Below are 72,089 nucleotides of genomic sequence, written 5' to 3'. Positions count from 1 at the left end.
GAGTCAAATTTAGCCCAATGTGACAAAACAGCAAACGAATATAGAGATACAGATGCAAAAACCTATATATTTTAAATAATAATGTCCCTAAAATGTGAATGACAAAGGAAGGAAACTGTGAAGAGAGAGTGTTTAAGCCCCAAATCAATGCACCTAAAAATCCCATAAAGTAGAAAAAAGCCTTTTGTGTGTTGATGCCTTTTATCCTCGTGTGTATTGTCCCGCCATCAACACTACAACACTAATACCGCTGTCAAAAACGCATTTTTAGGATATTTTTATAGTAAAATCCCACCCTCGTAAAATGTGTCAAAACTAAAAAAGGTGTTTTGCAAACTGAGCCCTTCCCAAACAGACGCTTTGAGATGGTAATTTTCCCCTGTGATTTGATGGGTTCTGCATAAAAAGGGGATATTAAGGCAGGAAAGTGCACATTAATGGAAAACGGTTTGTTATACTGTCTGTAGTGGAATGGATTCGAGCTATTTAGACCCAAATACACACCTCCAGCCCATTTTTTGGCTGCAAGGTTTAGTTAACTCAAAGTACCGTGCCATTTAAATTGTTTTGTCCTCACTGTTACCTCGTGTCGTTATGGGAAAAACACAGAGTCACAAACAGTCTTTCATAAAGGGCAGCTCCAGTAGTCACGAGTGGTATAGCTCAGCTCGTGAAAACAGTAGTGTAATGTCTGCTGTGACTCTGAAATTTGCCTCAGGTCTGAGAAAGTAACCCCTGCTGACACATAATAACTTATACGACTTTCTATGAACTTTGTTCTTGAACATAAATGTGCTGTTCAGTTGGCTCAACCCTGCTCCACATCAAATCTGCAACCCTGGTTTCACAAAAGTTGGAACACTGTGTAAAAGTTAATAAATCTATGCAGTGCAGTGATTTTTTTTTTTTGGACATATTCAGTCAAATACAAAAAAATATACGCTCATTCTGAATTTGATGCCTGCAACACTTTCCAAAAAAGTTGGGTCAGGGGCATGTTTACGACTGTGTTACATCACCTTTCCTTTTAACAACCCTGAATAAGTGTTTGGGAACTGAGGACACTAGTTGTTGACGTTTTGAAAGTGAAGTTCTTTCACATTTGTACTTGATAAATGACTTCAGTTGCTCAGCAGTGCGGTGTCTCAGTTGTCGTATTTTGGGCGAAATACTGCGCCACTCTTTGTCAATGGGAGGGCGGTCACAATTGCAGGCAGGCCAGTCTGGTGCCCCCACTTTGAGGATGGAGTCATACTCGTGTGTCAGGTCTATGCAGAGCCTACACACGTAGCCGACACCAATGTGAGCATTTATACTTGTGCTGTGGTGTGTCTGTGTCACTCTGCAGTTACACCTCCAAAACACTAGTCGGCAGCGGGATTTCTGTGAAATGCTGTAAAGTTTAGCTGAGTGAAAACTCACCCAAAACATATATTGAACATGGCTTAATACCGACAATTTTGAACACAAGTGCACAAATCAGCTTCACTATAACTCGCAGCATTCACAGACAAACATTTGTCTTTATCTGGACACATTTTCCCCACAAATACAACATGCTAATGTTTTTAGCACAAGCCTATGGCATTTTACATTGTATAAATTAGCTTAGTGGCTAGCTGACTTTTCCTCTACTCTCTATTCTCAGCATATGTTGCTCCAAAACCTGTATGTACCTTTCAGCATCTATGGTGCCTTCACACATGTGCAAGTTACCATGATGCCACGGGCACTAACACACCCCCATACCATCACAGATGCTAGCTTTTGAACTTTGCGCTAGTAACAACCTGGATGGTGCTTTTACTTTGTAGCCTGGAGGACACAACATCCAGGATTTCCAGTAACAGTTGTCAGACCACGGCACACATTTCCACTTTGCGTCAGTGCTTTCACTTTGCATGGTAGAGTCTTAACTTGCATTTGGAGATGTAGCGTCAAATTGTGTTTAGCGACACTAGTTTCCAAAGTGTCCCTGAGCTTGTGCACTAATAGCGTTTATACATTACCGATTTTTAATGTAGTGCCGTCTGGGAGGTCGAAGGTCACAGGTGTTCACTGTTGGTTTTCAGCCTTGCCCCTTACGTGAGAGGATTCTCTGAATCTATGAAGATGATGATAGTGTGGATTGTAGATGGTGGGATCCCTAAATTCGTTGCATCTCTGCATTGAGAAACGTTGTTGGACTATTTGTCCACACAGTTTTCCCCAGAATCATAATCCTTGCTTGTGAACAACTCAGCCTTTCAAGAATGCCCCTTTCATTTCCAATCATGATAATAACCTGTCAACAGTTAACCAGTTTACCTGTGGAGTGTTCCAAACTGGTGTTTTATGAGCAATTCACAACTCTCCCAGTCTTTTGTTTCTTTTGTTGCCCTTGTCCCAGGTGTTTTGGAACATGCTGCAGGCGTCAAATTCAGAATGAGTGTGTATTTACAAAAAAACAATAAAGTTAAATATCTTCTCTTTATTTTCGTTTTACACAGTGTTCCAACTTTTTCAAAGCTTGGTTGTAATAAAAAGATGCTATGGGGAAATGTATCCAGCATTTTTGTGCAATAATAATTCACTGCAGTACCCCTTTAATTGAAATCACAGCCCTTTCCTGTGTAATGAGTTTTTGGGTGGAAACCCAGCTGACCCATTTCATTACTTGTAGTACTACATTAGCATTTAATGTGTCCATGAGTAGCTGCAGCGACACGGGTCAGAGATGCAGGTGCTATTTGGGTGTCAGTGCTCAAAACTGTTTCCATTTTCCAAAGTGCTGCAGTTAATGTCTGGGTGGCATAATTTCAAAGATGGTGGTTTACATCTGCTTCAGACTGTTAGTAATAATTCAGCAGTCCAACACCATCTCTATACAACCCAATCATTAGAATAAATGTTGGCACTGTATGTCTCTGCAAACATGGATATGTAACAATTTTACATAATTATGTAGCTGATGTGTTGAAACCTTCCATTTGGACAGTGCTGTGGTTAACGTGGCACAAAAAACACTTACGGTTAAATAAAGATCATGTTTTGGCTTGAAATACCAGGTTGTGGAGCCACAGTCACAGATGGGAATGCTGGATGTTTCACAAAAAAAAAAAACACCCACACAATCGCTGTTGGAAATACTGCAAAGTCTCACTAAAAAGCACCCAGTTTTGGTGCCACAGTCACTGCTGGAAATGCATCAATGTCTCACTAAAAAGTACCAGAATTGGTGCCCCAATTGCCACTGTAAATGGCATGATGTGTCGCTGAAAAGCACGGAGTTTTAGTGCCATATTCGCTGCTGGAAATGCAGCAATGTCTCACTAAAAACATCCAATTTTGCCACCACAGTTGCCACTGTAAATGGCATGATGTCTCGCTGAAAAGCACGCAAATTTGATGCCATATTCGCTGCTGGAAATGCAGCAAAGTCTCACTAAAACACACTCAATTTTGCCGCCACAGTTGCCACTGTAAATGGCATGATGTGTCGCTGAAAAGCACGCAGTTTTAGTGCCACAATCGCTGCTGGAAATGCAACAATGTCTCACTAAAAACATCCAATTTTGCCGCCACAGTTGCCACTGTAAATGGCATGATGTCTCGCTGAAAAGCATGCAAATTTGATGCCATATTCACTGCTGGAAATGCAGCAATGTCTCACTAAAAACACTCCGTTTTGGTGCCACAGTCGCTGCTGGAAATGCAGCAATGTCTCACTAAAAAGTACCAGAATTGGTGCCCCAATTGCCACTGTAAATGGCATGATGTCTCACTGAAAAGCATGCAGATTTGATGCCATATTCGCTGCTGGAAATGCAACAATGTCTTGCTAAAACACACCCAATTTCGGTGCCCCAATTGCCACTGTAAATGGCATATTGTCTCGCTGAAAAGTACGCAAATTTGGTGCCACAATCACTGCTGGAAATGCAGCAATGTCTCACTAAAAAGTACCCAATTTTGGTGCCACAATCACAGCTGCAAATGCTATGAAGTCTTTTAATCACCCACTTTTGGTGCAACAATTACAGCTGCAAATGTCATGAAGTCTTGCTAAAAACACCAAGTTTTGGTGCCACAAGCGCTGCTGGCAATGTAGAAATGTCTTGTTAAAAAGCACCCAATTTTGGTGCCACAGTTGCTGCTGGAAATGGCATGATGTCTTGCTGAAAAGCATGCAAATTCGGTGCCACAATCACTGCTGTAAATGGCACATCTTGTTAAAAACGCTCAATTTTGGTGCCACAATCACAGCTGCAAATGTCATGAAGTCTTGCTAAAAACACCAAGTTTTGGTGCCACAAGTGCTGCTGGCAATGCAGAAATGTCTTGCTAAAAAGCACCCAATTTTGGTGCCACAGTTGCTGCTGGAAATGGCATGATGTCTTGCTGAAAAGCATGCAAATTCGGTGCCACAATCACTGCTGGAAATGGCACATCTCATTACAAACACCCAATTTTGGTGCCACAGTCACAGCTGCAAATGTCATGAAGTCTCGTTAAAAACACCCAGTTTTGGTGCCACAGTTGCTGCTGGAAATGGCACATCTCACTAAAAGCATCTGGTTTTGTTGTTTATTGGTCTCGAACAGCAGTCTGCAGCTCCGCAGCCATCTCGCCAAGGTGTCACACCAACCACCATCCCCTCCACCTCCCAATGACACAGCCAGCTCATATACATATAGTCAGCACTACATCACTTTAGAAATGTTGATATGATTTGTATGAAACATCCAAATGTAACATATCCGTGGTTTGCAGACACATTCAATGCCAACGTTTTCTTCTGGCGCCTGGGCTGGTTTATAGGAAGCCATGCAAAACTACAGAACGAAATTACAATCTCAAAGTCATTTAACCGAACATTTTAATCATCCGCCCTCCTCAGCTCAAACCAGTTGCATCTCTGCTCAGATTTGCAGCTCTTGCCAGTAAACAAGTGCCATCAATTTGGAATGAAATTGTTCACCATATTCATTACAGAAGCAACCTATCATGAGTCTGGCAACGATTTTGCGCTCAGTGACTGTATTGCGCATGAATTCACACTGATTACAATTTGCTCCCTGCAGATCTGACTGAGCTCTGAAGAGTGGGACCTCATGCTGTGTTTTTTAATCTATTAATCATTAAAAGAGATGTACACTTTTACACCATTTCCACTCTGATAAAGCATTATCTGTTTTGCTTTTCGACTAAAACAAAGTGAAGTTCATGCCACATGTTTATGATGCAGAGAGACTGCTCTTCAGGGGCTGATTATATTGGGACTCTCGTTCAGTTACTCACTCAACCACCAGAGGGAGCTGCATCCCTGCTTCCCGCGGCTATGGACAGTGGAGAGTTTATGGGCTGTGGTTTTATTCCAGCAAAACCACTTAAATAAACGTGACAGATTGAAGCTGCATTTTGTGCTGCATGCAACAGCAGAGGACCTGGGGAAATAAGGCCTTTATGAAATCACTCCAGCACTATACAATGCGATGTCACCTAACAGTATTGTGATAATCAATCTTGTGCGAGTCTCTTAACACTTTAAACAGGTGTTGGGAGTTTCAGCGGCCCGTGGGTCTGAGACACAGACGCTGATGTTACTGAGAGAGACCTTTACGATGGTACTGATGTACATTTAAACGTTTCAAATTTTGCTGTGGTGTGAAGTGGTTGTGTTCACATGCCATGGTGTCTATGAGGAAAAAAATATATATTTTAGGTCTTTAACGAGAAAGAGCTTGTGGTACTGGATATTTAAACAAATACTTTTAAATTTACCCCTTATAAAAATTGTATCAGCATATATTATTAAATTTTATCATAATGATCATTCTCATGTTTTGAAATAAACATTTATATACTTATTTACTTGCGTTATCTCGTATTTTCAGTGTGAACTGCACGTAGGGACGACAGCTTTGACCTCTGATAGTACACTGTAAGTGAACACAGTGACACCTTGTCTAATTTGGCCTCCATCAAACCCATTTAAAACCCATTAATCCTCTAATGTCATTGCTTGTGTGTGTGTGACCATTAAACCAAATGTCGTTTTAATGATTTTTGCAGATAGACTTTCATCCAAAATTTTCAAGGCCACTTCACGTGAGTACAGAAACACACACATCTCCCACAAATGACACTCAGACTCAAAAGCACTGATATAAAATGTGTTGTTAGCACATATTAAAATGCAGTTTGCCTCAATGCGCCGTTACAACCTCTCAGTTCATTAAGAGTGCAAAACAGAGCATCTACCTTTAATTAGTAACATGAACCAGGTGTGAGAGAGGCACAAGTGTTCTTAAAGGAACAGGATACATTTTCCAAAATAAAGGAAACAATAGCCATAATTGAAAAGCAAGAAGACATGGAAATGTTGCAACCTGAGATGAATAAACAACAATACAATGACATGCAATAGCTTACAGATACAAAATGTGATTTTTTTCTTGGTCCACATTCATGTCCTAAGGAAAATTGTACGAGACAGTAAAAGATCATGTCCTTCATGTGTAATTTTTTAAGCATTCTGATCATTTTATTCAGTATCTGATATTGTGATATTGTCCATATTTACATAGAAATCATGTAGCTGGGGCGCCCACTAGCTCACCTGGTAGAGCAGGCGCCCCATGTACAAAGGCGATGTCCTTGCCACAGCTCTGTCCTTTTAGATATAGGCAGAAAAAAAACTCTCAAAATTATCTTTAAACAACAAACAATTAAAGGAAAAATAAATGTAGCATAGATTTTAAAGGGATAGTTTGTACTTTTAGAAGTGGGGTTATATGAGTAACCTATTTATCCATAGTCAGTGTATTACCTACAGCAGATGTTGGGGAGCATGCTCCCAGTTTGAAGAAGCAGGCAGCAGAACCACCATGGAATCTAAGCGATGTGGACAGGGGCTGCAGCAAAAACATATTTTAGCCACCTAAATAAAAATCATATCAGTATAGCTGTATGCTATTTTTAGAACAGTGGTTCCCAACTGGTCCAGCAGGGTCCAGATTCGTCCTCAGTCATTAGTTCAAGTTCCAAAAAGTTTAATAAATTCAGTGTCATACTTGTGTTTGGCCATGTCATCGAGCTAGTTTGCTGTCTCTGTCAAGTAGCTGTCTGTTATTCATTCACTCTACAGCAGGAAACAGCACTTCAGAGTAAAAGCTCAGTGCCGGATATTCACTGCACTTCAAAATAAAGTGTGTTTTTTACAACCTTGACACGTTTGCGTGTCACTTGCGGTCCACACAGAATGGACCCAAGACCCACTTTTGGGCCACGACCCACCAGTTGGGAAACACTGATTTAGAATATTTTCCCGCTTTACCTTGCCGCAGACGGCCCGTTCAGATGGAAATGCCGTTATTGGCTTTAGTTGCACATCCACGCTCTCGTCAGAGCCACTAGACTCTTTGAGAATAACTAATTTTAGCTCACTGAACACAAGCGTCGCAGGTCAACCGCTTCCTCAATCGGTAGTTTGCTTGTGTTTTTGTGTGACTTTGGTGAACTAACCCTCTAAAATGTAAAAGTCACACAATAACATATGAAACTAACCCATCGAGTCAGGAGTAAACCAGCAGCTCCTGTGTTCTGGGAGGTAAAATTACTGTTTTCCTCAAAGGAGTCTGGTGGCTTTGAAGAGAGCAGAGATAATGGCTTCCGTTCCCCGTCGCAAAGTAAAAACAACAGTAAGCTAAACATAGCATTCACTCAAATCAATACTGATTTTCTTTAGGTGGCTAACTTGTGTTTTGCAGCTGTCCCCGTCCACAGCAATACATTGCTTTGTTTATGTTGCTGTACTCTTCAATCTGGTGGCCTACTAACTGCCTATAGGTATTACCTATAGGTAATGCACTGACTTTAGATAGGTACCTGATACAGCTCCACTTAAAAAAATCCAACCTGTTCCTTTAAGATGTTTTTCCCTTTGGACATGCCTCCCCACACCTGTCACTTGTTAACACTAATTGCTTATCCAGTATAACAATGTGAAAATGTGCTCCTGCTCTGTTTCGCACTTGTGAGGATGAGGAGGAAGAGCTGCACAGTAATCGTACAGTAGCATGTCTACTAGAGTATTCCAAGAACACTGGGTGCACCATGCTAGTTGGGTCTCCACCAGGAAAATAAACACTGAATCACTGGTGTATGAGCGATTTGTTGTTTACAAGCTCAAGGAAATGGGCAAAGTCTCCGCTCCACACTCATGTTTTAGCACACACAGTGTTGCATGATAAAGGCGCAGCATTACTTTTAGTGAGGAAAATAAGAAGTAGCAGCCGTAAAGCTAAAGAAACTTCACAGACCTGCGACTACCTCCTGTAATTTTAGGTATAAAGATTTGAAGATGTGAACATTTTGACAAAATAGGACGATTCAATCAAACACTGCTGCACAGTGAAATGTAAGAGGTGCTGTATTAAGATTTGTCTCGATGAGTAAATCTGCTCCCATTCTAACAAAGTGTTACCATGCAGCACTTAAGCAATTGATCTACGTGCGACTCGTGGATGATGATGGTGTTTATCTTGTCAGAGAACAGATAAAACTTGAATCTGTGTAAGCCCTCGATCAATTGCTTTATCAAACTTATTCAGGGTTCCTACATCTTAAGGAGAGTTTAAGACGATTTAATGCCAGTGGGAATGACATGTCAGGCTGATTTTACAATAACCGAAACTGGAGGAAAAAACATGAGCTGACATAAATGACTTAGAGCTCGGGATGATTTGGCCCAAATGTTTATTGTAACATAAAAAATGACTTCTTTTTTTTTTTTGTCTCGTGGCGGAGACGTGAGTAGAACAGAAATGGGAACTACGTAGGTTTGTGGCGAGTTTTCTTGATTTTGTATTTTTCAATTTGCATGTGGGACTCCACTGTCTTGATTTCCCATCGTGAGTTTGAAATACTTTTTGCATAAAATACACTAAGCCTCTTGCTGGTTTCAGCCATGCTCCAAATCTTGATTGAATAGCCAATTTTCCTTGAATTTGCACTTCCCCGTGTCATCCAGGGTGCAGTGACAGCTAGCCAGCAGATAAACAAATTGTCAGTAATTTTAAGATTTTACAGCATAACATCAGAACAAAAACAATTCAAAAAATCTTGCTTCCCATTCTTAACAAACACCATATTTTCATAGCAGTTAGGGCCTTAGTTTTAGATTAATTAAGTCATTGCCTTTTAAGACAAAGGAACAGTGTGTAAATTTTAGGGGGATTTAGAGGCATATAGGTATGAAGAATTCAGATTGCAACCAGCTGAAATCTCTTACAGTTAGAATTTCTTCAGTGTTCACTGTTCAGGGGAACTGCCCATTGGTCCGACATCCCATTTTTCCCGACCATATTAAACTCATTGTTCCAAAGTCCGTTCCGAAATCATCATGATGCCCTGTGGTTAAGGTCTGGTTAGGTTTAGGCACAAAAACCACTTGGTTAGGGTCAGGAAAAGATCATGGTGTGGGTTAAAATGAAAAAGAAAGTGACAAACACATAAGCCATGAGCCTGCTTCGCCTCAAGCCTTTCCCAGCTGACCCAGAGCCGGTCGCGGCGCACCATCAAGGCAGAAATACGCCCGCCGGGAGCCGTTCAGCACCGCGGACAGTCGGACTAATGGGATGTCGGACCAATGGGCTGTCGGACCAATGACATGGACCCATTGTTCAGAAGGTTTTTACCAGGAGCTGATTTATCTGCAGAGGTCTCTTCCTCTTCAAAAGTAACGGTCCAGGTGATTAAAATCAGTAGAAACACTGAATAAAGCAGATTCACGTTACTCATCAGTGTCTTTCCTAGGCTGCTTGGCTCGTCCTAGTTGGCCTGCTTGCCTAGCACCATTCTCGGAACCCATCGGCTGTATTCAGCGTCTGACTTCTGGCAGACGGTGATACAGCCTCTGGGGGCAGACCCCCGATTTTTTGGCATTCCGGTTTGATTTGGGCGGAGGAGTGAATTGCCGTTTCCGACTTCCGTTTATATATAAGTAAATATGCTGAACCATTGTGATGGATTCAGAGTTTGCAGTGACGCCAATTATGTTCCGCCTCATTAGTTCACCGCACGGACCGTTTAACCTGGCAACAACTGCAGCCGGCTCAAACGTGATTGGTCAATATCACGCGGACTACAAACAGCCTACAACCGGAAACCAGGGCTCTTCCGCTCTTCTTCCGGAGGCAAGATCTCCGGGGTTTGCCTACAGACTCTACATTCACTGAATGTAGAGTCTGTATATAGAGACTAGCCTAGCACCTACTGATGTGTACTCATGTGCTCAACTTATTTCTTATCCCAACGTTCAAGAGGTTTTTACTATAAGCCGAATTATACGCAGAGATCTCTTCCTCTCCCAAATAAATGGACCTTATGATTTAAACCAATAAAAACACTGAATAAAGCAATTTCACTTGGCATGTCAGAGGCCACCCACAAGCATAGCACCTGCGAATGTGTGCTCACCTTTTTCTCTGGAATCTTGAGATCCAGATGTTCAGGGGGGTTTTACCTGGAGCCAAATATACGCAGAGGTCTTGACCTCTCCGAAACAAACAGACCCCGTGATTTAAACTGGTAAAAACACTGAATTAAGCAGTTTCACGTTGAAAAATTGGTGTTTTTCCAACGCTCTCGTTGTGGAAGGGCTGCTAACTATGGTAGCCAATGCAAAAACTTATCTAGAGCCAGTGTTTAGTTTTTCCATTCTGGGCTACTGTAGAAATATGGCAGTGAAGAGCCCTGTCTCACTCCGAATTCATCAAAATCTGGCACTTGGGCGTTTTTTAGCTGATAGGTGGGTATACTGTAACTGGATAGGAAAAGAAGTGGGTATACCCTGTATACCTGAGTTTACCCTCCACTACACCACTGGGTGCCTGGTGGGGTCAGGGGGAAACGCGGCAGGACAAGGATGAAAGTTAAGGTGGCGATAGTCCGAGTGGGATGAGTGGGAGCGGTGGTGGATTGGTCCAACAAACACAGACTTTCACCTGAGAAAGCGATGTTGGTGTCCTGTAAGATTCTAAAGCAAAACCCTGTTCTTTTTTCCTAACCCTAACCACATGCTTTTGTTGCCTGAACCCAACCACGTGCGTAAGTTGTTGAAGGAAACGTCAATTCACAGTACATTTATTTTGAAAGCGACTGTAGGTAACGTTAAATTTCCTGTAGAAACAGAAGTGTATCTTGAAAGAAGACAATGCATGTAACAGGCAGAACTTGATACGGCGTCCCAGAACGCCAGCAACCAACACACCCAGGGTACCTTTCATATCGTATCTGGATGTGGAAAGTCCATGACCAAATGTCGATATGTGACGAGGTCGGAGTGAAGAATGTGTTGCGGTGAAACATGGCGATCTCCGTAGACGAGGACCCGCTCCCTATGTAGATATAAACAGCTCATTCTAAGGTAACAAAAACACAATGATTCTTATTTTCAGGTGATTACACACAAAAGAAAACATACTTATTATATTTAATTCCATTTCTGCCAATATATCCCACTAAACTCTACACACTGCACCTTCAAGGACCCTCAGGAACCCTGTTATTGAATTCCATCTTAGAAAATATCCATTGTAATTCAGTAAAGTAAAGTGTGGGATCCCAGTTGTTGTTTCTTCATGTTGTTGACATCTCAAAGACATGCTTTTGTTCCCGAGGCCACTGAGGAGGAGGAGGTGTAAGCACCGCTCCACCTGAGGGTATAATGGTATTGTTTAACTCGTCGTGTAATGACAGCTTTCAGCCACACAGAGGCACTTGAACCTGTCCCTGTAGGCACACCAGTGCAGTGTGTGGAGTGGAGATACCTGCAGAGAATCACATTACGGATGTTTTACTGCCAGCGTGACGGAGACGTGTGCTCATTTCCAATCATTCCATCCAAAAGATACAGAGTCATGTATGATCTGAGCGCGTGTTTGCTCCCCTCATGTATATTTGCCAGTCAGTCACACTTCAGTCCCCCCCGATGTAGCACTGGCCTAGATAACATGGCAGAACAAATCACCGCTACACATTTCATCCCTATTGATCTTTAGCCTTGTGTTTCATATTCCAGTGGAATGTTTTCTCAACCACATAATCACCGTGACATTAATATTCTTTTAAAACACCATTTACTAGCTAATGCTGGAAATTGAGTGCTCGTATGAAAGGTGACACTGGGTGTGAAGGAAGAATGGAAACTGACACCACAGAATGTAACTCCTCAGTACAGATGAGAGCTAACAGCGTGTGGGATGTTTGAAGAGGATGAGAGAGACAGAGAGAAGGGTGTAGCATGCTGATGATTTAGCGCTGGTGCATCGACCAGAGTGTATCAAGTGAAGATAATCGCACGGTGATAAAGCCAATCAATCACATGTTCCCCGCGCTCGCACATGGCTGGATTCTCCTTGTTGTAATAAAACAAACAATGGGCTCTTTGTCAGGTGGAGGGTGTGCCGAGAAATCAATGGGAATCCAATGGCAGGATTGTGTGGGCTTTCGTAGACGGACGATTGAGTGTATCGACATGCAATGATCCACCTATAGACGCTTTCATGCAGCACATGAGCCTGGAAGTGTGCGTTTACTCTATGTACATGCGGGGACGCCTACCCCTGCTGTGCAACCACGCACATGTGCTGCATGTGTGGGTGTCTGCATGTGGTTTACACATATCTGAATGAAGATTTCTTTTGCTCAGGCGAAGTAATTGGGTCACATGTGTGAACAGCAGTCAAGAAGAATTTTAATCAAACTTAAGAATCCCCAATGCACATCCCTGCGGCAATCAATTACCATCCAACTGGGGTTAATAGCAAAGAGTGCTGATAATGCACTAATTCTGGTTGAAAGTAAAACAAAATTGTGGTGATTTCTGCATCTCAGAGGCGCCGTTACTGCCATCCACCATGTTGAGAGGAGTATGAGTAGTCTGTGGGAAGCGTAGAGGAGCGTTCATCCACCTCCACCTCCACCTCGCATGTGTCTCTCCCTCCCTCTTTATAGTGCTTTGTCTCGTAGGTAAATAGGAGGCAGGCACTGTGAGTGATGAGTTTATTAGCTCCTGCCAGCTGTGACCAGCCCTTGGGTATTATTGGCGGGGTGGTGGTGTGTGCGAGATGTTGTCGGAGTGGGGGCTCTGGGCAGGGAACAAGGAGGGGAGCAGGGGAGGGAGTACCCCATGAGAACCAGAGAAACTCCCTGGCAACCAGAGACAGGATCAACACTAAATGGGGCACCCCCACCCTCATTCATCTAGCACTGAGCAGCCACACAGAGCCAAATGACAGAGATTGAGAGGCAGAGTGTGTGTGTGTGTGTGTGTGGGGGGGGGGGGTGCCCCTGTGTGCAAATGCATGAATGAGTGTAAAACCATTGGAGGCTGGTTGGTCAGCAGGCACCTTCTTCTAAAATTAGCCAGCACAGATATTAACACACGGCCTGCAAGTGTCCGTGAATGTGTCACAACACCCATGATTGACATGAGAGGAAGAAACGTGGAGGGATGGTGCTAAACGGATACTTAGGCTCAGTTTTTAAGCCCCATTAAGAATTGATAACCGTGGGAGAGGGAGATATGGATTTCTTGCAGAGAACATCTCCAGCAGACACACAAACACACGCACCAAAGTGCACGCACAGCCCACTCTTTGATGTTAATTGCCGCAATGTCATTCATGATGAGTCAGGGAATCGCAGAGGTGTCTGTGAACGTGATGCTCAATGTGAATGTGAGGGTGGCTATTAAAAAACGGTGCGTGCGCGCGTGGCCACGACCTCCGGGGGGAATCCAAATGCACCACAGTGGTCAGACGCCTGCCACACCCTTGTGGAGTAAACAAAGGCATCCGAGGCATCATCCGTGGGAAGATGAAGGAGATGAAGGGGGTCAAACAAGCGGATGTGATGCTGTTTACACAAGAGGCGCGAGGCGTATCTGATGCTCAGCCTCAATATTATAATTAAAACTGGCTCCTGCTTATAGATGAGAGGTTATCTCCAAAAAAACCGCCCCCTCGCTTTTACGCACACATGCGCACGCACACATTCCCAAAATCTACCCCTTTGTCTCGGTCGCCTCACGGCGGTCGCCCCGAAACAGGAATTCAGCAGGGAAAGGAGGAGAGAAGCGTGGACCAGACTGTCTCCTCCCCCCACCATAAGCGCACACACCACACTCTCTCCTCCCCCTGTACCCCCCTCACCACCACCTCCTCCACCTCCACCTCCTCCTCCTCCACAGCCCCATGCCTTTGTGTGTGTATGTGCGCGCTGTGAGCCTGACTGCGTACCCGAAAACCGTGTGACGGATGCCTTGCATAGAGAATAAGCTTTCTGTTTTTGGAATTTCAAATGTGTCCGTGTGATAGATTCTGTGGGAAAACTTGCAGGTGCAACTGAAAGGAGGGGAGGAAGCAGCGTGGACGCACGTGAATCTCTCACTTCTCCAAAGCCAGGAAATAGAAAGGAGGAACGCGTTACCAGCAAGTGCCGCAAATTGGACTTTTCCACCATCAGCAGCCCTCCTCTCTCTCCTCTCTCCTCTCTCCTCTCTTTCGCCATCCCTGCTCCTCCTCTGTAGGACTCCCCACTTACTCCCATCCAGCCTCATTCTCTTAGTCTCCTTCACTCATCCCAGAATAGCCTCACACCGGAGGAGCGCTCTCTAAATATCAGAGGGGAGGTTTCTTTTTTTTTTTTCTTGTGGATTTCGGGGTGACTTGGGAGCCGCTGGAGAGGATGGATTAAAGGGACGGTGTGCAGACACGCCAAACTGGAGCAGCACGCACGACCACGCCGGGGGGGAAGGGGGCGACGGGACTCGGTGAATTCACGGAGCCCCCGGGACAGAGGTGAGTGGCTCGGGCTGTCCGGTAGCACCGCGGTTCTCTCTCTTCCCTCCCCTGAATGCATGCATCCCACCCCCCCTCTCAGCAGCAACCCTACCGCTCCTCCTGGCACGAGCTGAGAGGCGAGCAGGGAGAAATCAGCACATGGTTTTCACGTTCATAATTGATGATCTCATACGCAATCTGCTGATTTGTGCTTGTGGTGGAGTAACAGCTATGTTATCAATAGCCCATACGGCATTGTGTTGCTTTATTGTGGCCCCTTTTATATGTAGTAGCTTCAAAAAATCAAACTGTAAGCACCAGAAGGGGAAACAGTAATTAAAATGAAATGCAACCATCATACTCATCTTTAATACAGCTTTTACATTCATATTAATATCATTAATACCCTCTTAATATGATGCTTGAACTGTTTTCCTATTTAAAGCCAGGTAATCTGAGTTGTGTAAACCCTCCTCCACATTAAGTCGAGCATATGGCCCTTTATGTCTCTGAGGCTGCTGAGGGCCCTGCAGTGGACATGGCTGTGCAGCTACAGTAGCACTGTAACTTTCTTGATGGATGAGTGCATCAACTGTACTGTTACACTTTACGTTCACCTCATTAATTCATGTTGAAGTTTATCATGTTTATTAGCCATGGGTCATCGTAAGAACGCAGACTTACTGTAGACAATCTGATTTTAATGTTCGCTTAATGGTCTGTTGGAAGAAGGGATCCATGTCAGTGCTATACTAAACCATATGGTGATATTGTAAATACTATATAGAAATCTTTGCTTATACAGAAGCATACCTACCTACATTTTCATATGGCAAGTGCTTTTTTCCTTCCAATTTGACAAAATTCAAAATCCTGCTGGTGTTATGAAAACAAGAAACACTTTTTCTTTGGCATGATTAACTAAAAACTATGATTTTCCGAAAGCAAAATCAAAAACACATTTTTAAGGCAGCATCACACATTTAAGCCGAAGAAAGATCTTCCTTGTTCACTAAAAATCATAAATGTACACCATCGACATGTTTACCAGTCATTTCAATCATGTCATAGCCCCTTAGGTTCAAACACTATTATATCGCACCATGCTGAGACTGCAACTATCAATTATATTGATTCATCTGCCAATGATTTTCTATATTAATCAGTATATTCAGTTGTTTGAAAAATGTCACCAAATAATGAAAAATGCAGATCAGTTTGCTAAAGCCCGTGTTGACATCCTCAGATGTTGTTTTGTCCAACTAAAACCCAAAGATATCAAGTTTATTATCACATAAATCAAAGTAAAGCAGTAAATCCTCACAATGTGTTTACTTGAAAAATGAGTCACAGTAATCCCACAATAGCTGCAGATTAATTTGCTAATCAGCTAATTGATTAATTGTCTGATAGTTTCAGCTCTGTGCCATGCAGTGCCGTACTACACTTAAATGAGTTATAATATACAGAACATATAGGCTATAATAGTGGTTCTCAACCAGAGGTCCAGGGACCTCCAGGGGTCCAAGAGGGAGTTCCTGGGAGATCCCCAGAAAAAATGGAAAAAAGTTTAATATATTTACAGGTTTTACTTCCTCCATAGCTCTCAGCGGGCACTGGACGTTAGTATGGCGTCAGAAAGACGTTGGACTCTTACGTCAGATGGACATTAAATTTTGGTTGAAAATTGGGTTGACGATAATGCACAGTGGTGCAGTAGTTAGCATTGTCACCTCACAGCAAGAGGGTTCCTGGTTTAGAACCCCCTGTGTCAGCGTGGGTTTTCTCCGGGTACTCCAGCTTCCTCCCACAGTCCAAAGACATGCAGGTTAATTGATGACTCTAAATTGTCAGTAGGTGTGAATGTGAGTGTGAATGGTTGTCTGTCTCAAATGTTGCTGACATTGGCGTGAGATTTTTGACAGACAGTCGATTTTGTTTACTTCACAACATAAAACCAACAAAATATCAACGTCATTTCTTGTCAGCATTCTATGTAAAATTAATGTTGGCATTAGACGTTGTCCTGACATTAAATTTTGGTCACCCTATAGGCCCTGACACACCAAGCCGACGGACGGCCGTCGACCAAAGTCGGGCTGTCGATGAGCGTCTGTCACCCTAGTTTTTGCGTAGTGTCCGCCGGTGTCGGCGGCTTATCAGCCAATTGAGCATGTTGAATCAGCGGCGGAGCTTGTCGATGAGAGAGATCACTCTGATTGGCTGTTCAGGTTTTATTTCCTCGCCCCTGTAGCAAGTGAATCTGCCTGTAGTGAAACCGGGGCTAACCTGTGCTTCCTCCTCAACCTCCACTTCACTCAGCTGCCCGACAGACCCGCTGCTTCTTCCCACTTTAACCTGAATAACAAACCAGAGCTAGCTGGGAGCGGCTAGCGGAGCGTTAGCCGCAGCATGACCGGAGGGAAGCACAGCCAGTGAGCCTCCGCTAGCCTCCCAGCTAGCCCTGGCTTTCCGTTTGGATCCAACCAGAGCACCGAGCCCCAGTTTGTTATTCAGGTTAAAGAGGGAAGAAGCAGCAGGTTTGTGAGGCAGCTGAGTGAAGTGGAGCCTGTGGAAGAAACACCGGGACCGTCTGGATGTAATAGTCCATGTAGGTGCTGCGGTGCTCGGCTGCACAGATAGGAAACCCCTCGGCTGACAGGATGTACCACTCTCTCACTCCGCTCTCTCTCACGCAGGCACAGAACGTATGTGCCACTTGGCCGTCGGATGTAGTCCGTGTAGTGTATTCAAATGCAACTGACACAGGGCGACGTGAGGCGACGTAGACAACGCTACAGTTGGTTTTCGTTGCCGCTAGTTCTTTGATGTCGGTTTGGTGTGTCCGCACCTTAAGTCCATCTATTCATCCGTTTTCAACCATATATCCGAAGCCGGGCAGCAGGCTGAGCAAAGTATCCCAGACATCCCTCTCCCCAGCAACGCTTCCAGCTCCTCCTTTGGGACCCTGAGGCGTACCCAGGCCAGACGAGATATTCAATCCCTCCAGCGTGTTCTGCATCTGGATGCATCTGACCTCTGTGGTGTTCCTGGTGTTCCAGGCCACCCTATGTCACAATCTAAATTCAACCAAATATCAACCTCCAACCAAAAAGGTGGCCAGCTGGGTTATTTCCTCAGCTGTAGTTAGCAGCTGCAGAATTCAGGTTGTAATCGTATCTGACAACCAAAACCTTTCGGATAGAGGTCCCTGAAGTGGAATCTTATCAAATGGGTGTCCGTGACCAGGGGTCTCATTTATAGAACAGTGTGAAGGATCCATACTTAAAATGTACGTATTGACAAAAGCCATGAATGAGACCCCTAATGAGTATCAATTTACGGGTCCTTGACATGGAAAGGTTGAGAACCACTGTGCTGTGCTCTAATGTATAAATGGGTGACAAATTAAGAAAAAACAGAACATGTGAGAGGAGAAACTTAACAAAGGTAGATGAGGGCTCACGGCATGGTTTGATAACCCTATAATACAGCCGTCACTAGATCAGCATGAATGGGAGATTCTAGGCTGGCGTATTCGACAGCATTCTCCAACACCATCATGAAAGCTTTAGGTTACTTGTGTAACCCCAGTTCTTAGAGTAGCATGAGTGAGATTCTCATAGTGAGACATCGAAACGAATGCTATGAATGAAAACGTCAAATTAGGGATTAATTTTAGGAAGACTGATGTTAATCCCTCCAACAGTCTCCCAGACACTTGGAGAATCTATGCCAAGAAGCGCTGAAGCGATATCACCATGAATCTTAAAGTAACTCAACAATAATCTGACATAAAAAAGTCATTGCACTACACTGAACTGTTCCAAACCACACTACTCTGTACTCTAACACTTCGTCCACTGCGTCTCCGTGTTGGTGGTCACTGAGTCTTGTATCTTCCTCGCTGTCTGACAAGACTGACAGACTGTTTCTGTCCACCGCAGGCTATACAACCCACCTCAGTCACACACACACATGCACACACACACACAGACGTGACATGCATTGCTTAGACTACACACACATGCAAACGCCGCCTTGATGTTGCAAGCACAAGCACACAGCATACACATTCTGCGGTCTCACACACATATGTCGAGCCCCAGAGGACAAATGCTGGTGTGACAGATAAACGGGCTTCTTTCTTCAGTAAAGAGGCTCATTCTGTGTGTGTGCGTGTGTGTGTGTATGTGTGTGTGTTGGGGTGAGGTTTAAGTGCTGACTGGAGTAGGTCACTGAGACCAAGCGGCTGTGAGAGTGAGACCCAGGACCCAGCGTCTTCCCTAAGCTGCTTTCAGCTACACTGGAATCCATCCATCCCAATATCCTCCCTGTCTCTGATCCTCATGCCCCCCAACCCCCCACTAACCCCCCTGTCCCCCCACCAGCACCACCAGACATACGCATATACACAAACTGGCGCTACACTCTTCTGCTTTTATCGTTCCTCTTCTTTATGTCTTTGATCTCCGCTTATCTTGTCCCCAGTTCTTTCCTATTCTCCTTTCCTCTCCTCTCCTTTCCTTTCCTCTCCTCTTCATTTCTAGCGGTCATGGAAATTAGACTGTAGAAGTCTTTGATTCTCTGCCTCACACCGCCTCAGGGTCAGGCCCTCTTATCTTGAAGAGAAAGAGAGACAGAAAGTGAGGAAGGAGGATGGAGATTAAAAGAAGGGGGGAGAGGTAGGGAGAGAGGTGTTAAGACAGAAGGACAGATGGCGAGAGAAGGGAGGGTGCAGAAGGGTCGAAAAAGCAGAGACGGGGATTTGTACACAAACTGCAAAAAGACAAAAAAAAAAGTGAAGTGAAAGAAAGTGCCAGTGAGAGGGAAATAAGCAAAGCTAAGCAAACACCCAGCAAACAACAATAAAACGGAGAGACAGGAGATGAAAGAGGCAGAAAGAGGTAGAGATGCCGAGACAGCTTTCAGCCAATCTGAGTTTCTTGAAGGGAAGTATTTTTGGAATGAAGCTTCAGATCAGCTGATTTTGTGCTCAAATTCAATCTGCCTTAAAGATTGTCATTTTGTGTGCCAGAAAAAGGAAATTGCGAGTAGAAAACCTCATTTACACAATAATGGGAGGACAAAACTCTCCACTGAAAGCCATTCTGGATAGTGTAATTCATTTTTCGTTGGCTCAGCAGGTCCGTGACACAAAGTGCAGCAGGTTTCATTCAACCTGGTCTCACTACCAACTCGTCAAAAACTGATGATTGGCTAGTGACCCTTGACATCAGACACTGATGCACAGAGGTACCCTTAGCAGCGGTATGAGAAGCACTGGGCAGTGGCAGTTTTTGACACTCCTGGCAATAACTCTGCCATAAAGGGGGAGGAAGTCCGAATACGGCGGGAGGGAGGCTGGATGGGTCAAACAAGCTCAGAACTTTTATCCTGGGGTCCACTGTTTGTGTCCCGTGTGAGACCAAAAGTCAATCAAATTATTTGAACATAGTGTGCTAGTGTGTGTAGTGACAATCATCACGTGATGTTACTTTATGTTAGTAACAACTAGGGCTGCCCCAGACTTGTCGCCCGCATGTTTACGATATTAATTTAATTATTAAATAATGTATTTTGGGCGGGGCAACACAATGGTTTGAGTTGAAGGTGTGAGAAAGAATAGTATCAGTAACATTGTTAACACTGTGCTACATTACAGAGAAATACAAAACCGTACTAATGAACCTTCATTAATATAGGCCTGTATTTTATCTACAAGTGCACGTCACACACTGAGCAAGCCGCCTGTTAATGACGCTGTGGGCTAATGGGCATGTAGCTACTTCCATGCTTCAGATGATACGTCATGTTTGTAGTCGACCAATGAAGATGAGTTTACATATCACCTTGGGTTCGTCCTTCACCTTCTCAAAATGATCCCACACTTTGGATTTCCTGCCCAACATGTTATTAACTAGCCTGTGGAATAACCGCGGGTACCAGCCCTGGAAATTAGGGGCCGAACACATGCTGCGTCTTAAACTGCTTGGTAGTCTCTATATACAGACTGTACAGTCTGTAGGCAAACCCCGGAGATCTTGCCTCCGGAAGAAGAGCGGAAGAACCCTGGTTTCCGGTTGTAGGCTGTTTGTAGTCCGCGTGATATTGACCAATCACGTTTGAGCCGGCTGCAGTTGTTGCCAGGTTAAACGATCCGTGCGGTGAACTAACGAGGCGGAACATAATTGGCGTCATTGCAAACTCTGAATCCATCGCAATGGTTCAGCATATTTACTTATACTGTATATAAACGGAAGTCGGAAAGGGAAATTCGCCTCCTCCGCCCAAATCAAACCGGAATGCCAAAAAATCGGGGGTCTGCCCCCAGAGGCTGTATTCGCCGGTATGGATGACACAATCGGTTAACATGGGCGCCGAAAGGAAACTGGCTTCGCTTCACGGCGCTTCGAGGCTATTCGCAGCACTTCTGCGTCTGGTGTGGCCCTGGGGTAACATGATCAACTTTTCCGTATTTATCAGACTGAATATTTACAGAAGAAGGGAAAGATATCTGTCGGCTGTGATTGGTTCGTAACGTGACTCCTGTCTGACTGCTGAGCGTGGCCTCTTCCTGTGTCTGTCCTTTCGAATTAAATTCCCACATGGTCCAGTCATATAGGTTTTGATTTATTTTGACAAGGTGCAGCTCCTAACAGAGTTTCATGTTTTTTGTTTTGTTTTTTTTCCTGCCACTAAGCGACTAATAAAGTCTTGCCGACTGATAACCTTTCTGGTCAACTAACGTATGGTCGACTATTAGGGGGCAGCCCTGGGTGTCCAGAGCTGATGCTCAAGGGTAGCTAGAGTGTCTTGGTTGGATGTGCAGAGCCACTGACCAACGGTCAGTATTTAGGAGTTGGGAGTGAGAATGTGTTGTTGCACACCTGAGTGACACACCTCTGAGGCTTTTAAGCAAAACCAGATCCTCACGTTCATCATATTGGTTGGTACGCAGTCTATATTAACAAGTGCGAATTTGCAATAGCTGCAACCATGTACACATATGCATCCATGCCTTGCTCCATTTTACCAATCAGTATGAACAGTTAATCAGCTCTGATTTGGCTCAAAACAATGTTCTCATAAAATCTTGGCAAAATCTGTGAATCCATTTGGAACCTATGTGCCTTTTGGCAGGAGGCCACTCCCATCCCCCACCCCTATTTTAAGCCAATCAGCAGAAACACAAAATAACACCTTCACACACACACACTTGACCTCAATGCTAAATATCAGCCTACTAGACAAAACTGTGGCTGCCAAAGGGTCACGTCAGTACTGACCAAACAAAAGCAAACTGAGATATCAGGACAGATGTGGATCTTGGAGTAGAAAACGAGGCAATCCAGACGAAGAAAAAAAGAGAGGCGAAAAGAGAAGTGTTGGTAAATGAAGCAGACTGGAAGGAAAAGGGAAGTATATATGGAGGGTGATTGAGAAGGCGATAAAGGAAAATGGGACACAGCGTGGTAAAGATGGTGAGATTGAGTGACGGAGAAGGAGGCAAATGGATAGAAGACAGATGCAGAGATAGAAGGATGGGCAGAAATGGGGAGCTGTAGGGAGAGCTGTGAATATTTAACACTGTTTAGTTTTCCATTCGGGCCCTTGGCTCTCGCTTCTCTCTGAGGCCTTCTGATCGCCTACAGGTTATTGATGGCAGGAGATGTCGGCATGCGTGTATGTCTATGTGTTTGTGAGGCGGATGAATTTGTTGTCTGGAAACCACTTGGAAGTTAAAAGCTTCCCTTGGAATTTAATATTTCTGTTTGTAGATTTCGCACTGACTTTTCGGCATCTAGAGCATCTTAATAACCTTGTGTGTCTGTGTGCAAAGACTAATAATGCACCTCATTACCAACAACACCACAACAACATTGCTCTGAATACATTTTACTAATGGGAGGTCTCATTTTTCAAACTAATGCATTGTAATTCATGCACTGTGAAACCTCTCGCCAGCCTTTGAAAACTTATCGAACCTATGTTTCATTCATCAAACCGGAGGAAGCTGGAGTGGCTTTTTGATGCTTTCAGAAATATTGATGGTGGAAATCCATGAAAGTGCTCTGAAGCCTCGTCCCTGACACCTCTCTGCAATCTGTTATCCCAACAGGCTGTGACTGGTCCCACCCCAAGATGACGTCCCCCAAAAACAAAGCCAAGAAGAAACCACCCAAAGACAGCATCACGCTGCTGCCATGCTTTTATTTTGTAGAGGTACGTGTAAATAGATTGATGAATCATCTCTTTTTATACATCAATGCTTGGTCGACATGACTCACTAGATTTACTGAATCGATCACCGGCTGAATCAGTCGCTCTGCTGTATGGAGTCATACCAGCAGTGAGCTTTTATGTTCATTGCATCTGGATGCATCTGACCACTACTGAAAGCAGACTGTGATGTTTTTCACCGGCAAATATTGTGGTGTCATCGCTTTCTTCTTGTCCCTTGTGTGTGTTTAAAGGTGTGTGTGTTAGCTGTGGTGGTAGGAGCTGAGATAAAACACTGGATGAATAACACCTTTCCAAGCAAATATTGGATGCTAGTCACTCTTTGCTTTGTCCTTGTCCTTGTGCGTGTGGTGGGTGGGCGTGTGTATGTGTGTGTGTGTGTGTGTGTGGGCGTACATGCCTGTGTCTAGCTCCCCATCGTCCTCTCCTCCTTGGTGTCCCTGTACTTCCTGGAGCTGACAGATGTGTTGTCCCCGGCGATGGTGGGCTTCCGCTGCCATGACCGTGACCTCTCCATGCCCTACGTGGAGACGGGTGATGAGCTCATCCCTTTGCTGATGCTGCTGAGTTTGGCCTTCGCTGGTCCTGCAGCATCTGTAAGTCCATCACACACACACACACACACACAAACACACACACACATTGTTGGAGGGGATAAAAGGAAGTTTCTCGCAAATTGAAGGGAAGTTTAAGCACCACTGACATTTTTGGGGCAATTGTGCTCTTTTTCCTTGTTGCCTGCAGTTTTTAAGGCACGTGAATGGTAATGTTAGACAAGCTTAGTTCAATTCATGGATGCCTATGGTACTGTGTGCCAAATTCTCTCAAAAGCCGATAAATATTCTCTTAAATTTTCTCAAAAATGCATAGCTGATCCAATGGATTTTTACATGGTGATTTATGTATTCATATTTTTTCCTAAAAACAAAACAGGATTACATTAAATCAACCACCGGTTTAAATGAACACAGCCACACCATAGTGAATAAATGCCTGTAGTATCAACCTGTTCTCACTCCTAACATATCAAATACTGGCGCTTGTTCAGTGGCCCTCTGCATCTGATTATAACGCACCAAAGCACCTTTTAGTGTCTGCATGAGACGCACTGGGCTGCATCATTATCAGACACTCAGAGCAACTGATATAGTCTAAAGAGAAAGTCAGCATAGGGAAGTGATCAGGGTGGACTGGTGGGTCAAATACAGGACTTTCACCCACGAGTCAGCAATTTGTGACCTGTGCGAAACCAAAAGTCAATGTTAAGTAGGGATTTGCCATATCATCTTGTTCACGATAATACCGGTATAATAATTCCTATCGTGCTGTTACCCTCGGCAACAACAATCATGGCTAAAAGCGAAATTATTACTGCTATGGTTCCAAAAGTGTGGATTAAACTGTGGCTTCATTAGGCCTGGGGTTCCTGAATGATTTATGAACAGCTCCGGACTTTTGTTTTTAAACCTAACAAAGAAAACAAAAAAGTAGGATAAGTAAATCTACATTGGAAGTTTCATTTGTAAAGAGACTGTATGTATTTAATGAGGGGAAACTGTACATTTCCTTTGAACACAAAAGTTTATTTTGACAGGACAATATGAATATAAAGAGCTGAAACTGACCGTGTAGGGCCACTGAGTTGGGAGTGAGATACTAGGAGTGTGTATGGTATTGATAGTTTTGCTGATAAATGTGAGTCTGCACTGGATAATGTGTATTGTTATTAAAAAGAAGCTGTTTCTTGATTCAACAGAGAGCTTAGATAGGCTGAGCTCGCTGATCTTGGTTCTGACTCTCTAGCCTTTTAATTTCACTATTGTGTAATGTTACCAGATTTTTTTCCACTTGAAATAAAAGTATTAGTGACTGCTCTAGTGTTTAGCAGCATACAGAATTATTTCAATCAGGAGAGACTCATTTTAATAGTAAAAAGATATTAACATGTGCACTTAAGAATGAAAAATGTGAAATGTTTTTGGCGATTACCCCACCTGGTGTCTAGATGCTGGTGGTGGTAGAGGTGGTGAAGATGAGATGAGAGGAAGATGGAGAAGTGCTGATGATCTGGATGTGTAGAGGAATGAGCCTTTGTTGGGCTCGTCCTGGACTCTGGATACGATGGCTGGAGGTGAACGGGATGGAGGAGTGCGCGACAATTCTGCCTAAAAAGACACCTGACAGCAGCAGAGGAGAGAGCAGATTTAAAATTTTGCAGTAGCATCCTGACTGGCTGAGAGATGAGAGATCATGGCAAAGTGTGATTGGATAACCAGAAGAGTGAACACTCATAGTCAGCTGATTAGAGGAAGCAGTGGGAGCGCAAAGAAAGTCTTCCTCATTGAACTTACGCTGAGCTTCATTTAAAGGAGGTGTATGTGACATTCAGAGCATATCTATAATTCAGAGTCTGGGGTGGGATAGTCTGCACACGGTTCTTAAGATGGAGGTGTCTGAGCCTACAGCCAATAGCTAACGGTGCTAACTCAATGAACAGTGCTAACAGCTGCAACCGTACTGACAGAGCTAACGATGTTACCTGTGGGGAAACTGGAGGATGGGCGCTACGCTTCCACGACAGCACCATCCTGATAACAGATAACCATTGTATGTGAACAGGGCGATGGCGGTAAGCTAGCCAGTGGGACACTCTCAGGTCCCGCTCTGACTGAATGTGAATGTGAGGTCAGAATCTTTCCTTGTAGCTCTGTTTTGGTCGCCACCAGCTCCTGAGAAAAATATCTTTTGCTTGCCGGATGTTCCACTTTCTTTAAAGCTAGTGGCTAATATTCCTGTTGGTGCTGGGCAGGTGGAGCACAGTTGGTTTATGAGATCTTTGTTTCATCGGAAACTGATGCCACTTCTGCAAACTGGCCTGATAGGAGGAGAATTACAGTCTGTACCACCTAAAGCCAAAAAGCTTGTTGAGTAATAATTCCCTGCGGCTTTGTCATTGAGCAACACTTCATCCACTGTTCATGTAAAAATCTGGTCTAGTGAGGCTGTACAAGAATAAAATCTTCCCATAGTGGAGTCAGAGGGGTAAAATCTTGTCTCAGAGGATCCGCAGTCTAATTTGTCGTGGGGTTTGGGGGTTTGTTCGTGCGCTCCACACACATACATCACGCCAAAACACTTCTTTACCAATGCGTACATCACACACATACATGCAAACGTACGGCTTCTCCAACACTCACAGAACAAATTCAGTCTCCCCTCAGAAATGCAGAATCAATGGACACGTTGATAAATACACACCTGACATTCCAACACACACCATCAAACATGCCACAACCCCCCCCCCCCCCTACCCAATCAATACACACACACTGCTAATCCATCAGCAGCATGGAAACGAGCCAAGCTCCCCAACACTCATCTATCACTCTGATTGGAAGTGATCACTATTCAATAGCACCTCGCCTCCATTCTCCCTCCGTAGCTCGCTCTCACCGTAGATCACAATCACACAAATGGATATTTGACTTTAATAGCGCTCTTATCCTTTTTCCTCTCCTTTTCTTTCTTTGCTCCTTTTTATATTCCTCTCTCAGTGCCTCACACTGTGCTCTAAACAACATAAATAAATACACAGAAATGAGTTTGTCTCCCACATTTTACCTCCCTCTCTCCCTCTGTCTGTAGATCATGCTGGGGGAGGGCCTCATGTACTGTTTGCAGTCCAAACTGAAGACGTGTCCCAAGTCGGAGAGCAGCATCAACGCTGGAGGCTGCAGCTTCAACTCCTTCCTACGCAGAACAGTGCGCTTCGTCGGTACGTCCAACTGCTAATCCTTCTGGGGCTTTTTCGGAGGAAGTTTGGGAGGATAAATGGCAGTTGTTATGGACAGAGCCGGAGTTGCGGTGCAGTTTGCCTCAGGGGCCATCTTTCAGAGGGTCTCATTAACTGCATGGTTTGTCAAACAGAATTATTTTCTCATAAATGCTTTTTCTGTCGGTGATGAAGAAGCATATAAAATGATCCAAGACAAGCACCTCACTGAAGTGAATCCTTGTGAAGTGTATTTAAGTACATTAGTAGCTGTGTAAGCGTGACAGCACTGCAGAAGCTGTGTTCAGGCTCAAATGTGTTCGGATTTATCTATTTTGTTAATTCTTTTAAGTACTTTTCAGTCTGGACATATATCTTTCTCCTTTAGAGTCGTGCGTTGCATTGTGTTTCGTTTCTCTTTTTGAGTCATTTTGAGCTATCACTGTAAAAATAACGAAAATATGATAGTTAAAGGTACAATGTGTAAGATATTGCCAGAGTTCTAGGGTGCTTTCAGACCTAGAGTTGTCTTGCTTTGGTCCGAGTCACTGACTAAATTTGTTACTAAGTTGTATAATTGCCTAGAGTTGGTTCATGTTCTCACGGCAGCATTTACAAGCGGACCAGATAAAATGCCTTGTGCAAGAAAGCTGCTCTTGATTGGTCAGAATTTCCATGTGGGAAAAATCCAGGAAGTGAACAAAGCGTTGAAGAAGAGCACACTTGCAAGATAAATGTGACACTTTCTAATGTGACAAAGGAGGGACAACTACGCTGCTCATCGTGGACTATATTGCTGTCATTGTTCATTTTAGTCAAACCATACAGTTTGAAAACGAGGCGCGGCTCCAACTAGAAAACAATGTTTTGATGCATTGGATGTGCTGAATGTGCATATTAAGGCAGTACAGGAGGAGGTGCACATTAATAATCCTCCAGGACTGTAACATGCTCATGTTTAACCCAAACAATGTGTCATGTGACTGCAGTTGGTTCAGATCCAGGTCGGAACACGTTCTCACCACAAACAAACTGCACCAGAGTTCGTTTGTAACCGGACTGAGACCACCTCTTCAAGAAGGTCTCGGCCCGGTTGTTTTGGTGCACACCTGAGTGTGATTGCTGTGTTCACACCTGCCCAAACCACCCGCACTTTGGGGGCAAACAAACTTGAGTTAGACTGAACCGAACCAAACAGGGCAGGTGTGAAAGCAGCCTTAGTTTACCTTCAGTACTGCCTCAGTTCTTGGTGGCATAGATTCAACAAGGCACTGGAAATATTCCTCAGAGATTTTGGTCCATATTGACATGATAGCATCCCAGAGTTGCACCTGGTGTGGTCTTCTGCTGCTATGGCCCATCTGCTTCAAGGTTGGACGTGTTGTTGGTTCAGAGATGGTCTTCTGCAGACCTTGGTTGTAACCAGTGGTTATTTGAGTCACTGTTGCCTTTCTATCATCTTGAACCAGTCTGGCCATTCTCCTCTGACCTCTGGCATCAACAAGGCATTTTCACCCAGAGAACTGCTGCTCACTGGATATTTTCTCTTCTTCGGACCATCCTCTGTAAACCAGATGGTTGTGTGTGAAAATCCCAGTAGATCAGCAGTTTCTGACAGACCAGCCCGTCTGGCACCAACAACCATGCCACGTCACTTAAATCACCTTTCTTCGCTGCCACGTGATTGGCTGATTAACTATTTGTGTTAAAGAGCAGTTTAACAGGTGTACCTAATAAAGTGGCCAGTGAGTGTAAGGGTTACATTTTTGCCCTAGGATACTTTGATATATGGCTGTTGGTGGAAATGGTGATTCCTGATGCAGCCTATTGGTAATGTAAGCACATGGCTATCAATACAGAGGACTAATCCTTCAAAGTAAGGTCAGTGGGAGAGAAACATGTCTCCATGTGTATTTCACATTTGGTCGTTAGGCTATCAGCAGAGTCGAGATTGTGAAAAACTGCCTGCTGAGAGTAGTTAAGAACAAAATGCTGTTGTTGTTAAGATGGAAATCAGTTTCGGCTCAGACAAATTGCTCCAGTTACCGGCTGAGCCTCCAACTTGATTCCACTTTTTAGAGTAGGGAAATAAGCTAATTACATGCATTAAATGAAGGGTGACTTGAAAAGAAATAGGCATGATATAATGCTCCATGGGAAATATCTTGAGGCAGACTTTGAGCTTTGAAGTGAAAAGAGTAATTAATTCACCTTGCTAAATTTCACTGTCTGCGGAAAAGCTCTCACAACGTAACAAACCGAAGGCTCGTGGTGTCACTTCGGGTTGTTGGAGCAAATTTAGTGTCGTTTTTTTTTTTTTTTTTTTTTCCCCGCAGGTGTTCATCAGCGAGCAGCTCATACTGAAGAAGTCACCAGGGGCTTTTAGTTCATCTACTCAAAGCCGCCTTATCGTTTCTATCTCTGTCTCCTGCTTCTTTCTCTCCCTCAGGTGTTCATGTGTTCGGTCTCCTGGCAACAGCCTTGGTGACAGATGTCATCCAGTTAGCGACCGGTTACCACGCCCCGTTCTTCCTCACCGTCTGCCAGCCCAATTACACGGCCCCAGGAGTGTCATGTGACAATAATGCCTACATCACACGGGACATCTGCATGGGGAAAGATCAGTATGCCATCATGTCAGCGAGGTAAGACAGCCGACAGAGACAGAGAGCTTCAGTTTCGTTTATCAGGATCCTCATCAGCTACTGCAGCAGCTGCTATTCTTCCTGAGGTGCACAGCAACTTTACACTTGTGACAGTGCACAAAACAACTCACATATAACACTTAAAATAACAGCACTAGACTATTACAATAATTAAGATTTATGCTTTTTAATGATTGCATTTGGTAAGTAACCGCCAGTTTGGGGCTTAATTTTGCTCTGATTACCTGATGATGAGTTACATGTGCATTAAAAGGAATAGTTCCCAGGAAAAACAACATTTTTACCACGCATTAAGTTCAGTGTATGAGTCATATTATATTGGTATATTTCCCACCTGGACCTTTATGCTCTGCCATTTCTTCTAGTCATCACGCTGTATCCTGTGACAGGCTGCTATGATACCACAACTATCACACATTCAGATATATGGAGTTTTATGTCGAGCCGCAAGCATCACGTAGGTTTACATTACCAAAGGTTTACGACAAAATCACTTGATGACACGGACTCCCGTGTGCGCACGGCGAGAGAGGAGAGGGAGAGACGCTGTGCTGCTGCCAGAGGAGCCGCTGACTGAGCTCCCTCTGAGCGGTAACTCACTAAAAGAATCTGAGAAGTCCGGGGCTGTTAATAAAACATTCAGGACGCCACAGTTTATGCCACACTACTGAAGCTGCTCCTCTTTTTGGAACCACTGCGGAGTCGGTAATAGTTACGCTTTCAGCCATGCTTGTTGTTGCTGTGGGTGACATTATGACGTCAATGTCAACAAGTCGAAATATCATAAGTATCACGATATGAATTACTCATATGATATAAAAAATTATACCTGTATTATCGGGAACCTTATGATATGGCACACCCCTATATACAGTGGTGTGAAAAAGTGTTTGCCCCCTTCCTGATTTCTTACTTTTTTGCATGTTTTCCGCACTTAAATGTTTCAGANGACAATAATGCCTACATCACACGGGACATCTGCATGGGGAAAGATCAGTATGCCATCATGTCAGCGAGGTAAGACAGCCGACAGAGACAGAGAGCTTCAGTTTCGTTTATCAGGATCCTCATCAGCTACTGCAGCAGCTGCTATTCTTCCTGAGGTGCACAGCAACTTTACACTTGTGACAGTGCACAAAACAACTCACATATAACACTTAAAATAACAGCACTAGACTATTACAATAATTAAGATTTATGCTTTTTAATGATTGCATTTGGTAAGTAACCGCCAGTTTGGGGCTTAATTTTGCTCTGATTACCTGATGATGAGTTACATGTGCATTAAAAGGAATAGTTCCCAGGAAAAACAACATTTTTACCACGCATTAAGTTCAGTGTATGAGTCATATTATATTGGTATATTTCCCACCTGGACCTTTATGCTCTGCCATTTCTTCTAGTCATCACACTGTATCCTGTGACAGGCTGCTATGATACCACAACTATCACACATTCAGATATATGGAGTTTTATGTCGAGCCGCAAGCATCATGTAGGTTTACATTACCAAAGGTTTATGACAAAATCACTTGATGACACAGACTCCCGTGTGCGCACGGCGAGAGAGGAGAGGGAGAGACGCTGTGCTGCTGCCAGAGGAGACACTGACTGAGCTCCCTCTGAGCGGTAACTCACTAAAAGAATCTGAGAAGTCCGGGGCTGTTCATAAAACATTCAGGACGCCACAGTTTATTCCACACTACTGAAGCTGCTCCTCTTTTTGGAACCACTGCGGAGTCGGTAATAGTTACGCTTTCAGCCATGCTTGTTGTTGCTGTGGGTGACATTATGACGTCAATGTCAACAAGTCGAAATATCATAAGTATCACGATATGAATTACTCATATGATATAAAAAATTATACCTGTATTATCGGGAACCTTATGATATGGCACAGCCCTATATATATGTAGGTCACCTTTTCTTGTCGTCTCAGTTGGAAAACATGAAAATATAAAACCATCACTAATTAAATATCCCTGCACCACAAACAAAGACAGACCCTTCACACCCACACAGTCAAACTTACCTTTGGTATTTATTAATTAGGCTTTTGTCTGTTTTATGGATGATTTAAGTTTTAGTCAAAAGGCACTGCTTCAATAGAATTTCAAATCTAGCTTTATTGTTTTCCTGTATGATACGTTGAGGGAATGAATTCCATTCATGCATACCTCTGTACATTACTAGTAAATGAAAACGCCTGATGCACCTTTTTACCCTATGGCGTCCTTACCCCAACCTTCCCGTTTAATCAATCTACCGTTTTTTGTTTATTTCACAGTAACTAGTATCTAGTACCTAAAATGTTCAGGCAGAGGGTACTTGCTGTAGCTCTGGTTGAGGGTGAGAGGCTGTCAGTAAATAGTTTGTTGGGCACAGGGAAACAGAGATCTGTGTGGGTACATGAGACCCTAAAACAGAGGGTGGATCATGGGGAGTACCACCAGTTGGTCCAGGAGCTTCAACTCCATGATGGTCGTTTCCAGGCATATTTTAGGATGAGTTTGACAACCTGCTGTCTAACATCGGGCTGTATAGCTCTGGGTATCCAGCGACTGCTACCACCAGTTTCTCCTCCGTTGTTTACCAACTGTAAGCTTGTTGTCGTGACCACCACAGAAGGCCCGCCTCTCAAATCATCCGATTGGACAATGGGATAAAAAGATGATGAAAAATAAGATGCAGTGGAGCGTTTTCCTGCTCTGAGTTGCAAGTTTTTTCAACTCGAGGAGTTCAGAGCCAACTGGTGGCTCTGCGTTGTGGCGCAAAAAACGTGAGCAAAAAGCTTAACTCCCATTGAAAACAATTACAAAAGGCCGCCTCCAGCTGCTAAAAGTCTTTCTGTGTGATCAAGGCTAAACAGAGCAGACTGATAAAATCCATAACAATCTGAATTTTTTAAAGTAGTAACTCAAGGTCAGTTATATCTTTTAAAAACAGCATCCATGGACACAGAAAGTCTCCTGCCTTGATTCAAAATCTGCATCCAAGAGAATAAAAAAAACATATGAAGAAGACACATATATACATATATATATATATATATATATATATATATATATATATACAGGGCATTTATTACAGGATATTAGTGTATGTAGAAGGCTGCTCCAATGCCACTGAATAAGAATTCAGCAATGTTAGTTCCCTTTGCTTTCCAGTTGATGCACAAAGTCATTTACAATAATACCATATATTGTATGTATGCCTGCAATCGAGGCGGTGCTCATATGAATATGTGCTTTATCATAAAACACTACAGAACACAGGATTCACAGCAGTTGCACAGCGTACTGTAAAGTCCTACTCATCACTATCTGCAGGAGAGTGTATGCAAACTAAGGCGAGGAGTCATCAAAACTCATTTGCATCTGAAGAGGATTACAGGAGATTAAAAATAGCAAAGGAGTGAAACTGTTCCAGTTGGATGTTTGAAATAATACAGTGTTTGCTTATTAATATGTGCTGCTTAGTAAAGTTAAGTGTTTATTTGTGCAACAAAACTTACAACGCCCTCTCTAATTCTCATTGTGCTCAGCTCAGCTGTAGCGTCTCATCTGCAGGTGCTGCAGCTACGTTCAGCTTCTGAAGGAACTCTTTAGCAGCGCGGAGCGTAACAAACTAACAGAGGTCGGACAAACAAGATACAGCATATGGGTATTAGACAGGCATAATAAGTGCGTACAGACAGAAAAGATTACAGCGAGAAAAAGCTGATATAGGGATAATCCTTGTAGTACAAACACACACGTTTGTACTTCTGTGCTTGTGAGGACCCTTATTGGCGTAATGCATTCCCTCGCTAACCCGAACCTTAAAGGAATTATTCTGATTACATTTACGTTTTGGATACCAGATACGGGTTAAAGATGTGGCTACAGCCAGCAGTTGGTCATCTTAATCCGTACAGCTGATATGGAGAAATGACAATCAACCTTTCCACAAGGGGTTATGTGCCCCTCTTGTTAGAGGCCAGTTGCTAGGAAACCAGCAGACACTTCAGGAAGTTGCTGCACCTTGACAAGAAGCCAGGCCAGCTGTTTCTCTTTGCTCAAGCTCGTGCTAAGCTAAGCTAACCGGCTGCTGGCTTCGCTTTAATGAGTGTGTTTCCCGAAGTATCAAATTATTGCTTTAACAATCACAACTAAATGCCAAACCCTAACAATTAGCATAAACCAAATTACGACTTCCACTTTAGTCAGTTAGTAAGTTAAAGGGGAACAAAAGGTTTTGAAACTGGTCCAGTATTGAGTGAGAGAGCTGCAGCTGGCAGCAGCAAAACAAGCTGCCATGTAATCAGTAGAGGCAATTGCGCAACCTCAGTGTATGTCGACTAAAAGTGCTTGTTTTTGGCACTGACAGGCTGAGTGTCTAACAACATTATGAAAAGTATCCTTACAGAGATAGACCTTTGTTGTAAAGAGTAAGAGCTTTTTCATTTGACCCGAAACAGCCCCAAAATTGCCATCGCCAAACCCACCAGACTCCATTTAAATAAACATCAATTTTAGTGTGTGTAGACCCAGTATATTTTCACATCTACCTGGGTGAATAAAAGGTTTAATGCAACCAAACCAGAGTAGGTGGTTGTTGGAACAGTGGAAGGAAGAGCCAAGATGGCTTTTGTTAGTTTAATTTTGTTTTTGTGGACTCTGAATTTAGTGTGTTTTATGATAATAAAATTCTTGTTTATTTAAATGGAGTCTGGTGGCTTTCGCAATCACGATTTTGAGGCTGTTCCCGGTTAAACACAAAGGACCTCATCCTTTAATAAAAAAGATCCATCTCTGTCGCGATTCTTCGATTATATTGTCAGACACTTACAATAACAATGTGAGCCTGTCAGTGGCAGAACAAGTTTAGTGGACATAAAGTGGCGATGCACAATTCCCCCGAGTTTCTCTGCTGTCCATCCGTCTGTACATCCGTCCCATTATCATGAACACTATATCTCAGGAACACCTTAAGGTAATTTCTTAAAACTTGGCACAAATATCCTCTTGGACTTAATCGTGAACTATTTTGATTTTGGTTGTCATAGGTTGCAGGTCAAGGTCACTGTGACCTCATCTGTCTCGTTCTCTTAAACACAATATCTCAAGAACACCTTGAAAGATTTTCTGTCTTTCTTTTCAGATTCTGGCACAAACGTTCATTTTGAATCAAGGATGAGCTCATAAGAATTTAGTTGTCAAAGGACAAGATCACTGTGACCTTGCACCCATCTTGGTCTCTTTAACGTGATATCTCAAGAAGGCTTTAAAGGAATTTACTCAAATTTTGTACAAATGTCCACTTGGACTCAACAATGAACTGATTAGAATTTTGTAGTGTAAGGTCAAATGTCAAGTTCACTGTGATCTCACAAAACATGTTTTTGGCCATAATTCAAGAATTCATCATGATAGTTGGCAACACCATGAATCAGGGACAGAAGGGGAGACATTTGGTCAGATACTGAATCAGTGACATTAATCTTGGGTGTTCACCTTGAAACCGTGCTGATTGTAAAGATCTTCCAGGAAGGAAGGTGTGTGAAACATCCATGTTTTCACAGACATGGATGCAAACTGTAACTGCAACTTGACAGGTTCGTGGAGGCAAACAACTGTGAACCGATAATTCTAATTTCAATAAATTGTAACTTTTAAACTATACAGTGCTCTGGAGTTAACTGTTATTGGAGATGTTGGATCAGACCAGTTGTGCCAGTGAGTCGATATGTCGCCATCTTTGAAATATCTTAAATGTGGAGTTTTCTGAGATAGTGTGCTGTGATAAGGCCCTGGCTGCGTTACTGTTGTGCCAATAATTATGGTAATGACCACTCTCCTGTGTAGTTTAATTTTAGAGTGTCTCAGACCACAGGGATAACATGTATGAATTTTGAAAAGGGGCCGAACCTATAGGTAACTGTAGCATGAGCCTAAATCCAAGTCTTCACCCTAAAGCAGTCCTTATATAAAAATAAGTTCTCAAACTTAAATTGGTCATGACAAAGACAGCAGAACACTCACCCAGCCTGCCCACACATATACACAGGTTTAATCCTGAACAAGTGGGAGAAGGTAAACACAAGGATAAAGACACTTACATAAACAATGCATTAGTGAGGCTAATTAAATGACATTTATGATTCAGTCTCCCTAAACTATAAATTAGCAGCTCTGACCTCAGCTCATTCCCTCTCTCCTAATGTTCCCACTAATGCCCCATGGTACTCGCTTTGTGTTTATTAATGCTCGCATCCAAGGACGCACGCTCCGTTTGACAAACACACAGATGGGCAGCCGCACGGGTTTTAATGTCAGATACAATCCCGACATCAGAAACAGCTTTACACAGGTTTATTTGAGAGGCAATAAACACACTCAGAATCCACTCGGCTTATTTTGGTGAAAAAAACAAATCTCTCTTTGTCTCTCTGCCTTCACTCTTTCACACCTAACTCTCCCCTTTTCTCCCCTCAGGAAAACATTTCCATCCCAGCATGCAACGCTCTCTGGCTTCGCTGCTGTCTATATCTCCGTAAGCACCTCTGTGTCTCACTTGTGTTGATGTACATTGAGTATGATGTATTTGCATCATAAACTGTGTGCGAATGTGTGTGGGGTTTTCTGAGTTTGTCTCACATTTTGGTTAAATCCTTGCAGATGCATTAATATTACTGCACCACATTTTCTTTATCCTTTATCCTTGCATACATTTTTATGAGTTTATGCAGCTGACAGTTTATCTGCTCAATTATCTGTGTTCATGATAAGTATCCAGATGTTCCTCTACTTACTCTTAACGAACGTGGCTGCTGGCAGCACAAGATTAGCTCCTCCATATCAGAGGATTTTTTAGCTGGAATGAAATCACTGTCACTTCATACATAACTCGCAATTGCATTATGGTGTTTACTCGCTGAGAGATTTCCAAATTCAACTCAACAGTATCCCCAGGCCAAAGAGCTGTCCAAATCTTACATTAAAACGTAACAGGCCAGATTTCCGTTTGCTGTTACTTCCTGGTGCATATGTGCAGCAGCTTTCTGCCATTCTGTGGTCCGGTGCTGACAGCAGCAGTATGTCAACTGTACAGCAAAGTAGCAATGTCATTTTTCCATGAGGTAACACCTTCCTACACACAAACACACTCTCCTCCACCAATGGCTACTCGAGCTACTGGCCATATCACTGCTGCCTCGCTGGGCTCAGAGTGTGCTCATTAAAGCTCACCAGACCGATTTCTGATGAGAGAGAGAAAAGGCAGGAGGAGGAGGAGGAGGAGGAGGAGGAGGAGGAGGAAGAAAGCGGCTGTTGTGGTTGCTAGAGTTACAACGTGTTGTCTCTGCAAAGTTGAGATGCAGCCCATTAATTCTGTTGTCAGATTCCTCTACACTGATCGCCACATTAAAACACGTATGTCTTATATTCAGTCTCAGAAAACCTTCACAGCAAAGTAAAGACTCCCACTTGTTTCCATACCTTCCCCTCACACATTTTTTTTTTTAGAAATATGCAAAAGCTCGACAGAAAGAGACTGAAATTTGAATTGCATTGGGAATAACTGAATGTCAGCCTTCTGTCAGAGTCTTGCTTCACGAAAAGTTGGGTTCTTATGCTCGCGACAAGATGGACAAGCTTGTTAAAATGGATATTTTTGCAAAGCCTGCTCCTCTGTCACTCAGCTGTCCTCCACTTTATGTAACCCAAATATAGAGTGCATGCACAGAATCTCAATGTAAATATATAAATATATTCTCTCTCCCCTCCTGTGGCCCTTCTGCTTACATCCCTGTTCTGTTTTACTGTCAGAAAAATAGGCCTGTTCATCTTAATGACCCAGTTACCTCATATGCAGCGTACACTTTACTCTTAAAACACCTCTAACAACAGCTGAGGTAGTGTCATTTACTTAACTTTCATGGAACATAAAACAATATAGTTGCATTGGAAATAAGTGAAATTATGTCACCCAGTTGGATAAACGTTTTTGTGTCTACAGGAATAATAAGACATTTTGGCAAATACAATTATTTGCTCTTTTGCTAGGACAGCAAGGACACAGTTAGCTTAGCTTAGCAAGAAGAGTGGAAGCACAGGAAATAGGCTGATAGTTCAGTCAAAAGGTAAAATATTTAAAAAACCTGACACCTTGGACCTCAAAAGCTCTTTTTTTTTAATCTGCACAAAAGCTGAAGCGTAAAAATGACAAATGGTGGTTTAACAGGAAGTCATTGCTCCTGGCCAAAAAATAATCTGGGACGGGCAACTGTGTAATACAACAATTTGTCATTTTTATGCTTTTTTAACGGATTAAATATTGAGATGTAATGTAATAATTAGTGAGCTTTACAGACGCTAGTAGGTGGGTTTATCCTTTAAATGGAGCCAAGCTAGCTGTTTCCCCTTGCTTCTAGTCTTTATACTAAGCTAAGCTAACTGGGTGCTCGCTGTAGCTTTGTGTTTAAAGGGACAGTTCACCTCCAAATCAAAAATTTGTATTTTTCCTCTTATCTGTAGTGCTATTTATCAATCTACCTTATTTTGGTGTGAGTCGCTGAGTGTTGGAGATATTGGCCGTAGAGATGTCTGCCTTCTTTTAAAGATATTGAAACTAGATGGCACTCGGCTTGTGGTGCCCAAAACGCCAAAAGAAACCATTAAAAAAAAACTCAACAGCAATGTCTCTTTCCAGAAATCATGACCTGGTTACTCAAGATAATCCACAGACCTTGTTGTGAGCAGTTTCGTGCAAGAACTGTTTTCTTTCTACTGAACTACACTTGTGAATCCTGCAGCAGGAAGTGTGCATCTACTGCTAGCTCCTTTAGCACCACTGAGCTAGCTAACGTTACAGCTCAGCTAATGTTTACATCTTGCACTGTCACAAGCACAAGCCTCTCCATGAGTAGATGCATGCTTGCTTCTGTGCAGCTGTAGTTTGGTAGAAAGAAAGTAATTCCTGCAGAAAGAAGTGTGCATCTGCTCATGGAAAATAGGCTTGTGCTTGTGCGAGACGTAAACATTAACGTCATCCTCCTTGGCTGAGCTGTAACTTTAGCTAGCTCAGTGGTGCTAGGTGAGCTAGCAGTAGATGCACACTTCCTTCTGTGCGGTGATAGGATTGGCGGCTGTAATTGGGTAGAAAAAAATAGTTCCTGCAGAAGGACATGTGCATCTACTCATGGAAGACAGGCTTGTGACAGCGCGGGATGTTCACATTAATGGTGTCCTTCTCAGTTGTGGCTGTAACATTATCTAGTTCACTGGTGCTAGGTGAGTTATCAGTAGATGCACGCTTCCTTCTGCGCAGTGATATGATTGGCAGGTGTAGTTTGGTAGAAAGAGAATAGTTCCTACATGAAACTGCTCACAACAAGGTCTGTGGATTATCTTGAGTAACCGGGTCATGATTTCTGGAAAGAGACATTGCTGTTGAGTTTTTCAAATGTATTTTTGAGGCGCTTTGAGCACCATAAGCCGAGGCCATCTAGTTCCATTATATTCGTCTCCAGCATCTCCAGCAGTCAGCAACTCACATCAAAATAATATAGACTGATAAATACGACAGGTAAGAGGGAAAATACGTATTTTTATTAAGGGGTAAACTGTTTGTTTAACAGACAGATATGAGACTGGTATCAATCCTTCCATTTAACTCTCAGCAAGTTCCCAAAATGTGAGATTAAGTTTAAAATATACAAGATGACTCCTGCAATATTTTTCCGTCAAAAAGTAAAACTGTGAATTTTCTCACTTCTCAGGTAAAACCTTTTCTCCAGTGTGTTGTCGTGCTTTTTATTGACACCTGCACCTCATTCTCCATATGCCACACTGATGCGTGTCTCTCTGTCCACAGATGTACTTTAACGCCAGCATCAGCAGCACGACCAAGCTGCTGAAGCCGCTGCTGGTGTTTGCTTTCTGCATGGCGGCGGGCCTCGCCGGGCTGACACAGATAACTCAGCACCGCAGTCACCCAATAGACGTCTACGTGGGATACCTCATAGGAGCCGGCATCGGAGTCTACCTGGTTAGTCACGCAAAAAATAGCAAAAAAAAAAACACCAGACTGAAATCTGTGGGCAAAATGTATTAAAGGTCCTAATTTATTTGGCTGGTTTGAAGATAATTGCACCTTTTCTACTAATGTGACTCGCTGAAAGACATTTAAACAAGTGAAATAGTCTTAAAATGGATTTCCTATTTCAGGATTTAGTTTGTGAAAAGAGTGCCAGCATATGTTTGTAGGCATTTAGGGATTTGTTTTGTCCCCAGGGAATAGTTAACAGTCAGCATGCGGCATGGTGGGAATGACCGAATACACATAAATAGATTTCGGTTTTTTAATTAAGTGGCTTAGTTGTTTTGCCGTGACTGAATCGTCCTGTTGTATTATTCTAACGCTATCGCAGCATGTGCTAACAAATGCCTCTTTTTTTAATCACCTCTCCTCTCCGTGCGGCTTCCATACTTCTCGCTCCTCGCAGTTTTTTTTGGCAGGCTCTATATATAGCCTTTTCTATTACGGAGGGGAAGGGAGAGAGAGAATGAATAATCGGATAAGAATCCTCTGGAACAATTTCACACTTCATTTTAAGAAAACTTGTCGTTGCCATTCTCCACGCTTCCCTCCTCCTCTCGCTCTCTTTCTCTATCGTCTTTCACATTTTAAGAGGGGGTGAGCGCTTGCTTCTGTCATTAAAGGATGAATCCTGAAAGAGGGGGAAGAGAGTGATTCATGCTGACCTCACTAAACAGGAGGAAGAGGGAGAAATGCCTATTCATGCACTTGCTCCCCACTAACATGAATATCAATTTTTTTTCCCTCCCAAAGATTAAAGAAAATACGTTTTCACGCTTCAGCCTTTATTTAACATGCTGGGTGCTTCAATCTCCTCATTTGTTTCTCCTCCCCACCTCCTTGTATCCCTGTGTCAGGCTGTGTATGCAGTGGGAAACTTCAAAGCATCAGACGAAGATGCTCCCTCTTTGCAGAGGCTGGCCCCGGCTCAGCAGAAGGACAGCCTGAGGGTGCTGAGCCAGCGGGGTCATGACTCCCTGTACAGGAAGACTCCCAGGGTGTCTGAGAGCAGAGAGGAGCTGGGGGCCGGGCTGGGGTCTGGGGCTCGCAGTAAGGTGAGGAGGGAGAAGGCATCCTTGGCTTCCCTTAAACGAGCGAGCGCCGATGTGGAGCTCCTTGCGACCCGAGGTCCCATGGGCAAGGAAACCATGGTAACCTTCAGCAACACCTTACCCCGAGTCGCAAACGGGAACAGCCCCATCTCCCCCTCAGATGAGCTCCCCACCACGCAGCGTCACATGACCTTCCACGTGCCCTTTGACCCCCAGAGGTCTCGGCAGCTGGTGTCAGAGTGGAGGCAGCGCTCGCTGGAGCTGCGCAGCCAGAGCTCACGAGACGAGGAGGAGGGGATGGACGGGAGGGATGGAGGAGATGAAGGAGGAGCAGCGGCGGGAGAAGGAGATCAGGAGATGCCTTCGTCTCTTTATCCCACAGTGCAAGCCAACAAGGGCACCGCCACGCCAACCGGAGCCAGGATGGTGGTGGCGCCCCCGCTCGTTCACATCCCAGAGGAGGCCACTCGGCCGCCTCCTGTTTCTCCGAAGAGCGCCAAGACGCGCGCCAAGTGGCTGTCGCTCACCGAGGGAGGAGGGGTGAAGGAGCCGGGGACGGGGCCCATCGCGGTGTCGACTCCTCGTGTCCCCAACACGCAGCCCAACCAGCCGCCCAGCCAGCAGAGAGTCACTCAGGTGAGGGGGAAATTACAAACTGAACGCCTGCAAATCAAAATAATTACATTGTTTTGAGCTGTAATTTTTCATTCTTTGATTTCCAGTGGCACGCAGCCAGTCCTGATAAATATAGTTTAGTCTGGAGATTTAATAGCTGCCAAACGCTGTGTGTGTGCGACACACCTGATGATTTATTTTGGTGGTAAAATCATAACAGAACAACACGGTCAGAGGCAATTTCACTGATTACTTTCCAATATGAAATACTCTCCCAAGGGTTCAAACACTTATTATAGGTGGAGTTAAAGCTTAATAAAATGTCTGTGAGGGATATTGAATTTGTTGCTGTTACCTTCTACAGTATTTACTGTAATAAAACTGAACTTTATCGTGGTGCAGACCTGTTTCCTAAATACAAATTGCTGATTTCTGCAGTGGCTGCTTTCATTCATATTGAAAGTTCACTTTGGAAACAGCAGGTGATAAATCAGAAACAGGTCCACGTGCTCGCTGATCTGGAGCAGCTGCTTGATCGTTCCTGTCTGAGCATCTTTCCTTCTGTCCTCCAGGTGATAGCCATGTCCAAGCAGCAGGGTCATGGAGTCACTTCCTCCACTAAGACATCAGAAGGTGGCTCCTCCTCAGGCGGAGGGTCCAACTGCTCCGAGTCGCCCTACTACCGGATCCCGTCTGATCGAGACAGCTGCACCGGGAGCAACCCAGGGAGCATTGCCGGGAGCGGAAGCATCGTTACAATTGACGCTCACGCCCCTCACCACCCGGTGGTGCGTGTGTCGGCCAGTAACGGCAAGCCGTGGGAGTGGAGGAACACCATCAGCGGTAATATGATGGCCGCCGACACGGCAGGGGATAAACACCGCGTGGCGTTGCAGCGACAGGACAATGTCAGTCACTACCGGGATTACCGGACACTCCCCGTGAAAACGGACTCGCTCTGCTCCTCCTCAGCCAGCGGCAGCGCCGAAGGAGGACAGGAGCTGCCTCCCCCGCCTCTCCCCACCTCCTCCTCCCCCCTGCCTCCACCTCCCCAGCTGTTGTCATCCCCTCTACCCCCACCGCCTCCTCACTCTTCTTCCTCTCCCTTGCCTCCCCCTCCACACCCAAGCACCTCTCCATTGCCTCCAAACCTCCCTCACCCTGCCTCCTCCCACATGCCTCCCCCTCCTCACCTGTCCTCTCAGATGTCCCCACCACCCCTCCCAGTGTCCTCTCACATGCCCCCACCTCCTCACCCGTCCCACTCCCACATGCCCCCACCTCCTCACCCATCCTCCTGTCAAATGCCCCCACCTCCACATTCCTCCTCTTCCCCTATGCCACCTCCACCTCACCCCTCATCCTCCATGCCTCCACCTCCTCACCCGTCCTGCTCCAGCATGCTCCCCCCTCCTCCCCATCCCGACTTGCTGATGGACAGCCACAGCCAGGCGCTGTCCCGCTCCTCCACCCTGCCTCGTCGGCCCTCTGTCTCCGCCCGCAGCCACGCCGAGCAGGAGCACTACTACAAGGCCATGCAAAACGAGAGGATGTTATAGTAAAGACATCATTGTCATGTCAATGATTGTGCTTCAGAGGACTCAGCTGAAAGAGACAGCGAAACAAAATAGATTGTGGCAGGTGAATAGAGATTTATGACTTTAGAAAAATGACAAAAAGGTTTCGAGACTCTGATACCAGAGCAGACGCTTTGGTCAGAACGCTGCAAAGGAAGAGGCAGCAGCAGGAGTGGAGGAGCACGGGGAGGTCTGGCAGCTCACACGCACTCAGCGGGGAATCTCGTTTTCTCCTGCTCACACGTACTGCCCACAGCGCCGGCTCAGCGACACTGACTGGGAAAAGAACAGACAAGAGAAGAAAGGGGAGTCAAAGAGAGAGCAGGGTGCAGAATTAAAAAACCCGAGATTCAGCACGCACATCCTCCGTGTTCCTTTAAAGCACATTCAGCGAAGGAGTGGGAGAGGCTGCAGCTGAAAGAGAGATATCACAATGAACGGTCTGGGATTTGCTAAATCAAGTTTCCCTTGAGAGGAGGGATAAGACTGAGAAAACAAAACAACTACAGGCAATACTTGCTCTCCTTAAACTAGCGCAGCTGTTTGAGGTTGCCAGCTATTACACACAGAGAATTTGCCGTCGTAACCAGCTGAAAAACTTGTGCTTTAAAGTGCCCAAAAGCTCTGAGTAAAGAAAAGAATGCAGTAATGTTAAGTTCAACCACAGGTTCAAGAGTATTAGCCACAACTCACAAAAGCATGAGAGTGTTTTTGCCCCTCTGAATACACAAACCAAAATGGGGAATTTTATGTTTGACACCAAGCAAATCTGTCAGTATCCACCAGAGAGAGCCGGCTTAGGAAGCGCTGCCTCTGGTTGGGGTGTGAGAAGGAGGAGGAGGAGGGCTGGGCATAAGGAGGATCACGCACAGTTGGGTACCCCAATACAGACGTCACCGAATGGATTACTGCTGTAAACATGAGAGGCGGTGGAATGGAAAGAGAATTGTTCCTTAAGTGAAGAGGGTGGTTGGGCCGCGCGGCGCAGCGAGCTCGGCAGCCAGTCTGTCTTTGCTGTGTGCAAAACCTGCCACAGTGCCTGAAGCAGCACTAAGGAGATTAACGTTTGTTTATCAAACCATGCTAGCGCACTCTTCCCTCCGCAGCCCTTTGCATTTGGCCCTCTGGCAAATCACAATGGTGACGGCACTGTTAATGGAAAGCTGCCCAGCCAGGAGTGCGGCATCACCACCAACATGCACACTGGCTCAAACAGGTGCTGGTGGGATGCAGCTTACAGGCTTGTGTTGCTAGCCGTGTCTGTACCTGTTAGCATTTCAGAGGTTTTGGTATCACTTTCTAACTGTGCAATATTTTATCAATGATCATTTATCGATTTTTCTTTATAGATCAGTATTAAGACATTCTTAAGAGCAACTTTTGGGTTGTCAGGATGTAAATCTTGGAACCTTTCGGCTATCGGCCTGATGACAATTTAGCCTCTGGGGGCAATGGCCAATATTTAAGGGGTTGTGGCGTAGCTAGCGTGTATCCAGACCAAGACTTTACCCTTCCATACATCGGTCATTGTTAACAGTCCGATTAGCTACTTGAGATGCAAGAATGGAGTTGGTCCAGATCCAGATGACGTTACAGCTAATCTTTATAAACAGATATCTACACATTAATGCAGATAAATTAAAACAATAAAAGCTAATAAAAAAAGCCAGACAATAGCCACTGGGTTCCAAATGTTAATGTCATGAAATGTAAATGGTTAACCGCTAACGAAATATTTTAAGGTTACGCATGTCAGTTCATTTTACTGCCCTTCAGTTTACTGCAATGTGCATCACCCGGCTCCGGTGGGAGCTAGCTAGCAACAGTAATTCAGAGTTTTCCGCCAGTCCTGACCCAACAGCGTTGCAGTAAAAATGTGCCTACCCCTTGGTCTCCTCTCAGGTCGCACCGGTGAGTAAGTGGCTAAATTTTTTGCTGTAAAACCCCTTTCTATGCAATCCCTGTTAGCACTGTTAGCAGTGTCAGCAAGGCTAGTAGTGCTAACAATGCTAAAGGGCATTGTGGCTCAAAACAAAGCACGCACATGGGCGGGAGACCAGAGGATGGCCACCATGTTGTTTCCATCAGCCTATTTAGATGCACATCTAGAAGTATCACATTGGAAAATCATGATGAAAACGCCAAAATTCGAATTAAAATCCCCTGATTCGCACAAACTAAAATACGCTCGCTTTAGCCGGGTTTTGGTTGATTCAAAAAAATGTTGATTCGCAAAACGGGGGTGGAAACAGTTATGTTCGAATTAAGTCTGACGTAGCGCACCTCTCTCCATGGTGATATCCACACTCCGGGTCAGGAAGGCGGTAATGCATTTACAAGCTGGTTGCCAACCGCCAGAAAACATAGAAGAAGAAGAATGCAAGACTTGTTTTGTTTCCGGTTCTGCGGAAAACTCGCGAGTTCATAGTTTTCACCAAAGTCCGTACATTTAATGGAAACACACAGGATTCGTATTTCTTTTAATGCGCATTTCCCAATGATTCGAATCACTTTTGGATGGAAACATAGCTAGTAACCGCGAAATGAGCGGCGCAGCTAGCAAGCTTCCAATGGACTCGGGTGGTGCTCAATGCAGAGCAGCCAAGGCTAACACTATGTTTCTGCATGTTAGCCCCAAGACATTTACATCACAAAATATTAAAATTTCACCAACTCTAAATGGATAACAGTTGGTGCTTTGAAATGAGAAGCTAAAGCTCACTGAGTCAGTGAAGCACCATGCGTTTTTCTTAAAAATTAACCAGTTAGTATTAAAAATATTAAGATGTACAATTTACAACAACAACAACAAATTACAAATGAATACATGAAGCCTTAAGAGTCTTTGCAAATTAGAGTCCTTTTCAGATGTTTTTGAATAACGATGTCGATGATTGTAGAGATGGAGGAAGGTTGTTCCAAAGAGATGGTCCTCTGTATTTCAATGAGTATTGATTAAGAAAAGTCCGACAATATAAAAGATAAAGGTCCTTAGAGTGACTTGTGGAATACACACAGCTACATGACATCAAAGCCTGCTAAAACATGTTTGGTCAATTCTACTCGGACTACAAACTGAAACCAGAACACCTCCAATACCGAAATAAATTGTGCCCTGTTGCATACAGATTCTGCATACATATGCAGATATCTGTTTATAGAGATTGTAAATATTTTTCATCAGTGTGCATCTTTTTCTATAGCTGTTTAATTTTTCAGGAAGAGCTCTGCAGGAAACCCAAGTAATGTTTACAATGTTTACAGCTCCAGACTTTATTCCTCTATCCAGCCACCCATTATCTACACCCGTTTATCCAGGGTTATGAGACATCTATCTACCACGGGGCTTCCCTTATTTAAGTACGCCTTATTAGAAAGTGATACCAAGATTTTTTTTGTTCCTCTGTTTACATGAAATAAGTTAGATGACCGTGTGAACAGCCAACCAACACAAAAACAGGCCAGCACAAGCTTAAAAAGATGTTGGCAAAACAGTCTCAGCTAAAGGTCAACTTGCTTGTTTGCTATCCCGCAGCACAGAGTCCTCATCAGCAGATGTTGTTTCCACAGTTGTCATGGAAATATGGGCAAAATACATTGGCTGATGAGGACCGTGAAAAGCGGTCAAAAGGTCCAGAACAAGTGAATAAGTGCACCTTTAGTTGAGATTGTTTTGTCAACTGCTGATTCATACAGTAGGTCAAGAAAGAGTCGTCCACTTAAAGGTTAGTTCTTGACTTAATAGGTGAAACAATTAACCGTAGAATTAATCCAATTATTAACTGCTAATAATAGTAACAGTGGTTGCAGGCTTCAGAGCGACATCAAGTTGAGAGGAAGTGCGTGTTCTTCCTGCTCTCCCCTGCCTCTTGTGTGTATTTATACCATGTTGTATAAAGTCGTTATCTGGTACCTATCATTTCATACAAGTCTTTTTCTAACTATCAGAAGATATTCCGTCCAATGACAAGTGCTTTATTTTAGGTCGTACTTTGATCATATTTTAACGAGAGATCCAGACTCACAAACACACAGATGAAAGAGCTGGTTTTCACCCATGCGCCACAAGCATCTGAAGGCTACATGAACTGATTTTCGTAACGTTGTGCCAGGAAGGGGCGAGTTTAAATGGAACAAGTTGTATTTTGTAGTGGAGCTCCCTCTGATGAGGAGCTGGTAGAATAATGTTGCTCGTCGGTTTGTGCTGCATGTGTGTGTGTACGAGCGTGTTTTTTTGTTTTTTTTTTAAAGACTTCTGTGCTTCAGGTCTGCGCCGTCGCCTTTGACGGACAGACGTGCTGCATTTTTCAGTGCTGGTGATTATCGTACTACTTCCCCCCCCCATTTTGACTGTAAAAATACTTGATATTACCTAATATTATTAATACTATTATTATTTCAGTCCTCTTTTATGGGCTGATGTTTTCTATCTGTGGTGATGTGTAACATTAATAACCCGATTGAATAAAAAAGCCAAGACTTCTTAACTGAGGTTTCGTCTTGTGTTACTTTAGCAGCTCAAAATAGACAGAGGGTCATTGCCGGAGCGGCTTTTACCGCAACTCTAATGAAAAGGATCTTCTCCATTGATTCTTGGGTTATGAGTACTTTCATGCTCATTCATACTGTACACTCACACATGCACACACACACACTCGCATGGATACACACAGCCAGACGGATCCGGCACAGTTGCAACATTTGCTCCTTTCCTGTGGGCTAGTGTCAGGTTTCTGTAATGAATTCTGCGAGAATGTTGGTCAGTCCCAGATGACCCGCAGGGATGCAGCAAGCATTGGCTGAGGCCTCTGTATGTGTGTGTGCAAGCATGCATGCATGTGTGTGTCTAAAAAACTGTGAAAAACTGTGTACTTGCATTGGATTTTGTGTGTTAAAGTGCATGCAAAGGCTGTTTATTTTGGTAAATGTGCCCCTTGGTTTATTCTGATACAGCATGATTAACGTGGATGATTATGCAGAGATGAGTTGGGCTGTGTGTGTGTGTGTGCACGTGGTCCAGATGTTGTGAGGTTATGTGTCCATTCAGATATGTGTCAGTTTTGGGCATTTTTCTGTCTGCATGCATGTTTGAGTGTTTGTTTGGCCGTGTATGCATATGTGTGTGTGTGTGTGTGTGTGTGTCCGGTGCTTCGGAGCATTGAGCTGTGTGATGAGGCCGTACAGGCAGCGGGGTGCAGATGGTGTACTGAGGCCTGAGGACAGTCAGCCTGTCCATGACTCACACTCAGCAAGCCAGTAGCTCTCCCTCTCTTACTCCCTTTCTCTCTCCCCTTGGTGGCCCAGAAAGCACAACACAACAAGTGTGTATTTGTGTGCGACTGCAGGAGGCCACAGAAAATGCGGCCTGAGCTGTCTTTGCGCATGTGTCTATTTTTGCCACTGTGTGTATATGCTTACATCTTTGCCTGTGTGTGTGACAGTGAGAGCGGCTGTCCAGGGGAAGCTGCTGACAGTCTTTTCAGGACTGATTTACCACTGCAGAACAGCACAAAAGCCCTTTGTCCGCAGCTCCACTTTTATCTTACTCACTTTGTCACTATCGTTCTACCTACTGCCATCTCACCCGGCTCCTAGTGGACCTTTACACACGGAGGAAGAAGAAGGGGTTTCGGAGCTTTGGAGCTTATATCCTGATTTTCCTCCAGCTCTCAGTTTCTTGAATGAGGGATTAGGATTCTGAAGGGTCGCAGGGATCATTTCACTTACAGCCGATCAATACAGGACATTAAAAATCAAATATTGATCCTTTTTTTTTTTGCATGTAAAGATTAGGCTCATATGCCTGGAAAGTGGACGAGAAAAAGCTGCAGTCAAGTCAGTTTCCCGACATTTTCCAGCAGTCTTCAGTCCTTACAGGAAGTCACAGAAACACTCACATCCTGTCAGATCTGATGTTGATAATGAAATATTAACAGACTCATATATCAGTTTGTTCTCAATCTCCAATTATTTTAATTATGATAGACTGATATTAAAATGCGTTACAGGCGATCTGCAATTTATGTTCATGGTCCAACCTCCATTTCGCACAAATTCCCATGTAGCTCTGCATCATATAGCAGGATTTATACTTGTGCGGCAGACCCTGCGCCGTAGCCTACACACATGGCCTATGCTGTTGTATTTATACTTGTGCGGTGGTGTGTCTGTTTCACTCTGCAGTTACACCTCCAAAACACTAGTGGGTGGCGTGGTTTCTGTGAAGTGCTGTAAAGTTTAATTGATTCAAAACACACATTAAACACACATTAAACATGGCGTAATAGCGACAATTTCAAACACAAGTACACAAATCAGCTTCATTATAACTCACAGCATCACAGACAAACACTTGTCTTTTGCTGGACACAAATACAACATGCTAACGTTAATAGCACAAGCCTATGGCAGTTTACATTGTATAAATTAGCCTAGCGACTAGCGGACTTTTCCTCTACTCATATTAAGCCAAGGAAACAGCAACATTTAACAAAGGTAGCGTTACAAAATTTGGCTCCATTAGAACTCACAAAGTTCACCAACAAAACAACTGTCTTATACTAAACACATTTTCAACAAATACAACATGCTAACGTTATTAACATGAGCCTATGCTAAAAAAGAGACCATTTCAAACTCAAGTACACAAATCGGCCTAGTTATAGCTCGCAGGATTCACAGACAAAGCATTTTTCTTTATCTGGACACATTTTCCCCCAAAATACAACATGCTAATGTTTTTAGCACAAGCCTATGGCATTTTACATTGTATTAATTAGCCTAGCAGCTAGCGAAAGTTTCCTCTACTCATATGAAGCCAGGAACAACAGCAACATTTAAGAAAGGTAATGTTACAAAATTCTGCTCCATTACAACTCACAAGGTTCACTGACAAAACAATTGTCTTATACTAAACACGTCTTCCAAACAAATATAACATGCTAACGTTATTAGCACAAGCCTATGGCATTTTACATTGTATAAATTAGCCTAGCAACAAGCAGAGATTTCCCCCGCTCATATGAAGTCAGGTTAAATCACACACAACTTAAAATTATATTTTTGTGGAGGCTTTATTGGCTTCACACTTTATTGTTTCTTATCTGTGAAATTAAAGCAAATAAAAGCTTCGTTTTCACTGAGGGAAATGGTTTCAACTTACAGAAACAGACAGGAGGTCTGCGTCCCAGCGACATGTAGTTACATTTCTAGGCCAAGTCAAGATGAAGTCACATCCTAAATTAACTGGCATGCATTGTGTGGCAGTTGCTGGTGATTGAATCCATGCAGGCCTATTGTCATATCTAAAATATTGCCTTTCTGGTTGGATTCACAAGGACTGATTATATTGACACTGCACACCAGCCCTTAAAGAGTTATTCCTCATCAGGCTTCATTGGTGAAATGGTTGAGGAAGGTCTGTTTAACAGCCCTCTTGAAGGGCCTCACCAATTATGACAAGGAAATGAAAGTAGTGGTTTCATATTCCTATGGTGTAACGGTTGTTAAAATCCTCAGCCTGGGACCCACAGTAAATTACACTTAGTCTCACAAGGGCTTATTAAACCATGTTAGAAGCCCTGTCATTTGCCGACCCACCAGACACAGACCTTGTAGCGAGCTCTCTCGGATCCCGAATGATAACCAGCTTTAATGTGCCAGTCAGACGTCGTCTGCCACAGCTGGGGGCTAAGACTGACATTTCTAGGAGCCTGGCTTCACTGAGTCAGTTGTTGTATTCCCTTGTTTCCACCTACGGGTCCAAGACACAGACCTTTTCTTTTCTTTTCTTTTTTTAAATCTACACTTCATCTGTTTTTTTATGTGACCAAATAAAAGACAACAATAAAATCATGATGTACCACCTGCCAGAGTAGCGTACGTAACACAACATCTACAAACAGAGTTATTTCCCTCCATGGATGCATCTTGGAGTTGAAGATATATGCTAGCCTGCTTGCTCTTTAACCCGCAGGCTATGGAGGGTGATAAATGTCCTACCAGACTACATGTTACACTGTTTCAGCCCAATTGGGAGCCAGACATTTTTATAGGGTTGGCCTCATCTCATGAGGCCACTGCGGCTTTACAGGAGCTGGCTTTTTGACCACACTGATTTTTTTTTTTTAGATATTCTTAACATGGACCATTTTTATTTTCTCACCTGAACTCAGGGCAGCAAGTATTAAAAACACAGACCAAGAGGCTGCAGCCATGAGGCCTGCTTTGAGCTAAATGCTAACATCGGGATGCTAACATACAAAGGCAAGGCCAGGTTTATTTATACAGCACATTTTAGCAACAAGGCAATTCAAAGTGCTTTACATAAAACAACATGCTCACATTGACAGTTGTTTTGGTGTGAGGTGCCGAGTGTTGGAGATATCAGCCGTAGAGATGTCTGCCTTCTCTCCAGTATAATGGAACTAGATGGCACTCAGCTTGTGGTGCTCAAAGCGCCAAAAAATACATTTGAAACAGCAATGTCTCTATCATGAAATCATGACCCGGTTACTCAGGATCATCCAAAGACCTTACTGTGACTGTGACCATTTTAATTTAAGAACTATTTTCTTTCTACACAACTACACCCACAAATTGTATGACCATACAGAAGGAAGTGTGCATCTACTGCTAGCTCTTCTAGCACCACTGAGGTAGCTAACTTTACAGCCCAGCCGAGGCGGACACCATTAATCTTGCACCGTGTTACCTCTCAGTGACAGCTTACTGACTCCAAACCGTATTTGGGAACACGCTGGCTTATTAACTTTAATTTTAGCTTGGCTTGTTATTAGCTGGTAACTATCTTCTAACAGTCCGGACCACTCTGCAGAAGGAAGGATGATGAGGCGTTCGGGTGCCGTTCACCAACAATGGCTTCATTGCAGTCTCCACCTCGAAACAACAAACATGACCTTCTCATGAGGTTTAAAAGTCACCCTGTGCTTATCTAGATACTTAATTCTGCTGACTGTCATCACTCCTTGCCACCTTCCATCTTCACCACGACACCCCGAGAGCTGCTTCCCTCCACATACACAATGAAACACACGTCACACACTCACAGGTTACCCACAAGGCCACCGCTCCTGAAGGGAAAAAGGGTGAGCTGGTATAAACTGTCCCAAGCATGAGCCTCTCATCCATGAGTAGATGAACATTTTCTTCTGCGTGATATGATTGGCAGGTGTAGTACAGAAAGAAAATAGTTCCTGCCAACACATTCTCACCCCAATTGTGTTTAATATCTACACTTTATCAGTGGCCTGTCAAAATATGATGCGCTAGGTAACCCTCCTGCATCAGTTTTGGATGTTCAGGGATGGTATGTCAATTTACCCTTGTTACATGCATCGTTTCTTTTCAAAATAAACTTCAATTTTAACAGGAAATGTTCAGTTTTCTGCTTGTTAAATGGATAGAGGCTTTTTCAAACTAAACTTAGAGCAAAAATAGAATAAAACAACTCTGTTTTCGGGGTTTACTTCCTTAGACTTAGGCAACAAAAGCACGTGGTTAGGTTTAAAAAAAAAAACATAATGGTTTGACTTAAAATTACTACAATTGTTGTTAACATAAGTGACGTCACGTGACATACATCACATATGTCACTAGCATAGTATGCTACACATACTAGCACACTACGTTATTATTAAAACTACTCGATTGACTTTTGGTTTCACACCTGACATGAACAGCAGGCTCCCAGGTGCAAGTCCAGAGTTTGTTTGACCCATCCATTGCCCCTCCCACCCGCCTTACCTATGCAGACTTTCTCACTCTTACTACAGTTGTTGCCCGAAGTGTCAGCAAATGCAGCCACCTCAGGTGTCTCATACTACCTCTTAAGGGTGCCTGGGTTTATCTGTGTCTGACACCGACAGGCCACTCACCAAGCATCACTATATGACGAGTTGGGAGTGAGATCGCGTTGTTCCTACATGAAACTGCTCATAACAAGGTCTGTGGATTATCTTAAGTAACTGGGTCATGATTTTTGGAATGAAGCATTGCTGTTGAGTATTTCAAATGTATTTTTTTTGGCGCTTTGAGCACCACAAGCCGAGTGCCATCAAGTTCTATTATACTGGAGAGAAAGCAGACATCTCCAGGGCTGACACCTCCAACACTTGGCAACTCACACCAGAACAATCTAGATTACTAAATAGCACTACAGAGGGAACATATGTATTTTCCTCTAGGGGTGAACTGTCCTTTTAAGCAGGCATGTTCATGTTTGTTCAGCGTGTTAGCATGCTAACATAAAGTGCAGCTGAAGCTGATGTGAATGATATCAGTTTTTCAGGTATTTGGCCAAATTATAATTTTGACCTGATGATGGCACTAGATGAAACTTTAAGGGCTGTTGTGGCTGACAATTCATGATGCTCATCCGCTGTCGAGTGTAAAAAAAATACTAATAATAAAATACATAGCCGAGAGTCTGTAAATCTGTAAATAAGACCGTTTCTAAAAATTCCTCGAAAGTTGACTTTGCAAAGATGCGAGTCTTTCATGTGACAGCTTAAAGATTCACTCCACAAAGCAGAGAAAAGTATGCAAGTGTTTCGGTCCCTGCTCTCTGTGCTTCTCCAATTATACTCGATGTGTCTGCTCGGCTGTCTCCTCGCGCTTTCCTCTGAGAACTGAGGCGATGGAGCTGGAGATGGAAACAACGTACTCCTGTACCCCCCCCCCCCCCCCCCACCCCCCTTAGCCCTACAGGAACACGAAACAAATAAACACATTTACACATTCCCATGAACATATGCAGCAACACAAGCCCACGTCTCGGGATTTATGATACTTCCAAGCTTCTACAGGCAGACATGCAATCACATGAAAATGTACACGCACAGATTCACATATCTACTTCTGCCCCTGTGCTGTTTGTCGACATGTAGAGGCAGCGGAGGGGGGACAGTGCGGTGTATTTGAGCATGAGTGGGCTGATGTGGTTGTGGCCTTACATGCATGAGTAAGACTGTACAGTACATGGCTTCAATACCCTACAGGCCTAGCAATGAGTAGTAACACACTGACACAGTTATCAGACCAGACTAATTGGGTCTGGGACTGCGTGTGTGTGCGTGTAGGAGCGCCTTGCATGTCTTAATGTATGTGCGACCCTTTCATGCGTTTATGTAGAACCCCTATGTCTGTTCTCCTTCGCTGCCCTCTCACCTCTTAACCTTCTCAAATGCGGATGTATGAAAGTGTGTGTGCGTCCCTGCATGCATCAGTGGCTACATATGTCACATAAGCATCTCCATCCCTCTGCACTGTCTCACCTCTACTCCCGTACTTCTTCTCAGACTCATAAATGTCTCTCCCGCCAGATAAAAAACCGTCAGATGTGTCAGTTTTCTAAGGAAGCTCTTGGCAAATGATCACGCACCCCTGCAACTGTCTGACCCACTTTCAGTCCTCACATCGCCACAGTTAAGATGCTGAGGGATATTAAATATTATACACACAAAAAAAAAACACACAAACATTTATCTAACCCTGCCACATAACCACGCAGTCCTCATGTCACAATCAAATAACATGCTTTGTCAAAGCTGCAAACGCACACGTGCATGTAGCTCGCGTTTCGCTAATGCAAATAACCCAGCATGAAATTTTTAAAGAAGACAGTCCCATCGTTAATCCAGTCTAAATCAGTCGGTCTGGGAGTATGAATTTAATGAGTAAATTAGAGCTCTGCAGCGCCACGCTCATCTGTACTCATGCCTGTGATCCATCCTATTTCATATCAGCTGGAAGCAGGGGAGCAGAGACAAAGACTGCATCTAAATGTTTCTGACTGGGTCTGTTTTCCATGCTACATAATGTGACTGGGTCATACGTGGTGTGTGATGATCAGAGGTCGGAGATCTGAATGGGAATACACACTGATTGATGGAACTGAAACAGCTGCAGAGTAGACAGAGACCAGGTAAGGAGGGAAGGAGAGAAGGAAACGACAGAGACAGGGAGCCAAAAAAGAGGGAAGAAAGAAAGGAGCAAATGAAGGAATGAACGAACGAGGCACTACATGGGAAGAAAGAAATGAAGAGAGGAGAGTTAGAGAAGTATTTAAGAAGGAAAGAAAAGAGAGAAACAAGGAGGTAAATACAAGGAGGTAAATACAGTGGAAGGAATGAAGGGGTGAATATGGGTGGATTATACTACTGCAGTGGTCCAGTCTGGAAGTGATGAACGTGTGAATGAGATTCTCTGCAGCTGGAAAACAGAGGGATGGATGGAGGTAGGTGATGACAATGGGCCCCTGGTCACAGATATGCAGGAGGCCCCACCACCTCTCCTACACAGGAGCAAACACACAGACTTTGTGGTGGTTTTGTCTCCTTTTATGGTTCTTTTGTATTTCCTTGTGATCATTTTTATGTCTCTGTAAAGACATTTTGTTCCTTTTTTTTTGGTTGTTTTGTATCTCATTGAGGTCATTTTTTGTCTCTATGTGGTCATTATTTGTCTCTTTGAGGTCATTATATGTTTCTTCATAATATGTGTGTCTCTTTGGGGTCATTGTCTTTTTCGTTGTTGTATCTCTCTGTCTCCGAAACTGTCTGTCTCTTCGGCACTTTGAGGTTGAACGATGCTGCGCTTTAGCCAATCACAATGGAGGGGACGGGGCCGATACGTGCAGGGGTCCCCAGGAAATGTAGTCTGGGGCCGTTTAGTGGCCGTTTTAGTAAGGAACCGGAACCAGGGCGAGAGAGACAGGATCCGGAATTGGATGGATGCGCCTTTCCGTCAAAATAAAAGCACCAAGCTAATAAAAATGCGGTGAAACCTTTTTCTTTTATTATAATTCGATGGTGCGCCAGAATTTAAAGTTTTACTTTGGTGAACACTTTTACTTTGGTGAATTTGGTGAATTCCGGATCCGCTCTCTAGACCGGAACCAGAATCCAGACAAAATTGAGTGAATGAAAACCAGGCTCTTCGTCTTACGTGAAGAGCCCGGTGACGCGAGGCTACAGGAAATGTGTACCTACAGAAACAGCAAGCTCCGCGTCCATGGTGACCGCTCCACCCAAAATGCCCTACAGAAACAGCAAGCTCCGCGTCCATGGTGACCGCTCCACCCAAAATGCCATCTCGTCAACGTGAAAAACATGGACAACAGCACAACTTACAAGCGTTGTGTATCCACCAGCACACCTTCCACTCCTCACAACAGGAAAAAAAGGGAATTAGCGGCAACGTTTTTACCGCCGTTTGGTTCGAGTTGCAGGGAATTAGCGGCAACGTTTTTACCGCCGTTTGGTTCGAGTTGCAGATAGGAGTGTAACACTGGGGGCACCGCCGGAAATGAAGGGGGTGATTGATCCCCAAGGCCCCTGCACGCACCGCCGGAAATGAAGGGGGTGATTGATCCCCAAGGCCCCTGCACTTCCGTTAGTCGAAAAACTACGGGCAGTGCCTCCAGAGGTAAAGGAAGAAATTTATTTATTTTTACCGATGGATTTCCAGATCATGGAAAAAGGTCATTTTGTGACTCTTTGTGGTAGTTTTGACCCTTTCAATAGTAACTTTGTATGTAGTAGAAGCCATTTTGTGTCTCTTTTAAAAGATATTTTTTGGGGGCATTTTTGCTTTTAATTGACAGGACAGCTAAGTGTGGTAAGTGAGAGAGAGAGAGAGAGAGGATGACATGCAGCAAAGGGCCACAGGCTGGAGTTGAACCCGGGCCGCTGCGGCAACAGCCTTGTACATGGGGCGCCTGCTCTATCCACTAAGCCACTGACGCCCCGTTATGTGTCTTTTTAAGGTCATTTTTTGCTTCTCTCTAATCACTGTTGTCTCTTTGAAGTCAGTTTGTACGTCTTTAGGGCCATTTTGTTTCTTTTTTGGTCACTTTTGTAATAGTTTTGTGTCTCTGAGATCAATTTGCGTCCTCTTTGGTGTTTTTGTGTCTCTATGTGGTTGTTTTGGCCCCTTTTTTTTTATTTTATTTTGATTTGATTTTACATATATATTAACACACAGGTCTGAAAGACGCACACATGCACAAACAGGACCTATACATGCACAAAGTGGAGAGATGTCAGAGTGAGGGGGCTGCCCTTGGTCAGGCGTCCCAAGCTGTTGGGGGTTCGGTTCCTTGCTCAAGGGCACCTCAGCAGGAGGTGAACTGGCACCTCTCCAGCCACCAGTCCACGCTACGTATTTGGTCTGGAAGGGGACTTGAACAGGCGACCCTCTGGTTCCCAACCCAAGTCCCTATGGACTGAGCTGCTGCCGTAGTTTAGTTGTGTAGTGGTATCTGTCGGCAGTTCCTTTGCATCTCATTGTTGTCTTTTTGTGTCTCACAGAAGACATTTTGTGTCTCTTGAAATCGTTTTGTATCTCTTTGGGGTCATTTTGTGTTTCTGTGGTAGTCTGGGCCCTTTTAGTTGTATATTGGTGTCTCTTGGCAGTTCCCTTGAATCTCTTTGTTGTCTGTGTCTCTTGGAAGCCATGTTGTGTCTTTTTGGTCATTTTGTGTCTCTCGTAATTGTTTTGTGTCACTTTAAAGTCATTTTTTTCCTCTTGGTTGTTGTGTATTTCTTCATGGTCATTTTTATTATTCTTTGAAGTCAATCTGTGTCTCTTTGGGGTCATTTTGTGCCTTTTATGGCCATCTGGTGTCTCCTTGTGGTTGCTTTGGCCCTTCTAGTAGTATATTTGTGTCTCTTGGCAGTTCCCTTGCATCTCATTGTTGTCTTTTTGTGTCTCTTTGGGGTCATTTTGAGTCTCGTCATGGTCAGTACTTGTTAATCTGAGTGACATTTTGCAGGTGAGGGTCAGGGGGGCCTCTGGACCTGTGCCCAGTAGGTCGGTTCAGTAATCCATTCAGGGGGATGAATAGATGGGATGGAGACAGAGAGAGAGAGAGGATGCAGTAGACAGGAAGAGATGCACATTAGGAATAAAGGCAGGAGAGCTAACAATAAAGGGATGAATGACGAAATAAAGAAAAAGAGACTCAGGGAGGTGAAACAGAAGGACACAAAAGAGAGATAAAGGACAGGAGGAAAGACGGCAGCAAGGAGAGAGAAAAGGAAGCAGCGAAACCAGAGAAATGACAGACTGAATGGGGGAGAGGAAAAAGGTCAAGTTTCGAGTGACTTTATGGGTGAAAGACAGAAATAAAAGAGCCGTCACTCCACTCTGGCTCCCAGTTGAGCCCATGAATGGGTCGCTGGCTTCACCACGATACTCGCTGACCTGCATAACTGCTACCGATTAACACATTGTCACATCTGATGCCAACTTGATCCGACACCACCGAGGGAGGGCGAGGGGGGTCATAGTGATGGCGTGTGTGAGCGACAGACAGGAAGACAGACAGATATTGAGAAAGAGAAGAAGAAAATGCAGCTCCAGTGCCATGAGCCAAACATGAGTGTGCATGTATGTGTGTGTGTGTGTGTATGTGTGGGTGGATGCAGTGACGGCACAGTGACAGTAGGTGTGTAACTAATGATGCCGCCTCATAATGAGGCCGACACATCCGTTCACACTCACACATTCCCATTGCACGACCCTCATTATTCCCCTTGTGGATTTGCAGCAGCAGACTGATGCGCATTTGTGTGCATATTCAAAAGGCCGGCCAGATTAAGAGAACGGTATTAAAGAACGGATTCAGACGGAGACCAAAACGCTCATCTTTCATTATTTATGTCTGGTTTAATGGCTGTATCCCGCCGCCGTGGAGGGAAGCACAAAGAGGAGTAAAAATGTGAGACGAGATGAGAGGAGGAATGACAAAATGAAACGAATTAGACAGAGACGAGGTAAAAGGGGTTAGAGAGAAACATCATCTTTTGATGTACTCCAGTGAAACAGCTCATTACAAACCCGAGCAACAAAAGAAAAGTACAAAAAAATCTCCAACTCCCACACACACACCCACGGCAGCATATAAGTGAGGAGAATACAAAACAATCTACAGTAGCCCACAGAGGCACAATTGGCAGTTTAAAGCGTACAGTTTGAGGCAGAGACGGAGTTAGGTAGACACAGAAAGAGAAAAGACAAGTGAAACATTTTGGCATTTTTCTGGCCTGCTGCACTGAGCGTATTCCAGGATGGAGCAAACTCTTTTATACACCCTCCCCTCCTCCACCCTCCCAAGGCCTCAATCTGCCTTTCAGCTCCCTCCTTCAATACTTCAGTCTCTCCCGCACTCTCCCTTATCCATTCACTTTCCCAACACCCCTCCCCTGCTGTGGATTTACACCCGCCTCCTCCAAATTCCACTCAGTTATTTTCATTTTGGGTAATTTCTTATTCCGCCAATGTTTATTCATGACCGAGGTTCTGAGAGAGAGATAAGAAGCCGAGTGCTGAGCTGGCCCCGAGGGCTGCGAGGGCTCCAAGTCAGTCTGCGCGCACACAAACACGCATGCACGCAAACACCACTGGAAGACACAAGCACATGTTTGCATACGCGTTCGCATGAAGACACACACGCAAATTCCCCTCCCACAAACACAGTTTTTCGGTTTCCCGTCACGTACAAACTGAGGTGTTTGTGCCTGTGCAACGCCACGATCGCTATCAGGTTGAGCCGGCTGCCTCTGTTTTCTGTTTGTGAAGGAGGAAACTATTTTTGAGATGTCAGTACCAAAACATGTCTGACCCTCATCTGTCAGCAGTGTTTATCATGATGTCATGACAGACAGACACACACACACAACAAGAGAGGCTGCTTTTTTTCTTCTTCTTTCAAACCTACCCCCTCCTGCGTGTATTTGTACGTTGCCTGCTTGGTGATTCTGTGTATGCAAGTGTGCATGAGTGTGTAGACAGATTTGCAGTTCAAATGGCCAGAGGGAGAGAAAGATGAGAGACGTGATGTGCAGAAAGTGAGCAAGAGACGCGGAGAAAATGAGGCGTTTGTCTCTCGGAGTGGGTTTAAAATCCGTCTCTTTCGCTCTCGCCGGCTCACAAATCTGCTCAGCCACTTCCCTGCTTCCACACCTTTGTCTGAGTAGCAAGACAATACATGTCGATCTGATCCCTTTTTGTGTCTCTTCTGCACCTTTTCCACCTTTCTGAGAAGACAGTCAGCGGTTGAACACCCTTAAGTTGCGGGTTCTAATCTTGTTTCCATAGTTTCATAAACTGTAGGATGGCTATACACTCATTGGCCACTTGCTAGTACCAGGTTGGACCCCTTTTGCCTTCAGAACTGCCTTAATTCTTGGTGGCATAGATTCAACAAGGTGCTGGAAACATTCCTCAGAGATTTTGATTCATATTGACATGATGACATCACACCCAAAGTGTGCCAAGAAAATATCCCCCACACCATTACACCACCACCAGCAGCAGCCTGAACCGTTGATACAAGGCAGGATGGATCCATGCTTTCATGTTGTTTACACCAAATCCTGACCCTACCATCTGTTGGTTAAATATCCGTTATTAATACACGGATAAACTAACATGTTTCAACTAGAGAGTCTTTATCAGGGTGTAAAACCCTACTAGACAAACGTTTTTGTGCACCAATATATCATGTGACCTGTTTCACATGACCTCCACATGATCTCTTAAACTGTACACCTGCTTCCAATGCATTTTACACCCTGATGAAAACCCTCTAGTCCAGATGTGTTGCTTTATCCATGTATTAACAGAGGATTTTTAACTACAGTGCCTCGGATGCATTTTAGGACTGCCTGCCTGTACAGTGGACTTTTACACTGAGTGAGCTGGCCAGTCATCTTTAATCTTTACGTGAATATTTGCCCCATCCTCGAAGAGCGCCTGATTTTTTACAGGTAACTACGCAGAGCCTTAACCCAGTGCAGCACTCTCTATTTCTATTTTTGTCCTCAAAATTTGATCTGACCTAAAATTTTATGACACAAATGTGTGTCAAACCGCACTCACACAATCCTGATGAAGCAGGTAATAAGCACATGTATTCTTATATGGCAGCCTTTATGTCTGAGACAAATAGCTCTATGGACAAATCAAGTAACCCTCAATATTATCCCAGTCTTTGAGTGTTAAACAGCTCATAAATAATTCCTAAGAATTGTTTATTTATTTCATTTTAACGTTGTGTAGCCTACTAAGCAATGCATTATTAATATCTTAGAGAAATTCTAAAAATATAAACCCAGGATTTCAAAGGTTTTTGCATGGATGGATTACTGAACAGGCCTGCCAGGTACAGGCCCAGGGGCCCAAAGTGTCAGGGCCCCTCTGACCTTTATTGGCAAAATGTCATGCAAACTTAGTTAACCAGAAAAAGACTCAAAATGACCACAGAGAGATGCAAAGGACCTTCAAAGAGACACAAAATAATAACTACAAAGGCACAAAATTACCATGAAGAGACACAAAATCACAAAGAGAAGCAAACAACAACATTAAAAGAGGCAAAAACAGCACAAAGTTTGTGTCTTGCTCCTATGTAGGAGAGGTGGTGGGGCCTTTTGTGCCTAGGGGTCCTTTGTCTCATAATCCACCTATTGTTTTTAGTAATCATTAACTGAAAGGAATATGCACCTGAGACATCAAATGTACTGCACAGTGCATAAATACATTTGCAAAATCTTGCAGAAACAATTAATGTTAAATGTTCATGTCAGAAAACCATAAAAGTACTTCCAAAGATTTGTAACATAATATCCTCCTGAGACCCTATGTCCTCATGTGAGGACATCACATTTGGGTTTACTTGACCTTATACTTCATTCTACGTAAAGCTGCAGTAGGTAGAAAGCCTGAAAACGGTTGATTTTTGAGTCTCATCTGAGTTAGGTTTCGTTCGTCTCCGCCCTGAGCCCCTCCTACCAGACGAGCACGCGAGTATTTTATCCTACCTGGTTCTATTTCTCCATCTCTGGGAGCCTCGGCTCTCCCTCACCGTGCAGCAGCCCTCCCCATCCCTCCCTCGCGGCCCCGCACCAGGGCCCGGCCCCACCTCACCCTTCCCCTCCCTCCGGGGCTCCGGAGTGGTCTGAGACAAACCTATTGTTTGTCTCAGACCACTTGATTTACATTATGCTTAGAGGATATTATAAAATTTTTACTCAATTATACCAAAACAATGTTGCCTACTGGAGCTTTAACTTAGACCTGTTGTCCTCGTTTGTGGACTCTTATTATGCCATCTAGTGGTGGTAAGACCACATTACACTAATACATGTAAAAACAATCTAAAGAAGAGTCCCTACACAAATGTGGACACAGTCCAATTCCTGATCATATTTTGTGTTTGAAACTTAGTTATTTGTGCTAAATAACATAATTGTGGTTTGATATGGCAACAGATTTGACCAATTTTAGCATCAATAAAAAGCTAAGACACTGTTAATTAGGAAGTTCTCTTCGAAAACGTTGGGACTTTGTCACGTTTGAAGACAATGGGACTCTATTGTTGTTGACAATGTTTAGTTTAGTTTTTTTTTTACTTATCATGTCCTACTGATCCCAAATAGCTAGTAGAAATTAAAAATGTATACCAAACAAAAGTTCAGGTCTCAGGAGGATATTAGTTTTGGTCCTTTAATGCAGTATATGCACTCATTTGTCGTTCAATAAATCCAGCCTTCATGGAGGTTATAATGCCCCATGATTCATGTCATTTTACACATATAAAAAGTACCCTATTAGATGTTAATTAAACTATAATAAGACTATTTCTTGGACAAACCATCAACAGTGAATTAACAGACAGAAACCTGGAATGACGTGGGAGTATGTCTGGAACAGGAGCACCACCTGCTGGATGTTTGGTGCAGGTGCAATATATTTTGGTTGATGTGAGGATGCAGATGTGACAGAATAATTTGGGTCAGACAATAACAGGCGGCTCCAAAATAGTTTGGATGTGTTAACATTTTCTATCACTGCGATTCATTTATTTTTGACTCATTTATTTAAAAAAAAAGAGAAATACAGCCCAGCTCAGAATCACTGCTCCAGGCTGAGCAGCCATTCAGTCTCACAGCCTGAGGTTATTTATGTAACAGAATGAAGACACATCTTGAGAAGTCTTGACATGGAGCCTTCCCGCCGCTAGATGGAGAAGTGGGGCATAAAAAAATACCACCCCTGAAAGAATGGTCCTTTCTCCTCTGGCGGCAGAACTGGATTTGCTCCCAGTTTTTTTAAGGCTGCACGTACACCGCTCCTCTGCAGCCCTGAAGCAGACAGCCTGGTTCCTCGGACGTCATATGATAAGGCTGGAGCAGAGCCAGCAGGGCCCCCGTTTGGAGAGGAGGACCCATTTCTCCGTCAACGCGCGCAGCCAGGGCCCCCTTTATCTCTACAAGGCAGGGAGGCGTATCCTTTTCCCCTCTCCCACTCCCCTCCACATACCACTCTGACTCTCCCTCTCACCCGTGCACTAACTACACACCAACCTGCTTCAGACGACGCCCCGACGCCCCGACGCCCAGGAGATTTCCACGCAGGGCGAGCCCGTCGTGCGTCTTTTCTCGCCATCCATCGGGGTCTTATCGTTATTGCCATTACTGTGCGCGCTCGGGCTGCCCGCGGCATCACCTCAGCAATAACAGAAAGGGTGCCAGCCACAAGAAGAAGAAGAGGAGGAGGAGGAGGAGGAGGAAGAGGAGGAGGAGGAGGAGAGGAAAGGGGGGTGTTAGAGTATTCGGCTCAGAAATAAACAAGAAGACACCCTGTTTGGAAGACGTCCGTGGCGGGAAAGGGATCTGCAACTGAGTAAGTCGTGATTTACAGAGTGCGGTGGTTGTGTGTTCCTGTGGCTGACCTGCTTTTGGTGGTTTGTCCAGCGGCGCAATATTTAAGCTTCCAGCTCGGGCAGCATCCTTTAGGGATGACAGAGCGGGACAGAGGGATGAAGATGGAGATGGACATGATGAAGGAGATGGAGGAAATTTTAATTAATATAGGTGGTGTGTTTCTGCAGCTGAGTGGTGAGATTCCTCTCTGTAAACACGGTCGCTGCGTTAAGGTTACAACTAGTAATCACCAGGGCGCAGCATCCTTAAAGGGACACAAATGCTCATTAGAAATAACAAGCGCACAGTGAAGTCAGGCTGGTTTGGAGAGGTGTGAGAAAAAAACAGCTGCATGATCATGTCATGTCAACAAGGTTTTTATGAGGCACCCAAAGGCCCGCGTTACTGCCCTGTACTTTAAAGCCACGATAGGCCGACAGGTGTAACGGGACGACATGTTTACGAATGCCTTTCATGATCCATCATGTCATATCGATCTGTGTGCTGAGGAGAGTGTTTCAGCATGTCTGTGTTTTTCTACCCTCGACGGTGAATTTCCAGTGGCGCCAGCCGTCACTGCACGGCAGAGAGATGCTGCCTGGCTACAGGCTGAGGAGGAGAGGAGAGTAACAGGGTAGTCTATGGTGTGTTGTGATGTGAGCAGTCTGCTCCAACATGGCGCGCATGAGCTGCAAAAACCTTGGCCATTACATACTCCTGTCTGGAATTCACACCGTGCAGTGGAACCAGGCTCGGTTTTTTTTTTAGGATAGCAGAGAATGAGTGTGTGCATCCTTAATATAACTGCCTGAGCTGCAATTAATACCAGCTCAGGTTGCCACTGGTGATAGAGCATGGCTCCCTGTGTCCTCTCAGAGTATCACGTAGGCTTGTGTGTACAGTGCTCTCCTTCTGTTGCTGTTCCAGTCTCTGAATAGAACAACAACAACTCCTGATTTTACTCTGATTTTTTTTTTTTTTTGCGAGCATGTTTGATCGCAGCAGGTGACACCAGACAAAAGATTGTGTTTTTGTTTGGTCTTGTGTCCATTGTTTCTCTGTTGGGTTTCTGCCCTGAGAACAGGCGTCACTGTTGCGGACAACATCTCTGTTGACAAAGACCAGCGAGTTAGTGATGACAGCACCGAGTCTGTAAACATAACACACCCATTATAGTTCCTAGAGAATTCATGTGGGTCCTTGCAGAACACACAGGGCGTCAGATCTTTGCTTTATTCATCTGAACGGCCACAGTGACACCTGTTTCACTGACTCCATGACAGTTTCTTCTGAGGTGGCTTTAAAGGTCCAGTGTGTAAGATAAAGCGGAGGTTTAACAAGCTGTGATTGCAGATTGCAACCAGCTAAAACTTCTCCTGGTTAGAATTCCTTCAGAGTTCATTGTTTGGGAGGTTTTTACCAGGAGCCGAATTATCCGTAGAGGTCTCTTCCTCGCCAAAACAAAAAGAGCAGGTTATTAAAAAGGGTCAAAACACGGAATAAAGCAGTTTCACCTTACAAATCAGTGTTTTTCCAATGCTGTTTGGCACAGTGGAGACAGGTGTCTTGCCCGCAACATGCTAATGTGAGCTTACACTTTTTCTCTGATAACTTAATTTGTGCTCACCTCACTTCTAAACCAGACATTCAGGAGGTTTTTACTGAGAGCCGAATTATCTGCAGACGTCTCTTTCTCTCCAAAACAAACTGATCCGGTCATTTGAACTGTTAAAAATACAGTGATGGGCCTCTAGCCTAGCACTTGCTAATCTGTGCTCACCTTTTTTCTCTGATAACTTAAAATCCAGACATTCAGGAGGTTTTTAGCGAAAGCCGAATTTTCTGCAGAGGTCTCTTCCTCCCCAAGTTAAACAGATTCACTATTTAAACTAGTTAAAAATGCTGATTAAAGCAGTTTCATGTCACTAATTGGTGTTTTTCCGATGCTGTTTGGCACGTTGGAGACATGTGGCTTGCCCACCACATGCTATTGTGTGCTCACCCTTTTTCTCTGATTAGATGTTTGCACAAATCAGTTTCTTCAACGCTGTTTGGCATGTCAAAGAAAGGCCTCTCGCCTAGCACTTGCTAATCTGTGCTCACCTTTTTTCTCTGATAACTTAAACTCCAGACATTCAGGAGGTTTTTAGCGGGAGCCGAATTATCTGCAAAGATCTCTTTGTCTCCAAAACAAACAGATCTATAGATTTAAACCACTAAAAATACTGATTAAAGCAGTTTCACGTCACAAATAAGTGTTTCTCCAATGCTGTTTGGCACATTTGAGGCAGGTGGCTCTGATCCAGACGCTCTGGGAGCCAAATTATCCACAGAGGCCTCCTCCTCTTCAAAACAAACAAAAACACTTGAATAAGGCAGTTTAATGTACAATTCAGAGTTTCTTCGATGCAGTTTGGCATGTCAAAAATGGGCCTCTAGCCCAGCACCTGCTAATCTGCGCTCACCTTGTTTCTCTGATAACTTAAGATCCAGACGTTCAAAAGGTTTTCACTGTGAGATGGATTATCTGCAGGGGTGTCTTCCTCTTTAAAACAAATGGATCCGGCGATTTAAACCAGTAAAAGTACTGATTAAAGCACTTTCACGTCACAAATCGGTGTTTTTCCGATGCTGCTTGTCGTAGAGGAGTTTCTTACTATGGTGGCCAACGCAAAAACACAAATGGCCCAAGCTAGAGCCAGTGTTTCGTTTGTCCATTCTGGACTACTGTAGAAACATGACAACAACATGGCGACCTCTATAAATGAGGACCCACTCTCTATGTAGATATAAGTCTCATTCTAAGGTAATGAAAACACAGCAATTCTTACTTTCAGGTGATTGTACACTAAAGAAGACATACTTTAGTATATTATATTCTATTTTGTGAATATATCCCCCAAATCCTACACACTGGACTTTTAAGCAAGACATCTTATCCATTTGCCGCCTCAGCCTGGGTGTGGAGATTAGTGTTGATGTTGATGTTTAAAAGGAGTCAAAGTGATTTCAAGTCCTAAGGGCAATGGGTGCAAGCTCAAGACACGTGTCAGGAAAGATGTGTTTTTGTGCAGTGCCAACAGTCTGAGCTCTTGTTTTGCCATTTTAGGTTGATTCACTTTTACTTTCACATTAATCTCTGACTATAGAAACGAAAGCATCAAATGAACAATCAGAGGAATATGGGCCGTAATTACATATCGTGGCTTTTAATAATCACTATGAAAGAGATGAAGACTATCGGTGTGTTTCGTTTGCATTGGTGCGAACACGAAAAGGGTGGAAGAATGACAATATCAGCAGCACATGCACACTGTTTGTTGTCTGTTCTGTTGTTTCATTGTATGAGCGAGACATGTTAAGCCCGCTGTAGGCCTCCGCCTGGCAGTGTGTGAGCTGAGGGTCTATATCCGGTCGACTGCTCTGTGTTGTGTCAGCGACTGGCAGTAGAGCTGACAGCACTTGTCTTGTCCACCCAATCACCGTGCGGCTTTATGACTCTGGACAGCCACATTTGTGTGTGTCAGGTTTTGTGTTCTTATATGTGTGTGTGTGTGTGTGTGTTTGTGTATGTGCAGCTTTTGTGTTTTAGTCTTTGCATGTATGCCAGAAAATGGATGATGTTTCTGTCTGTGTGTGTTGATGACGTTCTCCTGGCCTGGCAGGCTGGGCACTGGGATAGATCTGTTTTCACCAATTTAGATAGGGGAAATAACCGGAAGGTCATCCATCCTAATCTCGGACTGTCAGTGACAAATGAGGACGAGTAACATTCTTTACAACCAGCAAACTGCAGTCAGAAGTGCCCTTTACTCAGCTCTGACCATCAGAGATCGTCAGCGAGTGGGACTGGGTAGAAACTGGTCATATTGAGCCTCTACTCAGTGAAAGTGATACCAAAATGAGCCTACTCACTTATGCCTCATTTCCAACTGCAATGTTGAGCTCAACCTGAATCAACTCACTTTTGGTACCAGGTCCTTTTTCGCTATTTTGTTTTCCACTGCAGATGATACCCTCTCGGTGTAGGTGGGATTCTCAGCTGATCACCATAGCGATACTGTGTGAAACTGCCATGACATCATCTTCAACACTCACTGAATCCTTTCGTTGGCAACCAAACAGAGAAATGTCTGCATTTAGCCAGTTGTACAGCGTAGAGTACGGAGTAGTTTTGCAAGCTGCCAGTTTTTTAAAATCTGGGTCAAGTGAATATTGCGGTCACTATTGATGGCAGCCTGGCTATTTAAAAATGAGCAGTTTGGACAGGATGTCTTCTGCTGCATAAGTGATGATTCCAATGACAGTTCTCTCCAAGCCTTCAAGAGCAACACCAGGCTTTGAGGCCACTTTCACATAGTGGCCAAACCATGGAATTACAGCTCCCAGGTTCGTCACATGATGCTGTTGGGCCCAAAAAGTTTTTTTCCATAGACTTACATTGTGAAAGAGACATATGAAAATCAGTGGATACATTTTTTGAGCATCACAACCCCCCCAAAATGACTCGTTTTATGATCAGAATTTGATCCATTTAGTCCAGTAACATTAAGAAAGTCTAGAAGAGACGCATGTTATACCCCTGATGTGGAAGAATTGAGGAATTATATACCCAGAAAGTTGTACTTGTTTTGCTTCATGTGTGCCTGAGCAACTGTCATTGGAATGGGTGGGACTAGGGATGTATGATACTGGATTTTTACCGATGATATGCCGATATGTAACAACTCATTTGACCGATAACGACCAATATATCAACTTTTTCCCAAGTCAAGTCTCTTCTGTAGTTGAATTAACATCATAGATGCATGCATACTCAAAGCATGATGGCCCCCCAACAACCGGAGACATGAAATACAATACTTTTCAATGTATGTAATCTTCACTCATTGTGCAAATTAAGAAAAAGCAAGTTGGCCGATTCTGCCAATATCAGCCAATACCGATGATGTGCCGATATTATCATGCATCCCTAAGTGGGACCCCGCCTTCAACGCTGTATCCAGTTCTCTTTATACATGAACAGTACTCCCATGTAGGTGGGATTCTCAGCTAACCCCATAAGCGGTGTTGTTTGAAGCTGCCGTGACATCATCTTCAATGCAACACTCGCTGAATCCTTTCACTGGCGACCAAACAGGGGAACATCTGCACCTGGTCAGTTGTACGATGTAGTGCACATTGTGTTCAGCCAAGATTTGTAGGCTGCCATTTTTTAACATCTGGCTCAAGTGTATAAAATAATTGTTGGCCTATTGATGACAGCTTGGTTATTTAGAACTGACCCAGTCTCACTGTAAAGACGTCGAAATACGGCGCTTGAGCAGTGACTTGTGGCGTCTGACACCGAGGAAAAAAGCTGTTCTTTAATGTCAGCATGATACGCGGCCAGTTGCCGTTATGGTTTACTGGTACCCGGCGGCCTCAGGGGGACACGGTGGGACAACAACAAAAGTTAAGGTGGCGATAGTCTGAGTAGAGTGGGCGGAAGGGTTGGAAGATGGGTCCAACAAACACAGACTTTTACCCGAGAGAGTGGTGTTTGTGTCCCATAAGATTCAAAAGTCTAAACACGTGTTTTTGTTGTTGAAGGAAAAAAACATCAATTTGCTTTGTTGTTCTGACGTAGTGCGTTTTTTTTTTTTTGAAAGAGACTGTATGTAAATGGTAAATTTCCTGTGAAAACAGAAGTGTATTTTGAAAGAAGACAATGCATGTGACAGGCAGAACTTGACTCAGCGTCCCAGAACGTCGACATCCAACGCAGCCAGGATACTTTGTACATCGTATCCGGACGTGAAAAGTCCATGACCAAACGTCAATATGTGACAAGGTCAGAGTGAGAATGTGTTGGTCCATCAGGTCAGAAACCCATTTCCAGATCAGTGCTAAAGTTGCTCCAAATCTCCAACTGTTTGCTCGAACGGTCATCATATCAAAGCTGACAGTATGTCAGTGTTGCCCAGCTTGTTTCGACTGCCCTCCAAGTCACCAAAAGAGAAGTACATGCAGGTTAAATGGAAATGCCAGGATGTTAAAGGCGACCTCAACATTAAAACTGACAGCAAAACATTGCCACTAATGCACGACAGCAATCTGCCAGCATTTCAGTGGCAAAACTGGTCGGTTCGACATCATTACCAGAGAATAGCAGGCCTCTCACGAGTTCACATCCTGCCCTGAGCAAGTTGCCCCAGAGTGATAGATATTGCTAATTATCCTCAATGACCTTGCTGTCATTAAGAAACCATTTATGCAGCGGTTATAAAATCACATAAGCATGGCAGTCGAGGAAAATGAATGTCATGCATTACAGAGGCCTGTACAGTTACTGTTTAGTGCTGAAGCACGGTGCTGTAGGGAAGGAGAGGATGTGGAAGTGAAAGCTTGCTCAGCATGCGTACGGATAAGGAGTAACATCTGGGCAGATAGTAGAGATGTGAGATATTATTTGATAACGTGATGCAATCCACCTTGCCCTTTCTACCTCTATGTTTTTTTCGTCTTTCTATTAATCACTGCCTTCTCTTTTCCTCCTGGATAGTCACTTTATTCTTTTTCTTTTTTTCCTGACTATCTCTCATTACAGCCCCCCCTCCTCGCTGCTTTGTCATGACAGATAAGGCGAGAGAGGATTTGTTTTTTTCACTCTCTTCCCAGCGGAGAGTCTGTCTTCTGATAAACTGTCATTTTTAGCCACTAAGTCATTTTTAATCTCAGAGGCAAATGCGCTCAGCGGTACGTGTTTGTGTGCATGTTAGGCGCCCCTCCCTGTAACACGCGCACACCCACGCGCTCATATGACGATCATCTGTGTTGTTGCGAAGATGATATCAAAAGCACTATTGATAAAGAAGAATTCATCCGTCTTTCTGCACTCTAGATAACCTGAAACTAACACCGCACACACATATTCACACACACACTCACATCTGCTTTAAGGGGAAGACGGAAAATGAATAGGAGGTCTTGTCTTATAAATGAAGCCTAGGTTTTATAACCCCAGAAGAGATTGGACAGGGTGATATTGGACAAACATGCTCAGCACGAACAATTCTTAAACCTCTTGTGAGCCATAAGTGGGGATTGGGATCTTGCCATGAGGAAAAGGCACCTATTTGGCCTAATGGTTCCTGTGTTAACGTTGAGAGGCGGCTCCAGTAATGCAAGTCCACAGGCTTCCGGATATAGCGAGCTTGCTGATTGACCAGAGAGCACGCCAGGACATAGGAGACAGTTAGAAATTGACCGTCTGTGAACATAAAAGCAACGCTGTCAGCATGTTAATGCTAATGCTGGTACATTGTTCTTGCAAAAAAGATGCAGAGTAAGGAAAAGGTCAATAATTAAAACCGCCAACCCATGTAGTCATTAGTTAGAGACACAAATAGACTGTTTCTGTGCAACATTTTCTAATCTATCAACATTCCTAATGTGCTTTCTATGAGTCGGGGCATTGAGTATTCACACAAGAATTTTCATTGCAATGCCTACATTAAAATGAAGTCATGTGGGAACGCTCCAACAAGGGACACATTGTCATAATGTTTGCCTCGGTTGTGTTTATGCTTTCCCATTATGCCTCTCTCCCTCCTCTCAAACACTTCCTCCCACACTTCCAATCCCTCAAGCCCCTTCATTGCTATTTCTCTACCTGTCCACCAGATGTCGTCGGGCTTTTACACCTTCCTCAGTCACCTCACTCCTCCTCACCTGTTCCCCATTTCCCTCGTTAGTCTTGCAGCATATATACCAGCCCATTTCCCCTTACATTGCCTTAGCGTTCCAGCTGCCTGATCCACAGACTGATGACTCCCTGCCTATCTCCTTTGGATACGTTTGCCTGTTTTTGACTCCTGACCAATGCCTGTCTTTTTATTCAAGTAAACTTTTATCTCAACCTCTCAGCCTGTTAGTTGCTACATACATTGTAGAATCCAGGTGCTGTAGTGTGTCTGTTTTGTGGCGAGCAGTAACAGGGGACCTTTTTTCTGGAGCACCCAGATTCAAGCCCCTTTGTCAAGTTGTAGAGCTGCAGTTTATTCTCTCTGGCTACGTTGAGACTGCAGGCAAACCACATTTGTTTTTCAAATCATATCTTTGAAACTGACTTTCCGCACTGTTATTTGCAAGTGATTAGATCAGATTTGTGTCCAAAACCTCTCTGCATGGGTTGCTGTGGTAACGATGTAAGCAGTGGTAACTACATAGCTAAGCTGGTGACGCTACTTTCCAACATGGGAGCTTGAGAAATAGAAGAATATTGTGCTGTCATTGTCCACAAACTGTTTTTCTTTTCATGCTGTCCTCCATAGCGCTCTGCTGGTAGCAGCATGGATTCTGCTCAACACTTCACTTTGCTGTACAGACTTTCTAAAGTCCATCTGGATGCAATCTGGAAATGCCAAAAAATGGATTTGGGCCGGCAGTCTGAACAAGGCCTCTGTTCTGAAGTGACTTGTTGCACGCTTTGTTGTAGGGCTACAACTAATTATTTTCTGTCAAGTAATCATCCAATTTTCTCAA

At 43.9% G+C, this 72,089-nt stretch overlaps 3 protein-coding genes across 3 annotated transcripts in view; all 3 read left to right on the top strand.

The window, feature by feature from the left end:
• Positions 1 to 122, top strand: part of LOC126400413 (glutamate receptor ionotropic, NMDA 3B-like) — a 135,142-nt gene extending 135,020 nt beyond the window's left edge. The window contains exon 12 of the mRNA XM_050061074.1: positions 1 to 122. This exon is cut by the window's left edge and continues 1,535 nt beyond it. The gene's annotated coding sequence lies outside the window, so the exon portion shown is untranslated.
• Positions 123 to 14,247: 14,125 nt separating this feature from the next.
• LOC126400416 (phospholipid phosphatase-related protein type 3-like) lies at positions 14,248 to 47,316 on the top strand. The gene is made up of 9 exons (XM_050061080.1): positions 14,248 to 14,846; positions 22,951 to 23,054; positions 23,483 to 23,668; positions 26,718 to 26,847; positions 29,294 to 29,489; positions 35,987 to 36,044; positions 39,366 to 39,539; positions 40,448 to 41,278; positions 41,830 to 47,316. The coding sequence occupies exons 2-9, from the start codon at positions 22,974 to 22,976 to the stop codon at positions 42,814 to 42,816; spliced, it is 2,643 nt and encodes an 880-aa protein (XP_049917037.1). The 5' UTR covers positions 14,248 to 14,846; positions 22,951 to 22,973; the 3' UTR covers positions 42,817 to 47,316.
• Positions 47,317 to 63,182: 15,866 nt separating this feature from the next.
• Positions 63,183 to 72,089, top strand: part of palm1b (paralemmin 1b) — a 39,321-nt gene continuing 30,414 nt past the window's right edge. Inside the window, exon 1 of the mRNA XM_050061093.1 lies at positions 63,183 to 63,543. The gene's annotated coding sequence lies outside the window, so the exon portion shown is untranslated. The remainder of the gene's footprint in view (positions 63,544 to 72,089) is intronic.

This window comes from Epinephelus moara, chromosome 14 (assembly GCF_006386435.1).
Source record: "Epinephelus moara isolate mb chromosome 14, YSFRI_EMoa_1.0, whole genome shotgun sequence".
NCBI classification, from domain to species: domain Eukaryota; kingdom Metazoa; phylum Chordata; class Actinopteri; order Perciformes; family Serranidae; genus Epinephelus; species Epinephelus moara.
Note: the sequence above shows the minus strand (reverse complement) of the source record. Positions and strands in the feature narration are given on the sequence as shown.

What these genes read in the sequence shown, in the direction of transcription:
- LOC126400416 (XM_050061080.1), top strand. Translation starts at nt 22,974, where the DNA reads ATGACGTCCCCCAAAAACAAAGCCAAGAAGAAACCACCCAAAGACAGC. An exon ending in CAGAACAGTGCGCTTCGTCG is followed by an intron (nt 26,848 to 29,293) that starts GTACGTCCAACT and finishes TCTCTCCCTCAG; the next exon opens with GTGTTCATGTGTTCGGTCTC. An exon ending in TCGCTGCTGTCTATATCTCC is followed by an intron (nt 36,045 to 39,365) that starts GTAAGCACCTCT and finishes CTCTGTCCACAG; the next exon opens with ATGTACTTTAACGCCAGCAT.